This window comes from Scyliorhinus canicula, chromosome 12, assembly GCF_902713615.1.
Source record: "Scyliorhinus canicula chromosome 12, sScyCan1.1, whole genome shotgun sequence".
Classification (NCBI taxonomy): Eukaryota; Metazoa; Chordata; class Chondrichthyes; order Carcharhiniformes; family Scyliorhinidae; genus Scyliorhinus; species Scyliorhinus canicula.
Genome location: NC_052157.1, coordinates 150,677,107 through 150,749,195, shown reverse-complemented (window position 1 = coordinate 150,749,195; position 72,089 = coordinate 150,677,107). Strand labels below are relative to the sequence as shown.

At 45.0% G+C, this 72,089-nt stretch overlaps 1 protein-coding gene across 1 annotated transcript; it reads left to right on the top strand.

Moving 5' to 3' along the window:
• Positions 1–19,320: 19,320 nt before the first annotated feature.
• On the top strand, positions 19,321–45,414 carry wsb1 (WD repeat and SOCS box containing 1). Its single transcript, XM_038814504.1, has 9 exons — positions 19,321–19,691; positions 23,712–23,877; positions 25,038–25,297; positions 27,292–27,423; positions 29,789–29,889; positions 35,680–35,852; positions 38,439–38,552; positions 43,600–43,707; positions 44,780–45,414. Exons 1-9 carry the CDS (start codon positions 19,652–19,654, stop codon positions 44,940–44,942), a joined length of 1,257 nt encoding a protein of 418 aa, XP_038670432.1. The 5' UTR covers positions 19,321–19,651; the 3' UTR covers positions 44,943–45,414.
• The last annotated feature ends 26,675 nt before the right edge of the window (positions 45,415–72,089 follow it).

Sequence of the window (72,089 nt, the reverse complement as noted above, 5' to 3'; positions counted from 1 at the left end):
GCCGTAAGAGACACCGTCACAAGTTATCAAGGTCAAGTTCAAAGCAATAAATCTAAACACCGATCAATAAGTCCAAACAATTAGTGTTTATTATAACAAATATAATAAATACTCATGCACACGCTAAAAGACTAATACTTATTCCTACTATTAAACGACTAAATACTTATCTAGAAAGGAACAGGCAAGGTCAGGGGGGCAAGGCCTTCGTCCTGTTCTTGGTCTGCAACTTCTGGTTATTAAAGTCGGCAAGAGTATAAGCAATGCCTGGGTCACGTAGCGATCGTTGTTTTGGCACTTACTGATAGATGGCTGATGCTCAACGGCCGGTGATGAAAGACAGGATCTGGAGGCTGGAGTCGGAGGCTGGAGTCAGGATGCAACAGCCTCGGCCGGAGTCAGGAAGCAACAGACCGAATCATGTGTGGGACCTTCTTTTTATACATCCCAGGAGGTCCAGGCCCCCTTGGGGCGGTTCCCTCATCGATTGGGTCTTTCCCGATCGATACGTTTTGAACTCCCCTATCCTGGGGTCGTTTCTCGATGGCTGGGCGGTTCCTAGGGGTAATTGTTCTGGTTTCTCTGGCGCCATCCTGGCTGGGTAGCTATAGAAAAGTATGGATTGATACTTAAAATGTTTCTATTGTATCTGGGACTGGGCCGGTATCACCTCATTAGTATGCAGATCGCTTTCCTATTTGCACCTTTGGCTGAGTTTCTGCAACTACCTTGAAACCGGTTTTGTACGTGCAAAATGCTAAATGCTTCTGCAAGCTGTGTGTCCTTACTATGGCTGTTTTTCCCTGTATTCTTTGCGGTTCTCCATTTTGGAGACTGGTGTCCATCTTAGAGGGCTACAACACTTCTAGGATTAGCTTCCACTAGTGGCTGTCTGTACACATTTCATTAACCCTTACATTACAATCATGTATGATCAAACCACAGCCATTACAATCCTTGACAATATTAATATGTAGAGGTGGTATTTGGTAATGTGGAAAAGGAACTTTTTCTCAGTTGGTCTATGTGATGATCCTCACAAAGATCATGAGGGATCACTCATTGATCTCCCTGTCGGGCTTGTTGAGTACGGGTTCCCATGGTAACGGGCGGAGGCCTGTCCAGCTGGGACTTGTATTCGAGCCTTTTATAATAATAATAATCTTTATTATTGTCACAAGTAGGCTTACATTAACACTGCAATGAAGTTAGTGTGGAAAGGCCCTAGTCGCCACATTTAAGCGCCTGTTCGGGTACACGGAGGGAGAATTCAGAATGTCCAATTCACCTAACAAGCACATCTTTCGGGACTTGCGGGAGGAAACCGGAGCACCCGGAGGAAACCCATATACCGTCCTGGACCCGGACTGGGAGTTCCCGTTAGTCCCGGGCTGGGACACTAGTGTTTAATGCCGGGGGTGCAGCTTTACTTTTGAGTTAAAATAAACTTGGTTCAACCATTACCTTGGTGCCTCCTGGATTACTACGGTATAGCACTCCATCTTTGGGTCAGAAGATTGTGGATTGAAGCGCACCATGGAACTTGAGGCTGACATTCCAGTACAGTGTGGGAGTGCTGCATTGTACAGAGCTCTGTCTTTTGGTTCAGATGTTAAACTGAAGCTCCAGATATCAGTTTGGTGGGTGCAAAGGTTCCCATTGTTACCATTTAAGAAAGAATCCATCTCTTAATCACACTAGTAAATAGTTTCCATAATGTGCTGTTGGTGGGCAAATTGGCAGCTGTGCCTTTGCCTACAGACAAATAGTGATTAGCCAATTCCTTCTCTGCCTGGTAGTGCCCCAAGGCAGAATTTTGTCTGTTTCCATAGCTAGTAATTCCTGAATCAGGTTGTTAGTCTGTCGCCAGGGCTGAAAGCTTGAGAATGTCAAATATTTATTATTCATATTTCCACTAGTTTGGGCTTGATGTTAAAATATGCCCAGTACAATAATAACGTGCATTTTTACAACTCCTTTAACTTTTGAAAAGTCCTGAGAGAAGAAATGAACACTGTAGTATGATTGTTTAGAAGAATTCTTCATTTTCAACCATGTATCTTCCCCGACCTCGTCTTCCCCTGTGGGTGGTAGCTCCTTACTGGGGTACAATTCCTTTGGTATCAAGCTCGGAGTGGCCATCTTCACGTGTGTCAGTGGGCTACTGCTCCGCGGGGCTCTCACAGGTGGTGTCACGCCTGTCCCTCCGGACACGTCAAACACATGTGCCTTACATGTGATTCCCCTCACGGTTGAATAGCGTGTCAACACTTACCATCAAGACTCCCCATGTGCATAATAGTATTTGGATCAGTTACCAGCATGGATGTCATGGGCAGAATTCTCCGTTAGCCGACGCTGAAATCGGGAAATGCAATTTGGCGGAGAATTTGGCATAATGGTGGCAGGTGCTGATTTGACACCAAATCGTAATTCTCCGTCACCTCGAAAACGCGTCAATGCATTTCACTCCGCACGTACAGTAAACACTATTTGCATATCATTCGCCGGCCCGATCCAGGATTCTCCAGGGCCTCCACGATTATCTGCCTCCGATGGGTCGACTTCTGCTTTTAAAAATCGGGAAGCCAGCGTGACGGCTGTGAAGGAGAGAGAAGGCAAACGCAAAGTGCACAACATGGCCATAGTTTGCTGACAGTCATGCCGCTGGCTGGGGGGGGGGGCTTCTGCCAGGCCAGGGGGAGTAGTGGGGGAGTGGCCAGGAGGTGGGCTGTGGGGTCAGGGTGGACGGGCAGGAAACACCATTGCCGCAGCCGGCAAGGCAGCCATGCAGCTGCACACACTGCTAACAGCCAGCTTTGAACCTGGTGCTGTTGTCATGTAGTTGCCCCTGAGGACACCCCCCTGGGTGCCTCTGGTCCCAGATGACCCATCAGCCATGGCCCTGCACTCCACCTTGGAACAGCTAGATAACAAAGACACCTACGTCAGACTCCTATTTATCGACTACAGCTCAGCCTTCAACACCATCATTCCTACGAAACTCATCTCCAAACTCCGTGGCCTCAGCTCCTCCCTCTGCGACTGGATCCTGAACTTTCTAACCCACGGGCCACAATCAGTAAGGATAGGCAACAGCACCTCCTCCACGATCATCCTCAACACTGGTGCCCACAAGGCTGTGTCCTCAGCCCCCTACAATACTCCTTATACACCGATTACTGTGTGACCAAATTCAATTCCAACTCGATTTTCAAATTTGCTGATGACACCACAGTAGTGGGTCGGATTTCAAACAATGACAAGACAGAATACAGGAATGAGATAGAGAATCTGGTAAACTGGTGCGACGCCAATAATCTCTCCCTCAATGTCAACAAAACGAAGGAGATTGTCATCGACTTCAGGAAGCGTAGTGGAGTACACGCCCCTGTCTACATCAATGCGAACGAAGTAGAAAGGGTTGAGAGCTTCAAGTTTTTAGGTGTCCAGATCACCAATAACCTGTCCTGGCACCCCCCCATGCCGACACTATAGTTACGAAAGCACACCAACGACTCTATTTTCTCAGAAGACTAAGGAAATTTGGCATGTCACCTACGATTCTCTCACCAACTACAGATGCCCCATAGAAAGCATTCTTTCTGGTTGTATCACAGCCTGGTATGGATCCTGCTCTGCCCAAGACCACAGGAAACTACAAAAGATTGTGAATGTAGCCCAATCCATCACGCAAACCAGCCTCCCATCCATTGACTCTGTCTACAATTCCCGCTGCCTCGGAAAGGCAGCCAGCATAATTAAGGACCCCACGCACCCCGGGCATACTCTCTTCCACATTCTTCCATCAGGAAAAAGATACCAAAATTGAGGTCACGTCCCAACCGACTCAAGAACAGCTTCTTCCCTACTGCCATCAGACTTTTGAATGGACCTACCTCGTATTAAGTTGATCTTTTCTCTACACCTTGCTATAACTGTAACATTATATTCTGCAGTCGCTTCTTCCTTCCCTATGTACGGTATGCATTGTTTGTACAGCATGCAAGTAACAATACTTTTCACTGTATACTCATACATGTGACAATAATAAATCAAATCAAATCAGCTGTATGGGCATGCTCCAACAAGGTCAGTGCCATCTTTTTGGTTGGTGTAAGTGTGTGTGTGTGGGGAGTGTAATGTGTATGTGTGGCTGCAACTTGTCAGCCTCCCGAGTGTCGATCACGGACCCGGCCAATCCCGCACCGTTTTTCAATGGAGTGTGCTCCATGCGGCGCCGGTGCTGGTGGTGGTAACGGAATCGGTACAGGTGTAGCGCCGGTTTTCCTGTCGCAAAAGTCCACGGATTCTCCGTTGGCGTCAACACTTAGTCTTAGAAATGAAGAATCCAGCCCCATATCTCAAGCCCGTGTTTCTGTCGGAAGAGGCTCCCATGATGGGAGCTCAGGATCGCTGAATTTGCCCGCTCACCCAAACCAAGGAGTGAAAGGGGAGATGGAGGGAAATCAGAGCAAGTTAAGCCAGTTTGAACCAGTTTGTCTGAATAAGAACTGCTGAAAAAGCTGCGCAAACCTGTTGCTTTACCCTTAAGGCTGATTGTCAGGGCGACCCACATTATCATAAATTCCTTCCCTGAACAAAACAATTGGAGTGGTTTGTTTGGCCTGTCTCAAAGGAAGAGGAGAAAGCCATTTACCCCCATGGGTCCCATCACTGTCGGCTTTGACCACAAAAGAAAGAGCCTTTAGGCAATTAACGTTTTGAGATTTTCTTTGTTTTCTTTTCATCCAGAGGTAACATGATCCTCAGTCAGATCGGTACAAAGGAAGATGCAATCCACCTCATGTAGTATTGGCCTCACTGAGAGAATCATTCTGTCTCTTGTGTTTGTGATGAGAACCGCTGATGCAGACATTAATTGTTAAACCTGAATCAGCAAGTAGCAATATCACTTCAAGATTAAATAAATCTCAATCGCTTGGCTACAGGATCATCTGCATATTTTCCTCAAGCCCATTTGCTCCTCTTGTGTCCCCCTCGTCTTCTGATGATTTTTGCCTCTTTGCCTAGCAAAGGGCCTGCAAGGTGATGGCTGCCCTCTTGTACGCTGCCAGAGTGGCTGTAATTCTTTGGCGAGGAGTGGAGCCCAAAACTGATCCACGCTCACACGCTTCCTTCTGACTTTACTCTGTCCAAATGTAACATCCAAACTCAATCCCGAGTCTGGTTTCCTCCGGGTGCTCTGGTTTCCTCCCACAGTCCAAAGATGTGGTGGTTAGATGGATTGGCCACACTAAAATTGCCCCTTGATGTCTAAAGGTTAGGTGGGGTTATGGGGATAGGGCAGGGAAGTAGGCCTAGGCAGGGTGCTCTTTCGGAGAGTCGGTGCAGACTGGATGGGCCGAATGGCCTCCTTCTGCTCTGTAAGGATTCTACGATTGTATGATATGGATGAGAGAATCCAACCTGGGTCTTTCTTTTTTTTTTAATTATAAATTTAGACTCGTAAAAATCTGGAAAGTATATGATCCTTCTAATGTAATTTGTGCTCAGAACAGTAATTTGACTAAAATGGGCAAAGTTCTCCACCCATGTGTAAATAATGTGCAAGTTCTGACTCTGCTGACATGGCTCTCGTTTACTGCAGGAATTTTCAGCAGTTCCATTTTGTAGTTGGTCAATTGCTCATTCACTGAAAAACACATCTCTTGCCCTCAATTCTTCTTTTTTTAAAATAAATTTAGAGTACCCAATTCATTTTTTCCAATTAAGGGGCAATTGAGCGTGGCCAATCCTCCTACCCGGCACATCTTTTGGGTTGTGGGGGCGAAACCCACGCAAACACGGGGAGAATGTGCAAGCTCCACACGGACATCGTCCTCAATTCTTAATGTTATTGTCAATTTCAAAATGTATTGCGTACAATTGGAATTTATAAACAGTCGGGTCAGGGCAGCACAGTGGCATAGTGGTTAGCATTGCTGCCTACGGCGCTGAGGACCTGGGTTCGAATCCCAGCCCTGGTTCACTGTCCGTGAGGAGTTTGCACATTCTCCCCGTGTCTGCGTGGGTTTCGCCCCCACAACCCAAAGATGTGCAGGTTAGGTGGATTGGCCACGTTAAATTGCCCCTTAATTGGAAAAAATAATTGTGTACTCTAATTTTATTTTTAAATAAATAAATAAATAAAATAAACAGTCGGGTCTTTTAAATTAATTAAATTAACATTGAAACCCAGTGCATCTTCTTGGTAAGAAAATTTCACACTACTTTCAGTGGGACAGAGGAAGGCCATTCGCCCATTGTGTCTGTACCGCCCCATCACTACACCAATCTAAAACTAACATGAAAGCAAAATACTGCAGATGCTGTAAATCTGAAGTAAAAACAGAAAATGCTGGAAATACTCAGCAGGCCAGGTGTGGTGGTATGACTAGGAGCGCTGCCATTGGTGCAGAGCACCTGTTTCCCATTGGCTCTGGCTGGTCATGTGCCTCTCGGCTGATTGGCTGAGACTAGTCATGTGACCGCTCATCAATTGGTCGAGAGGCAAATAGACCCCGCCTCTGAGTATAAGTACCCAGAGGTCCCGGCGGTCGGCCTTTCACTGTAGTCGACCACCGGGCTAACATCTAGCTGATTGAAGCCTAAGTTGGACCTTCATCGTGTCTCGCATCCAATTGATGGTACATCACCAGGCATCATCTATGGTGAGAGATACGGAGTTATTGTTTCAGGGTTAACCTTTCAACAGAATTGCTGAGCATCAGTTCTGATGAAAGGTTGTTGCTCATTCTGGGTGAGTATGCTTAACACTCAATTTGGCTCTGTTTAGTTACTTAGCTCTGGAGTCGCCAGGTATCGTTAAGATACCGCCACAAGTTTCAAGGTCAAGTTCAAAGCAATAAAACCATACACCAATTAGTAAGTTCAAACAACTGAGTTTATTATAATACCCATGCACACGCTAAAAGGATTAAACTATTCCTACCGCTAAATAAACTAATACTTATCTCGAAGGGAACTGCCGGATCAGGGGACAAGGCCTCTTGCTCTGCTCTGGTCTGCAGACTTCAGGTTGGTATGGGTTAAAAAGGGGTCAGGAGTGTCTATCTCTGGTAGAGATCGTTGTGAGACACTTACTTGCTGCCGGCTGCTGTCCCAAACCTCTCCTCTCTCTCGTTCAAGGTCTTCTTTGGCAAAAGCTGGTCGAGATGCTGGTCCAGAGAGGAGGGCTGGTTAAGAAGAACGAACTAAGTGTGGGACCTGTCTTTTATAGGTCCTAGGGCTTCGTGCCCTTTTGGGTGGACCTTTTTCCTGCTGGGAATCGATTGGGTCTCTTCCCAATCGATTTGTTTGAATCCCCGCAATACTGAAGCTGTCTCTCGGCTACTGGGCGGGCCTTCAGGTGCTTTGTTTTCGAACCCCGCTGGTGCCGGGGTGTCTGGTTTCCCATACACTGTTGCAATCACTTCCCTATTTGTGTCCATTGTCCCTGGGATCGTTCCATTACCATGTTAACTATCCTGGAGATTGCCTCATTAGTATGCGGAATGTTCGTTTCGGTGCTGTCTGCTCTCTTAGCAGACAGAATACACATTGGCTTGGTGCAGCCTGCTTGTGCTGCAAACATTGTCCATTTTACCCTGCAAGCTTTGCGTTCCTCCATTTTGTATTGAGGGAATGGCCAACTTCGGTGGCTACAAGGTTATTGACCCAAAAAGTTGGATGGGATTGTCTGGCCGTTCATGCTTGCGGGATCTTACCGTTCCGCTGATGGTGCACCCTGCATCGTGTGGGGTGTGTACAATGGGAAACCCCATTGACAACGGCAGGATCAGAACATCCACTGCCAGCCACTGGCAAAGCCAACATCCGTCACTGCTAACATTCTGCGGAGGGGGAAGCAAATCCTGCCCGTCAACTTTGCTTACCTCTTGTTACGACTGGCCCCCCTTTCTTTATTCCTTAAAAAAAATTTTTTAAGTACCCAATTGATTTTCTTTTCCAATTAAGGGCCAATTTAGCCTGGCCAATCTACCTACCTGCATATCTTTGAATCCCTTTCTTTATTCAACCCCTTCTGTTTGTCCCATGTTGCTCGTTATGCTCTCCTTAATTTGCTCTGTATTAATTCTGTTTGCTCAAGAGTCGCCGGGTACCTTTCTGATACCGCCACAAGGTTCAAAACTGAATACTGATCAAAGACTCGATACACCAGTTAGTAAGTTTGAAATCAATGCACATTTCTTTACACACACAGTCAATTACTACTCATGCACAAACTCTACTCACTAAACTACAACTACTACTAAAAGCCTATACTTAGCTTTGGGGGCCCACTCAGTCAGAGGAACAATGGCCGTTGTCCGATTCTGATACTGCTGGCTTCGAACTGGTATAGAATAGTAGCTAGGAGCGCCTATCTCGTAGCGTGTGTTGACTTTAGACTTACTTGGCTGGTGCTTGGCGGGTCTCTCGCTTGAGAGCCAAGGCCAGGATGAAGGTGAAGAAGAAGAGAGTGATCTGTCTTGGGGACTCCTCTTTATACCCCAAAGGGGCTTCGCGCTCTTTTGGGCGGTTCCTGAACTTGGCCCCAATTAATTGGACCATATCCTAATCGTTTGTATTGATTTCTCCAATAAAGGGGTCGTTGCTTGATCACTAGGCGGGTCCTAGGTGACCGTTGGCCTGCCTTTGTTTTAGTCTCCACTGGCGCCGGGGGGAGGGGGGGGGGGGGGGGGGGGGGGGGGGGGGGGGTGTCGGCTCTGGTGCCGATTGCTTAAATGTTTCTCTTTTGTCTCTGGAGATAGCTCATTACTATGCTAATGGATTGTAGTATCGGTTTTGTCTGGGAGCTGCAAACTCCAATCCAGTTTAACCAGATGTTCTTGAGTTACGAAAGAGTGAGTTTAACAACTACTAAATAGAAGGAAATGATAAAACATATGCATACACATTCATTCAGATTAGAAATGCGAATTGAGTCAAAAGTAAGTTCTAAAGTTGTATATGTAACAGCCTTTGACTTATGAGGAGAAGTTGATTGACCATTACAGCTGTTCTGATCCCTGATTCTAGTAGTGCTGACTTCAGCAGGCAAATAGTCAATTCCAAGGTTGCAGCATTCTGTGGTTTGACTGAGAAACTTCCCTGTATTCCTTTTGGCTTTGGGCTTTGATGACGTGGATTACTGCCCCAATCAGAGAGATAGAGATACCTGCAAAAGTACAGGCTTTTTACTTCTGTGTCACGCACACTCTGACACTCCCAGCATTGGTTCACACACACGCGCACATGTGTCTGCTTTTCAGCTGGCTTTTAACCTAGTCTTTTCAAATTCCAGGAATGACGGGTGGGATTCTCCGAGCCCCGCGCCGGGCTGGAGAATTGCCGCAACTGAGCCACGCTGCCCCGACGCCGGCATGCGATTCTCCGAGGAGCGGAGAACCGATCCCATTTGCACCAGCGCGTTTGGCGCGGCGCTGGTCGCGGGCTGCTGTCCGTGGCCGGGCTGCCGATTCTCCGGCCTTGATGGGCCGAGCGGCCGCATGGAAACGACAGAGTCCTGCCGGCGCCGTCCACACCTGCTCGCAGCCGGCGGGAACTCTGCGCGCAGGATCGGGGGGGCGGCCTGTGGGGGGCTCCTTCACCGGGGGGGTGGGGGGTGGGGGGGGTGGGCTCCAATGGGGTCTGGCCCTCAATCGGGGCCCACCGATTGGTGGGCCGACCTCTCCAGCCCCGGCCCTATTTTGTTACATGGCCGGCCACTGAAACCCCCGCGTCATGTTGCGTCGGGACCGGTGCTTTGGGGAAGTCCCCCGCGCATACGCATGTTGGTGTGGTGCGACTGCGCATACACGTGTTGGGGCGGCGCCACTGCACATGCGCGGGTTGGGGCGGCGCCACTGCACATGCGCGGGTTGTCGCGGCGTCCAGTTGGCGCCGGGAAGGGAGGCTGGAGCGGCGTGAACTGCTCCAGCGCCGTGCTGGATCAGTAGAATCGGTAGTGCGCACGCCCATTTCGCACCGTTGTGAAACGCGACGGCATTCACGATGGCGTGGACACTCTGCCTCCATCTCGGAGAATCCCGCCCGGGAAATCCACAAATCTGTCTGGGCCATGCTCACAGGACATTTCTTGCTGAGATGATATTTATCTCCTATTGTCTCCCATTGTCTCCACCAGAGATGGTAATTAATTCATGCATGCTTAAAAGGATCCATTGCCTTTCTCAGTGTATTACCCACCAGCAATTCAGACAGTGACTGGCTTTACATCTTCAGCCATTTTTGGCTTGTATGTCCATTTTTTGAATAAATTACAGGTCTTATTCAAAGATCAATATTTCTGGAAATGATTTGGTGTTTTTTCTCCATTACCATGACACTCTCCACAAATGTTACCGTGCTTTTCTCTGTAAAGATGCAATGATCTCCAGCTCAACCACAGCCTGAATGTTACCCTCACTGTGCTCTAGCCATGGCTCAATCCACAGTTCTGAGCCAGAGGTTTAGGGTTCCAGTCTCACTCAAGGACGTCAGCACAAAGTCTTAAGGAGCCAATGTGGAAATTTATACCTCGAGAAAGGTGTCAGTTCATAGGGAGCTAGATTCCGGGTGAGTCAGAAGGTTAAATTTGATGATCTAATCTAGGCTGACATTTCAATGGCTGTAATTTTCTGGTCGTTCATGCCGGCGGGACTTTCCGATCCGGCCGCAGCAAACCCCGGCAAACAACAGGACCAGAAGATCCTGCTGCCTGCCAATGGTGGGCTGCCTCCGCAAAACACGCCAACGGGAGTGGGAGAGGTGGAAAATCCAGCCCACCGTGACACTAGTAATGGGGTGCTGCCATTTGAGACTCTGTATGTCCTTCAACTGGATGAAAGGGATCCCAAGGCACTGTGTCAACAGAGAGCAGTGGAGTTATACCTGCAGTTATACCTGGAGTCATAATTATCCCTCGGTCTTCACAAAAAGCATATTATTTGATCACCATTACAATGCTGTTTGTGGGAGTTTGTTGTTCCACATTTCCTACATTATAACAATGATTGCAGCCCAAAAGTATTTAATTGGTTGTAAAACGATTTTGACATCCTGAGACCAGAAAGGTGCTTTGGGAATATAAGTTGTTCCTTCACTGAGGCAAAACATTCCATGCTCCAGCAATGCTCATCGTGGAAATAGTTCTCCCAAACCTTCACTTGCTGCTTGCGGTCATTTTCCCTTTAAGGGCAACACAACAGAGTATGGGTCGCTTGGCCTGTGCGACCAATCAGGACTCAGAGTGTGGGATCCCCCCATTGTGAGAGGCTAGTTACCGCCATGAGGCTACTTACCGCCATGAGGCTACTGTACAATTCTTAATAATAAATCAGTTTTGCGCTTATTAGTAAAGTCTGTGAAAGTGCATATTTACACTGCCTGAGTGTTAATTTTAAACTGATGACATCCTGCCAGTGAATACCAAACACAGACTCGCCTTATTTGCTCTCAAGCCACTTGCAATTTGAAAATCAATGTTCAATCTCCTCTTAGCTTTCTCTCATCCAGTGGAAATAGTTCCTGTACCTCATCAGATGAAAGGCCAATGACCTGAAATATTAGCATTGCACTTTCTCCTTATTTCTTTCAGTCCTTCATATCAAATCAAATTTAAAATATTCACCATTGTGTTGACATTGCTTTCCAATCTCAACCTTCCCGATATTTGCAAACCACCCTTCCCCATAGTCTCTCCTAACTCTTTGTGCACCTCTCCTTTTGCGGCCTTTGTCTCAAGTTCTGAAATTGCTCCCTGACCCATCCGCCTCATTCTTCCTCACAACTTTTCTCTTTGACCAAGGCGCATAGTCACCCCGTGCAATACCTCCTTCTTCCAATTGTCATCCATTTTTTTCATCATGCCCCTTTGCAATCACAGCTGTAAAATGATACAGGGCAAAAGGAAACCATTCGGCCCTTCTTTTCTTTATCTTAGGCAGCTCCTCAGGATTGGGGACGACTCTGCTCTGCGGAGTCCTGCAATGGGTGATAAATCCAACGAGTAGATTGCCACAAGGTGCTGCTTGAAGTTTCGGGCAGGTGAGTTGTTTGGAGGTTTGTGCGCTCTCTCTAACACCTCAACTTCATTGCTACATGTTCCCGACAAAGTCCATCAACGTTTTTGGTGCCTTCTTGATTGAACTTTTCCATTTTTGTTGATCATAGGCCACGTACTCCCATGAGTCAGCAGTTATGTGTGACCTCTTCAGAGGGGCAGCACGGTGGCGTAGTGGGTTAGCACTGCTGCCTCACGGCACCGAGATCCCAGGATTGATTCTGGGTCACTGTCCGTGTGGAGTTTGAACATTCTCCCAGTGTTAGAACATAGAACATAGAACAGTACAGCACAGAACAGGCTTTTTGGCCCTCGATGTTGTGCCGAGCATTGTCCGAAACCAAGATCAAGCTATCTCACTCCCTGTCATTCTGGTGTGCTCCATGTGCCTATCCAATAACCGCTTGAAATTGCGTGGGTCTCACCCCCACAACCCAAAGATGTGCAGGGTAGATGGATTGGCCACACTAAATGGCCCCTTAATTGGAAAAAAATGAATTGAGTACTCTAAATTATTTTTTTTAAAATCCCCAAAATACCAGTTTCCATTATTTGGGGGTCCGTGTAGTCCATAATTGGACATCACTTCACAAATTGAATTATTCGCACCTCATCAGTAATGTCCTAGGTGCTGGTTTAGCACAGTGGGCGACAGAGCTGGCGTTGAAAGCAGACCAAGCAGGCCAGCAGCACGGTTCAATTCCCGTACCAGCCTCCCCGAACAGGCGCCGGAATGTGGTGACTAGGGGCTTTTCACAGTAACTTCATTTGAAGCCTACTTGTGACAATAAGCAATTTTCATTTCATTTAATTTCAAAGCAGAATCGCGGAGGTGAAGTAGCCTCCTTTTATCCCTGGCAGGTAGGCTTCAAACAATCAAAATGAATGTGCTGCCCAGATTTCTTTTTTTGTTTCTACGTATCCCCATTTTCGTTGGCCAAATCGTTCTTTTATTATGGTCAACAAATTGATTTCTACTTTTATCGGGGAGGGTAAGTGTCCAGAGAGGCCGGGCATCAGGAGGCTTGGCTCTCCCCAATCTTCTGTTTTATTACTGGCCTGCTGTTATAACCTGCCTGATTACTTCTGGCTGGGGACTAATGGCAATCCCAAGTTAGGTAGAGAGGAGTGAGCAGTGGTGGAGTACTGCTGGTGTGTGTGCGTGTGTGCGTGCATGCGTGTGTATTTATATCTAATTGTAAGTAAAATTATTTCTTTTGATTCTCCAAACTCGTGCTGGATTCCTCGTGGCCCTCACAAAAGCTGCCAACATACAAAAAATCCTGCACTGGCTTTGTGATTCTGGCTTGAATTGGAGCAAAATGGAGGCTTGTTCATGCAGCGCCACCTCCTCCCTTCACGCTATAATTACTGCATCGCTGCCTTTCTCCCCTGCAGGTTGTTCCTTTAGTCCTGTGGTGATTTCCTCCCTCAGGATTTGGAAACAGTTTCGGCAGCATTTCTTTTTTTTTTAAATATAAATTTAGAGTACCCAATTCACTTTTTCTAATTAAGTGGCAATTTAGCGTGGCCAATCCACTTACCCTGCACATCTTTGGGTGGTGGGGGCGAAACCCACGCAAACACGGGGGGAATGTGCAAACTCCATACGGATGGTGACCCAGAGCCGGGATCGAACCTGGGACCTCGGCGCCGTGCGACTGCAGTGTTACCACTGCTCCACCGTGCTGCCCTTTTGGCAGCATTTCAACCTTCTCTCCCTGTCTTCTTCAGCCCCAATTTATGGTGATCACCTCTTCTTGCCTTCTGGCTTGGACCCATCATTCAAGTCTTGGGGGGGGGGGGGGGGGGTGTGCAAGGGGACCTGTGCATTTCGGGGATCCATTCGTAGAGGGGAGATTCCCCTCCAGTTTTGAGAAGCTGGCCGACAACTTTCAGTTGCCCAGTTCTAGCCTCTTTCGTTATTTTCAAATTTGTGATTTTTCCCACATGTTTTCTCCTTCTTTTCCTTTGGTCCTATCCCCCGCCTTCACAAGGAAGGTTTTGTCCTTGGCGCAGCCGGACAAGGGGTCTATTTCAGATCCATATGGCCTAAACCTTTCATCGACTCTTGCCCCTTTGGAGGCAGGAAGGAAAAGATGGGAACGGGAACTGGGTGCAGCACTTATTGATGAGGCTTGGAGAGAAGCCCTCTACAGGGTGAACTCCACTTCCACCTGCACCCGATTGAATCTAATTCAGTTTAAAATTATTGCACAGAACGCTTTGGACCAAGCCGAGAAAGGGTGCTATGTCTTTTCGTCCGACGTCACTTTGTCCAACGTCACTTCGTCCATGTCTTTTGGTCCTACGTCTTTTTGTCCGCACGTCTTTTGGTCCTACGTCTTTTTGTCCGCATGTCTTTTGGTCCTACGTCTTTTTGTCCGATGTTTTTTTTGTCCAACGACTTTTTTGTCCAATTGTAAATAAACTCCGTAGAAAACAAGGTATAATATCTTCAATGATAGATTCACAGAACTAATGATTTATTATGAGAATTGTATTGATAAAATACAACTAAAATACAGTGGAAAAATGTATTTATAAAAAAAGTTATTTAAGAAAAGTAATAAGATTTAACTATCTAAAAGTTAACTTATTGCTAAAAATTACTAAAAGTGATAAGATATCACTTAAAATTGATGCAAATTATATGCCACATTCCTCAAAAAACTATTTTTTCTTGTTGAACCATATTCAGTGACCAATCTTTTGAGGCGTTCAGTTATTTTTTAATATCGCGTACATGAATTTGACGGATCTCCCCGAAGAATTTGAGTCTTTTTGCCTTTAACCAACCCTTCCTCTTCCTTCAGAGTTTTGATTAATCTCCAAATATTCAAATGTGCTCCACCCGCCGAACGCTTTATCGCAGAATGAAACCCCTCGGCAGCATTATTTGTTCTCGGTAGATCTTGAAGAATACGCTGATTAACATTCCATACAGCTGTCGGGAATGTAGGTGGTTCTCTCCTTCGTCTAGCACCACGTCCTCTCGCAATGCCTATGTAAGTCAAGTCGAAGTAAATGATGAATTCAGCAGGTATTTCTTCATCGTCTATTAAATCTTCATAAGCCTCTTCGACATCTTCGACGGGGAGGAAGGCTAATACTGAGAAACATCGAATTTTAAGACAGAATTCAGAGTCTGTATTGTATTTTTCTTTGAGGCCTAAATCTGTAATTTTTTGAAACACTGATTGGCTGAAATGAAACAAACATGCCACGACAGATGAATTAAGGAATGATGCATTAAATGCCTTGTGAACTGCCATGATATCAAGCGGATCTGCATTAGGTTGCATAATTTTCAATTGCTCAAAAAACAATTCGTATGTCTGCTTTGTTTTATTCGGCATTAATGCAAAGACCCGTGGAAAACTGCTACCTTTAACTTGTACATGAATGCAAAACAGTTGAAACCACTGTTCTGGCACAATCTTGAAGGTTCCATCACATGACCAATGACGATATGATGCTATATCCTGAAGAGCACTTTCTGATGCAAATACTAGTAAGCGCTGTTGATCCTCGACGCCCGAATCGTATCTCAGAAACTGTTCGCCATTATCAAGTTTACAATATTCGTCAGGTATTTCAAAACCATATCTAGCTGCTGGATTAGCGGGAAATCCAGAATTTTTTTGTCGCCACCTTTGAATAGTCCTTGAAACGACGGGCAACCTAGGAAGTTGAGAGCAAGTATTTTTTGTTAGTTGCGTAAACTTGGCCGCTAGTATGCTACGCGAACTTGCTGCTATGTTTTCCACTGCTTCATGCTTTATTTCTGCAACTGCTTTTCTAGCATTTAACGAATCTACATCAGCTGGATGAAGGTGCTCACTAGAAAAATAAATAATTTTCGGCTCATTGTTTTCCGTTACCGTGTGAATCCGCACTGAACACAGCCTTCTTTTCTCACATCTCCAGTATTCTTTTCCTAGTTCTGTACTGCTTGAATGAAAATCGTAGATGTAATTACTTTCATCAACTACTTTTCTTTTGTTCTTGGTCGACACAATGAACTTTGCTATTTCGGGATGGGCAAATTCAGAAAGTTTACATTTAATTTTAGCAATTTCAAAGAGAGAGAATGAGTACTCTACTTTATCATGAGGTTTTGACGATACAATAACAACTGAATGGAAAGAGAACGGTAATAACTATCCTTTAACGAGGCTCGTTAAAGGAAAGAGAATGGTAATAACAATCCTTTAACGAGGCTCGTTATAGTTTTGCGCATTATACACAAAGATATTGTGCAAGATATTATACCTTGTTTTCTAAGGAGTTTATTTACAATTGGACAAAAAGACGTAGGACCAAAAGACGTGGACGAAGTGACGTTGGACGAAGTGACGCCGGACGAAAAGTCGCGTCACGCCGAGAAAGATGTGGAAGACAAGTGTGATCGATGCTCGCTTGCGCCAGCCTAACCACACTCACATGTTTTGGTCTTTCCCCAAACTTGTTAGCTTCTGGGTTTCCTTTTTAATACTATATTGGAGATTCTTCGGATGGCCCTAGAACCATGTCCATTGGGTCTCAGACACACCAGCATTCCACTCTGGGGTAGGGGCGGATGTTCTTATCTTTGCCTCATTGGTGGCCAGGAGGCGCATAGCTGGTGGTCTCCTACACCGCCAAGAGCACCCGCGTGGTTGGGCGATTTGATGTCATTTCTACGCTTGGAGAAAATTAAGTATGGCACCAAGGGGTTGGTGGGGAATTTCTACCTGAACTGGCAACCTTTTTTCTAATTTTTTAAAGGATCTGGACACCGTCAGGTGTGAGGGGGTTTGGTTTGTGGGCTGGTTAATCTGTTACAATTCTAAGGAAAGATGAGTACACAACATTTTGGCTTTGTATTTCTTTATTTTTTTTATAAATTTAGAGTACCCAATTCATTTTTCTCCAATTAAGGGGCAATTTAGCCTGGCCAATCCACCTACCCTGCACATCTTTTGGGTTGTGTAGGGTGAAACCCATGCAGACACGGGGAGAATGTGCAAACTCCACACAAACAGTGACCCAGGGCCGGGATCGAACCTGGGACCTCGGCGCCATGAGGCAGCAGTGCTAACCCACTGTGCCACCGTCGCTGCCCTTGACTTTGTATTTCTACATCTTTGCTGTTTGATTGTTGAAAATATAGCTCATGTTTGTCCTTGAAACCTAATCAATATCTTTATTTAAAAAAAGACTGGAGTCAAGCAGGGATGTATCATCACCGTCACACTTTTCTCCACCTTCATCACCCCATCCTTCACCTTGTCAAGACAAGTTTCCCAGTGGAGAGGATATTGTCTACAGGATGGACAGAAAACTTCCCAACCTGGATCACTAGTTTTGTGTCGCGTATATTCTTTTGTATTTAGTGATTAAACACCTGTGGAAACAGTAAGAACTCAAATCTCTCTTTCATTAAACAACATATTTATTTTGGTAGAAGAAATATTATTTTAAAAATAAATTTAGAGTACCCAACTATTTATTTTTCCAATTACAGGGCAATTTTGAGTGGCCAATCCAACCTAACCTGCACATCTCTTTGGGTTGTGGGGATGAGACCCACGCAGACACAGGGAGAATGTGAAAACTCCACACAGACAGTGACCTGGGGCTGGGATCGAACCCGGGTCCTCAATGCCGTAGGCAGCAGTGATAACCACTGCGCCACCGTGCTTCCCTAGGTAGAAGAAATATGAAACACTACAAACACTACATTGGCGCACTAACGCGTAGTCCCTCAAAGACTGGAAACCCAAAAGCATCTACATCTCCCGCAATCTTAAACTCTACTGAGGCCCCTCCACTTCATAAACAAGTCAAAAATCTTTTGGTCAAATTTAGCCAGTGACTACCACAACGTACAGCCGAAGTGATCTGAACTTACGAATGGTCCAGCAAAGAAAACTATTTTGCGCCAACTGGCATTTACTTTCAGCACCTCAGCTCCAGGTAAGCTGTTCCCTGAGTTTGGCTGCCTCTCTTTCTTGCTGTTGCTGCTTCAAAACCTCGGGCTGGATTCTCCGCCGGCGGGCTGCTCCATTTTGCTGGCAGCCTGGGGGTTTCCCGACAGCGTGGGGCTGGCCTACACCGGAAAACCCCATTGACCAGCTGACGCAATGGAGCATCCCGCCGGCAGGGTGAAACAGAAATGTGGCGCGGCAGGGCGGTGAATTCAGCCTCTCATCAGTGATTATCCTGCTTCCTGGCTCACAGCACCCTGACCACTAAATGTATCAATCGCAAAGAACACCCTATTCCCTTTTCTTTCCTGCTCCTTACTTTCTCTTAGCTCCTGTCCCAACATAGTTTACAAAAATATGCGTCAGTTTGATTTTAATGGTGCAAAAAAACATATTTGTTTTACCAGCATCATACCATTTTGTGACATAGTTTGCAAAAAGCAGACACACAAAAGGCAATTAAAAATAGCATGGGAAATGGATGGAGAACAATTTTTTCTTCAAAGCCATGTTGGGCCAATGTACCATTGTGTCCTGTAAAATGAAATGAAAATCGCTTATTGTCACGAGTAGGCTTCAAATGAAGTTACTGTGAAAAGTCCCTAGTTGCCACATTCCGGTGCCTGTTCGGGGAGGCTGTTACGGGAATCGAACCGTGCTGCTGGCCTGCTTTCAAAGCCAGCGATTTAGCCCTGTGCTAAACAGCCCCTGTACCTAAACAGCCCCTAAAAGGCTCATTCTCAGCCCAAAATACCCCTGATTAATACCCTTAACGTAGAATTGATCGCCCCCTGCATGTACGACTGTATAATGGATCTGTTTTTGCAAACGTTTCTTATTAAGTGTCGTGGCCAACCCACCTAACCAGCACATCTTTGGGTTGTGGGGGTGAAACCCACGCAGACACGGGGAGAATGTGCAAACTCCACACGGACAATGACCCAGGGCTGGGATTCGAACCCTGGTCCTCAGCACCGCAGTCCCAGTGCTAACCGCTGCGCCGCACGCCGCCCACTGGACGCATTCTATGAAATTGAGACCAATTCGCCCTAGATCTGAGCTGAGAGGATCTCAGTCAAATGGATAAGAAGCAGCAAGAGAGGCTGCACAATCATGGGGAAGAATGGAATGAGACATATGGGAGAGGTAGCAGCCCTAGGCTGCCCACACGTGCTGCCTCGCACGTATGCACCGGAGGGGGTGGGGCACCCCTGACGCGATGACGCCAGACGTACGGGCCACGCCCGCGGCGCCAGCCGCGCCCCTCTGCCGCCGGCCATTTTGAGGCGCTGCTGCCTATTTAGAGGCGATCGGGGGGGCCGCTCCTCTCATTCTGGGCCCCGCTCTGCCGCCGTCAGAGACGCTCCTCATTTTAAACAACAACAGAACTTTGACGGAAAGAAAGAGTTTTTTTTAATGTAAATTGCGGAGAGAATAATTTCCGAAGCGTAGCCATCTGAGGCGGGATTTTCCTCCCATCCTCCGCCGCCATCGCCGAGTGAGGCGCTCGCACCGATCGCCTGGAATTTTCCGCCCGGTTTCTTTGTGAAAGGCGGAGAGCAGGAGGAGGGAAAGAGCAGCTTCTAGAGCTCGAATCGTGTCTCCTTAGATGGCCAGCTTCCCAGAATCTGTCAACGTGAATGAAATAGGTGAAGGAGTGAAGGGGGGGGAGAGGGGAGTGAAGGGGGGAGAGGGGAGTGAAGGGGGGAGAGGGGAGTGAAGGGGGGGGGGGGGGAGTGAAGGGGGGGGGGGGGAGTGAAGGGGGGGGAAGGAGTGAAGGGGAGTAGAGGGGAGGGGAGTGGAGTAGAGGGGGGAGGGAGGGGAGTGAAGGAGTAGAGGGGGGAGGGAGGGGAGTGAAGGAGTAGAGGGGGGAGGGAGGGGTGTGAAGGGGAGAGGAGGAGTGGGAGGGAGGGGAGTGAGTGAGGGGAGGGGGATGGGGGGGGGGGGGGCGGTGAGGAGGAGGGGGGAGTGACGGCTGGGTGAGCGCTGCCTCCATGCTCTGGTTTAATGAGTAGCCGAGGCTGGGTTAGGGACCGGGCCTGGAGCCACGTTGAATTTATTTTGCCTTAAAAGAAAGGGATGGGCGGGTGCGCGATTTATTTATATTGAAGTCCTTCTGTGCAATCCCCAAGCAAATGACATTTTGCACCCAGAAAAGAGACGGGGGGGGGACTTTAATACTGAAAGGCATGCATTCACATGTTCTATTTTTAGACCGTGCAGTCCATAATGCATGTGGACGAGAAAGTGGAACCGTATTTTATTTTGGCAACTGTAATTGTGGGTGTTAGGGAGAGTTTTTAATATAAACTCTGCCCGTTGATATCACTTCTGCACATTGTCCTGTTTTCCCATCCTCTATCTTGATGCATCTCCCAGTAATTTCTTCTCCAGATTAATTTTGTTGTGAAACCTTTGCGATTGGGTTTCTTGAATTAATATTATTTGCATCATCTGCTTTTAAAGCACCAATATGATCACTTTAAATTTCATTTAATGTTATTTGTTCTATTCTTCAAACTGAAACAATTTGGTACTAAAATCATTACTAAGAGTTTATTTGGGGACACATTAGCATAGATGTGCAATATTTGGTGAAATGTATTTGTTTAATGCCATTCCATTACTGCATCAGTGGTGTGCTGACGTGGTGTTTAAATTTGAGCTGAACAACCAGGATTTGATGCAAGATTCTTGGCAGTGGCACATGTAAGGTTAATTCACAAAAAATTATAAAATGTTCAGAGGTTTCTTTTACTGGGGGAAGGTGAAACATTAATGGGATGGTCTGAAAGCATAATTTCTCATTTCCCTTGTTTTGTTCTTTTCTGCTGCTCTTCGCACCTGCACCCACTAAGAAAAGGCATCCGTTCGTGACGACAAAGATTCCTTGGTTTTTAATATTGAAGTGCCAGTAATGCTCACGGTTGTTGCTGTGATTAGTATATAGCCCTTTGCTTCATCAGCTTGGACACTGGCTACCCTTGTGAAGAGTTGGCAACTTGTTGCTGCCAACAGTTCTGATGTGACCCTGATTTAACATGAATACAATGAAACCTGGTCATTGGTTACCAGGGTGTTTTTACACCTTGTGATAGTTAATATGTAACCATGCTGTAGCACCTTCCAGTTTTCTACAATACATTTGGTAATTAACCTACGTAAGCAACAAAGATGTTTGCTCAAAAATATTTCTATTTGATGCTGCTATAATTTGTATCAAAGGGTGGCACAGTGGTTAGCCCTGTTGCTTCACAGCGCCAGGGACCCAGGTTTGATTCCCGACTTGGCTCACTGGTGGAGTCTGCATGTTCTCTCTGTCTGCGTGGGTTTCCTCTGGGTGCTCTGGTTTCCTCCCACAAGTCCCGAAAGGCGTGCTTGTTGGGTGAATTGGACATCCTGAATTCTCCTTCTGTGTACCCAAAGAGGCACCAGAGTGTGACGACAAGGGGATTTTGACAGTAACTTCATTGCAGTGTTAATGTAAGCCTACTTGTGACACTTGTCATGTGAGAGTACCTTTAAGAGATATGTTTAAGCAATGTACCTTTAAGAAAATAGTGAAGTCCGAGTGGGTGGAGCTGAGCTCGGTTTTTAGTTTGTGTTGAGACAGCAGTTTGGCTGTGACTGTTTTTTGGTGGCTGTGAGCTGCATTGCTGGTGATTTCTGCCATTTGAAGGATTTGTTAAGTCTTTTGGATGTGTAAAGGAACAGTTTGCAGGATTGGGGAGTGTATTATTTTCTGGGTTATCTTTGAAGTAAGGGGTGTTAAGAGATCCAATGTTTATTTAAAAGGTTAATTTGAGTTCATGGAATAAACATTGTTTTGTTTTAAAAACCACAAGGCCATAATTGTAGTGCTACACCTGGGGAACAAGCCGTGTTCTTCAAAAGCAACAATCCATTAAAGGTGGGGGTTGGTTGAACTCCATGATACATTTTGGGGTTCTGAAAACACATCCCATAACACTAATAAAGAATTATTACACGTGTAAAACACATGGGTTCTGGTTTTTGAATTTGCAATGTTAAGGTTTAAGTAAAATAGAGCGTTAGATGCAACGTTTGATTTCCTGTAGTGAGATTCTTTGCACAATGTTTTATACTCTAGTTTCATGGGTCTATGTCAACTATAGAAAAACATCTAATATTCCTAATTCACATTTTGTCCTTAAATATGGAGTGGAAGAATAGTTTTAATGGGATGGGGAGGGTGTTCGAAGAGCAAGGAAGAGGGTAAAACAATTGTAGCTTGGAAGCAATTCTGAAAGCTTCTTGAAACATGTAGTTTACTGATGAGTTTGCTAATCCTGGCTGATTATGGGGCGAAAGAGGTTATGGTTTGGTTATGGTGTTCATAACTACAGGAAGATGGGGAGAAGAGAGAGTGGTTTGGCTCTGCCAACTTTGTGGCCTGTTGTATGGTGGCATAACTTATCAGTGTTACAATCTATGCATTTGGGAATGAGTGTGTAAAACTTGGGTTAGCCCTGTAGCCTCACGGCTCCCAGGTTCGATCCTGGCTCTGGGTCACTGTCCGTGTGGAGCTTGCATATTCTCCTGTGTTTGTATGGGTTTCGCCCCCTCAACCCAAAGATGTGCAGGCTAGGTGGATTGGCTATGCTAAATTGCCCCTTAATTGGAAAAAAATAATTGGGTAAATTATAAATTCCTCTAAATTTTACAATAAAAAAAGAGTGCGCAAAACTGTTGGGTTTCTGATTTGCTAGTGATGTGAAATGTCATCAGGACAAGTTTGGGTATGTATGAGATTTCTATACGCTCTGGACCAAATTGAAAAATTACCCATGGACTTAAGAGTGAAATAGTGCTGGTGCTTATAATCTGAAATAAATAACCGTGCTGGAAAGATCCCTGTTCTAGTAGCATCTGTGGGAAATTAGTATTTCAAATCGAACATAACTTTTCAGAACGTGTACTTAAACTTTATGGACTGGGTTTCTATGTCCAAATACTGATATACATGTTACTAACAATATCCTGACTCCAGGACAGTATTGTGATTATTGGCCTGAGAAATATTTAGTTACTATTTTAAATAAAAACAATTTTTTTTAAACCCAATTAAGGGGCAATTTACTGTGGCCAACTCACCTACCCTGCACAACCCTTTTTGGGTTGTGGGGATGAGACCCACGCAGACACAGGGGAATGTGCCTTCTCTACACGGACAGTGATCCGGAGCCAGGATCGAACCCCGGTCCTCAGCACTGTGAGGCAGCAGTGCTAACCTCTGCGCCACCCGGTCGCTTTCATTGTTCGTGGTAACCCAAGCAGTGTGTGGGCAACATCCATAGGTCCTTATTTGATGTCCACCTACAAGTGTCACTGCAGAGTGCTGAGCAGAGGAGGAACTTGACTCATTCCCACCCTCCATATCCCCAACCCTGGAAAAGAAATACCAAACCTTTTCGGTGAGGTTAGATTCACTCATTTCTATTAGCTTTCTACTCCAAGTTTATTTCTTTGCCATAAACGATTGAAAGGTGCATCAGCAGGTTTCCACTTGTCCTTAACTCTCTTTGTTCCTAACCTGCTATAGGTCAGTACATTGCTTCTCCTTGGTTGTTATGAGTTGTTTGCCGGATAAAATTGTCCATCGGAAGCTTATTACTGTGGTTGTAATATTCCTTTGTTTTTATTTACAGCACAGGCCCAGCTAATTGCTGATCTTTGGGCACCTGTTACTCCGTTTGAACAAAAGTCTGGCCGTGAAACCTGGACTGTGGCTTTTGCACCTGATGGCTCATATTTTGCTTGGTCTCCAGGACATCGTGTAGTAAAGTTGGTTCCTTGGTCGCTGCACGAAAATAAGTGAGTACTTTATTCAGAGGATTATTTTCAGAAAATGTTGCCCCGTCAAGAATTGAGACATTGGGAAATAAACTTCAAAGCATGTAGCTTTAAAATATAGGAATTTACTCCAAATGCAGGAAACCATCTTACTCCATTACACTCTTCTCGGTACCTCAAGGACAAGACCATCCACAGTCAAATGTTGGTCTTTACCTTGTTGGGCACAGTAACCATTAGGTTGATTTTGGGTTCCGTCATAGCTGGGTATGAGCAGTCATCCTCTGGGATTAAGTGTTAGGTGGAAGGAAAGAAAGGATGTTATTGATTTGAATGAGTGTAGTATGTAATTGGAAGCAGTCAGCTAATGACTAAATGATTGTGGCACTGAAGAAATGCCAATTCATTCCGTGTGACTGCTGAATAGTGTCTGTCCTCTGTACATGTGTCAAATGCTTGTCTGAAGATGGATATTTACCAGCAGCTGCTAAATTGATAACAGGGTGGCTTTGTGTCACTTTGGATAGTGCAAAGGTTCAAACACAAGTAATTATAATGAGTTGAATCTTGTTTAAGTTGGGTCTGATTGTCCTTACTGTTTTACTATATTGTCTTGGACCCCTTGTAACTGCACCAGCTTTCATGCAATTGAAATCTTTTTTGTTTCACAAAGAGGCTTTTTGTTTTTTTGGTCAGATACTAAGGGTAGTTAGATTATCAATCATTGCGTTGTAATGTGCAACAGGCTTGTACATAATGTTACAGCGGTGATAAGACAGCAGCAATATGTTTGATTTACATGGTGCTGATACAACCAGTTTCTGTTAATAGAGGAGGTAGATAACTGCAAATGGTTTACATAGGACATTTATTTAGTAAACCATTAATGAAAAATGGACTGTTATTGGAGAGCTTTAAAAACAGCTCGTGATGTCTGAAAGCTAACTTGCTTTTATGTCTAGAAAATTATTAACATTTTAAATCTGGTAAAAACAACTGCCTTAACTCTTACTGTGCAGTTTCCTCATCAGCAAAAATGCAGTGAGTTTAGTACTAGCAAGTTGCATAATACAGTTCTGAGCTCTGCTTACCATGGTATATTTTATAGCTTGAATAATTTATATCATTTTTTGATTGGGATATTTGTTCTTACGACTAATTTTGAACTTTGTATCTAAAAGGTTATGCAATGATGAACATTATAATACGGTCAATAAAAATCTCGGAAAGCAAAATGGTGATGATCAGAAAAAACAGCCAGAAGAGCACACTATAGACTGTGGCGATATTGTGTGGGCCCTTGCTTTTGGTTCCTCTGTACCTGAGAAACAGAGTCGCTGTGTGAACATTGAATGGCACCGATTCAAGTTTGGCCAGGACCAGCTGCTGCTGGCAACTGGTTTGAGCAATGGACGTATCAAAATTTGGGATGTGTACACAGGTAACAAGATTCTGTGGACTTTGCACAAAGTTTTTGACATGATTAGAAACACTGAGGTGGTAACTGGATTGCATGCATAAGCAAGCCATTCCAAGTGTGCTGAGAAATTAAACAAGCCAAATCCCCTTTTGTGGTGTCATCTTCCATTTAATTGGACTATTGGGTATCCATTTCCTGAGGATTACTGGCTTAGTCTGGGTATTGGTCTTTTGGCGCCAGCTGATCCTAAACCGTGAAAACTGGACTACTTTTAAAGTACTTTTGTTCACATTTTCGTGATCCGATTCTTGCCATTTCCTAACTGATTGTGCCTAAGCCTCAAATGCTACCCAACAATAGTTGACTAGGCCAATGTGGAATCAATCATCGTACATTCTGAGCTTGATTCAGTGCATGATTTGATTCCCTCATTTACTTGATAGTGTTGTGTAAGGTGGCTTATATTTTTGACAGGTACAGAATTTTTTTTTGTTTAATAGTTTTTCCTCTTTGAAATTTGCCTGTGCTATAACTGCAACTTGGCTTGCATCTAGCTGCTCTTGCTATACATACTCTTACCTGGGCGCAAGAATTATATACCCCGTTGGAAAAAGTAGTTTTTAATGTTTATTTATATTTCATGAATTTTAAACTGATGTTCATTAGGCTTTCTAACTATATTTACTTGGAAGTAACTTTGTGGATATGCCTTGGCTCATCCACACCTTTTATCTTGTAGTTCCAGCTTGATTATTCCTGAGATTTTTGCTGCTGAGGTTTTTTTTTATAAATTTAGATTACCCAATTATTTTTTCCAATTAAGGGGCAATTTAGCGTGGCCAATCTACCTACTCTGCACATTTTTGGGTTGTGGGGGCGAAACCCACGCAGACACGGGGAGAATGTGCAAACTCCACACAGACAGTGACCCAGAGCCGGGATCGAACCTGGGACCTCAGTGCCGTGAGGCGGTTGTGCTAACCACTTGGCCACCGTGCTGCCCTTGCTGCTGAGGTTAATAATTGAATGCTTAACCAGACAAAAATGCACAGATGGTCTAATCCTCCAAATACAATGATGTGGAGATGCCGCGTTGGACTGGGGTGAGCACAGTAAGAAGTCTTACAACACTAGATTAAAGTCCAACAGGTTTGTTTCAAACACGAGCTTTCGGAGCACTGCTCTGAAAGCTAGTGTTTAACAAACATGTTGGACTATAACCTGGTGTTGTAAGACTTCCTACTGTCCAAATACAACTATCTTGTATCTTGACTTAACCGAATACATTAGCTAATATTCCAAATCTGTTGCTTCTATTTCTTCTCTTTCCTGGTTCAGTTGAATGCATTATTTTCCATTCACTTGTCCATAATTAACCCTCCCACATGTTGGAGCAATGTCTTGCTGCATGCAATGAAGAATGGCATTAATTATTTGAAGCACTGCCTTGATAGAACTGGTTTTGACAGTCCCTTGCACATGTGGCACAGCATAAAAGGAGAAAAAGCCACATATAGCCCAGAACTGTGACTTGTAAGGAAAGCGCAATTGTTGTATTTTCTGCTGCAGTTAATATGCACTCGTACTACCTTCACTAAATGGTTAGTAATTTGGGGTTAATAATAGGTGGACAGGTATATCTTTGGTGTGAAAGACTGCTGAAAACGGCGTGATGCTAATTCTTAGAATGATGAAGATGATGTGTCTTAATGGGGCATGATTTATGATTGGTCTTGGAGCCAAACTGGATTTTTCATGCATTTTGACTGTTGTAAGTCCACTCTTGCAATAGTGCATTTCTGTTTCTCAATTACTCAAATCGCTGTCGATATTTACATGTCTTTAACCATATGAATTTTTTTTTAAGGAACTGTAAAAGTTTGTTGTAAAAAGTACAACTTTAATACAACCACTAAAAGAATAATCTTGCCATATTCTCAAACTGGCCAATTCCACTAATCTTATTGAGCCCTGAAACCAATCATTGCTTTCATTTTGTAACCTTCTTGTTACAGGTAAATTCCTCCTCAATTTGCTGGATCACAATGATGTTGTTCGTGATTTGACCTTTGCACCTGATGGCAGCCTTATCTTGGTATCTGCATCAAGAGATAAAACACTGAGGGTCTGGGATCTTAAGGATGATGGTACGTTTTTAAAAAAAATTACCCTTGCAGTAATTTTTGAAATTAAGTTAACTGCAGGTGGCTAGAAGTTTGTATTGGTCATGCCTGTTCCAATCAAGGGGATTGGAATTCCATTGTACAGATACCATCTGCAATACCGCATTCAGTTTTGGGCACAGACCGTGGAAGATTGCTTGGCAGTGGAGATGCAATAGACAGACCAATTGTAATTGGTTGAATTCTGCGGATAGATTTCATGAACTTTGTACTCTTTTTTTTTTTAAAATAAAAATAAATTTAGAGTACCCAATTCATTTTTCCAGTTAAGGGGCAATTTAACATGGCCAATCCACCTACGCTGCACATCTTTGGGTTGTGGGGGCGAAACCCACGCAGACACGGGGAAAATGTGCAAACTCCACATGGACAGTGACCCAGAGCCGGGATCGAACCTGGGACCTTGGCGCTGTGAGGCAGCAGGGCTAACCCACTGTGCCACCGTGCTGCCCTGAACTTAGTTGAAAGGGTAAACTAACTTGAGGTTTGAAAATGAAAGGGATTCAGCAGAGTAAATGTGCAGTTCACTCTCTCTTCACCGCCACCACCACCAAATGGAGGGAATCTAGAACAAGGAGTTCATCATCAAATCAGCTAGGCTTTTAATTTAAAAAAAATTAAATCAGAAGCACCTTCCACAGGAAGGGACTTGTCAGGGCAGCATGGTGGCTCAGTGGGTTAGCACTGCAGTCTCACGGCGCTGAGGTCTCAGGTTCGATCCCGGCTCTGGGTCACTGTCCGTGTGGAGTTTGCACATTCTCCCTGTGTTTGCGTGGGTTTCGTCCCCACAACCCAAAGATGTGCAAGGTAGGTGGCTAGAACATGCTAAATTGCCCCTTAATTGGAAAAAAATAATTGGATACTCTAAATTTATTTTTTAAAAAAGGAAGGGACTTGTCAAAGTGAGGGTATGAAGGGAAAAGTGGTACAGATCAACCAAAATTAAATTGTGGGAACTGCTGAAGGGCCTGAATTACTCACTCCTGTTCCTATATTCTAATTTTTGACCAGACATTTTCCATCTTAAAATGTGCCACGAAGGAGAAGATTAAGCAGGGTATTGTTTTTCTTGCTATGTCGCTATAATAAAATAACTATAGAGTAAAAGTAGTAAACATTTGTTGTTGACTTATCAATTTTCTTTTTAATGTGTTCCATTCTTTCTAATGAATAGCAAAAACCTTCCTATGATTCTATTCCCCTAGGAAGGAATGTTCCTCTTATGATTTTATTCCTCTGGAAATGTTCTTCCTTGCCCCTGAAACTTCTGGGTTGCTAACCAGAAATGTTTTGATCAGTACCAGACTACGATGTGATCAGGGTTTGGAGATCCAATGGTGGTGGGGTACATTTTAATTCTGATCTGCTCTCTCCACATTCACAAACTGCACATGCCTGAAAACACAATTCTACTTGTCTAAACAGGGGCTGTTTAGCACAGGGCTAAATCGCTGGCTTTGAAAGCAGACCGAGAGGCCAGCTGCACAGTTCGATTCCCATATCAGCCACCCCGAACAGGCACCGGAATGTGGCGACTAGGGGCTTTTCACAGTAACTTCATTTGAAGCCTACTTGTGACGATAAGCGATTTTCATTTCATTTTCATGACTCCAAATCGAGGAACAGGCATGATGAAATTCCTCCCCCCCCCCCCCCCCCCCCCCCCCCCCCCCAAAAGCTACTAGCTCTATGACCTATCTAGTTCACCTGTGCAAGTTAGGTATCAGTCAGCATAACTTTCAGACTTGGACTACAAATTGATGGCATTTTGGATTTCTCAATGATTACCAGCTCCCTCATTCCTGCTTGAGATCATGGACACATTTTTAAACTAAATTTAGAGTACCCAATTAATTTTTTCCACCTAGCCTGCACATCTTTGGGTTGTGGGGTGAAACCCACGCAAACATTTTATTATTTTTTTAAATTTTAGATTACCCAATTATTTTTTCCAATTAAGGGGCAATTTAGTGTGGCCAATCCACCTACTCTGCACATCTTTGGGTTATGGGGGTGAAACCCACGCAAACACGGGGAGAATGTGCAAACTCTACACGGACAGTGACCCAGAGCCAGGATCGAATTTGAGACCTCACCGCCGTGACATGGATAAATTAAATTGTACAGTTCATTTGTCCTTTCCTGAAGGGAGAAATTTTTGAATGCTGCTGCTTTTAGTTTCATACCTTTTTTTAAAAAAAGTATCCAATTCACCCTGCACATGTCTGGGTTGTGGAGAGTTTCATACTGAAACTTGTATAGAGCCTTTGACTTGGGCTGGAACATCTTAAAGCTTTAGAGTAATGAGAGATAATTGAATCTTTGACAGGCAACATGGTGACCGTACTGAGGGGACATCACAACTGGGTGTATTGCTGCGCCTTCTCCCCAGATTCAACTATTCTCTGCTCGGTTGGAGCTGGAAAAGCGGTATGTGTAGAAGTTCCTCTTTTTTTAAAACTAGAAATTGTTTGTTGCATTAATCGGTGCTTATAATCTAGCATGTGGTTGTGTGGATTTTATACATTCGTAAATCTTTAAATTAACTTGGCGCTTATTTTGTAGAAGTTACAAGTTGCTCGGTGTCATCAATTTTGTTTTGCAAGTATTGTGTACACAATAGTATTGCAATGTGTAACTCAAAAATGTTAGAATGGAGCTTTAATGATGGATTTAGAATTCTGCTAGTCCAGGCTGTTTGTATATTAGCAGAGTGCCTATTATTGAGAAGTTACCAAAACTGCTTTTTAAAATGAGTTTTCGGTGCCTTGCTGCAAAGCATGTATGCAGAATATATTTGAAAATATCTTCTGGTTTGACTATTGGATGTGACATCATGTCAATGCATTGGTTTCTATAATTTCCCTGTGTATTTCTGGACCAATATTGTAATCGAATTGTGATTTTATAGAGCCTCTACAGTGCAGGAGGTGGCCATTGGGCCCATCGAGCCTGCACCGCCCCTCTGAGTACTCCATCACCCCGCCCTATCTCTGTAACCTAACTAGGTGTCAATTCCAGTGTGACTGATCCACCTAAGCTTGCACATCCCTGGACACTACGTGGCAATTCTAGCATGGCCAATCCACCTAAGCTGTACATCTTTACACCTGAGGAAACCCATGCTGACATGTGGAGAACAGGCAAACTTCAGTCACCAGAGGCTGGAATTGAACCCGGGTCCCTGGTGCTAGGAGACAGCAGTGCTAGCCAATATGCAAAGCAAAACATTAGCTTTGCTTGCTATTAAAATTATTACCATTAAAACTTGGTATTTCCTACTTCATCATTCAATGAAAAATAATTTTGAAATAGTTACTCTGGATTTCCTCCTCCCCACTTCCCCAAAAAAAAACTCTTGAATTTTTTGTAAGCAGGATTGTTCTTTCTCTGTCTGAGAGGTTAGATGAGGAATTTATTGCGAAACTTTTGTCAAATGAAATCCTAATTTGTAGGAAAGGGATGGGCAGGTTTATTATGTAAGAATATCTGTGGGTGATTATCTCTGCCACCTCCCCATTCTCTCAAAATACCCTGTAGGCAACATAAAGAATCCATAGGACATTTTCCTAGAACGGTTAGTTCTCATTAGGAACTTCTGTGCTCAACCAACTTAACCGGTTGGAATTGTTCGAGTGTTGCATTGCCCAGGCCTGTTTAATTTTTGACGCAGTGTAATAAGGTAACTTCCCTATGATTTTTGCACACCGTACTCCAGAAAAAACGCGCATGATCAGATCGGGTGCATCTCCCTCTGATGCTTGTATAATTTCTTTTGTTGGCGAGCTGGGGAAATGCTTGCGTGGTCGGTCTAAAGTGGGGTTTATGTCTGCTTGATTGATTGGAAACAGGCATTTGAAAGTGAAGTGAGAATTATGATGGGGTACCCTTTTTAATTACGTTTAAATTGCAGTTTAGCTGCTTCATTTGATGTGATTACTTTAGAACTATTTCAAGTGTTTAATTTCTGACCTGCAAGAGAGTTCACCAAAACAAAACATTTCCACATGTTCTACTGTGGAATAGTGTTTATTTTTTAAATAATATTTTGTAATTGTTTGTCCACCACCTTTTGTGGTACCAGTCAGTGTCGTCAGTGTCACATGATATGTGATGAAAGGTACTTCATTTTGAAGAGTTTCTAAAATCCAATAGTCAAACTTAAAGTTGTAAGTAATGCAGGCTGTACATTAGTTCTTGGATCTTCTATGCTGCAGAACTTCAGTTTATGTTTCAGGATTGTTCATTTAGTGAAAGGAGAAAACTAACTTCAAATTAAGTTTACTTTATTTTGGAACCTGGAATTGTCTTCAGTTGCTTTCCAGGCGCTAATACAGTAAAGCATAACATTTTCTGTTGTTTTATTCCCTGCAGCTTGAGTGCTGCCAATCATTTGGACTGGGCAAAATCTATAAGTAACATTCTTAAAACCCTTCCTGTTGCACATTTTTGGGTGTCTATTCCTGAAATGTAAACTTTTGCTTCTGCATCTTTGGCCCTTTTTAAAGAAAGGTTGAGTGTAGTTTTGTAGCTTAACTGGTCCATTAGAATGATTGAAATGTAAATATGCAGTCTCCGCTAGAAATGGCTCAAATCGCAAGTTTTCATGTTACTGTAGACCTCTTTTAGTTGTTTAAAATGGATTTGAGCACAGGTAGCACTCTGATCGAGTAAATATTTATTTATCATTGAAGTTCCCAGCTGAATAGAAAGATCTTCATAAATTGGTGTAATTTCTATGCTTCCTAGTTACCAAACTAATCGTCCCTTCTTCACCACCACCCATTAAAAAAAGATTAGGACTTGTGTTTAGGGTAAATATCCAAAAGCATTTGCCCTGGAGTGCCTTGTCCAAGTAACCATTAATGGGAGCCTAAACAGTGCACATTTAGCCATGGGGTGATATAAAGCTAAACTTGGGTCCTTTTGGCCCACCCTTCTACTCCGCAGAAATCACTGCTAGGATTTGCAATCTCACTGTTCCAAGAGCCAAATGTGTTCCTGCTGTGCTATAAACTACTTTGGTTCTCTTTTTTTTTTTTTGTTGCTCCTTTTCTCTCCTTACCTATTTTTAAAAATATATATATATATATATAATGTTGTCCTTCTCCTTCAAACGACAATACGCTTATACATAAATAGTGGAACCTGGACTTTTGGTCAAATGGCTGTTTCTCAATAAGCAGTGCACCCCTCCATTCTGCTGTTAGGGGAGCCCATTTTAATAGATTGCATATCTAAGTGTGGATGCATTTAATCCCCTTTAGTTTTTTTTTACAGTTGTGGCTTTCCTTTGCTTTCTCTGCCACAGGTAGTGGCAGTTGTGTTGATATTGACGTTGTGTGCTCACCTGTCCAGTCATACTGCACAAGAGGTGCACAGGGAAGGGCATTGGCAGGAGTAATAGCTATGTAGACGGGTATCATCTCTGAATACAAGGCTCGTCATTTACCAAGGATGGGAGAGTAAGGCATAAATGGAAGCCCACTTTTTTCTAATTTCAGCAAATAACTTGTGCATCTCAAGACTCTTAGTTTGGCAGATTGTGGTGAGTTTAATTCTTATTTAAAGATAACCTGGCTATGGGTTTGGCCTCTGCACTTGCCAGCTACAATTTTCCTACCAATTTAAAATGAATGGGGAGAAATTGTGGCTGGCAAGCGCATAGGTAGCAAACTCTAGACTGTTTTCAATGTTTTTAGTAAGCTTTTGCAGGACATGTAATTTTTACAATACTGTCTCTGTAACTTATTTTGGACTATGGTGATCTTTCAAAACTAGTAATGTGACGTGGCCAGTTTCTTGGTGTCTATTATTAGTAATGGATAACTACGTACTTCTGAACATTGTAACGAAATATTTAACCTTTTTTTTCCCCCCATTTTACGAAGTATTTTTTTCCTCTTTAGATCTCCCGCAGCATGTACCATTCCTGGCAGAGGGTGGGCAGGCGACCTGCTCCCTGGCCTCTGACAATGTTACCAGAAGGTGTGTGTGAGCAGCCCAGGATAACTTTTTTTTTTTTTGGTTTTTTTCACCCTCTTCCTCCTTTATTGGGAGGGACTTGACTTCTGCTTGGTTCTTCCCCCAGACAGCCCGGGTAAGATCTGGAATGCTGCGTGGGCAACCACAAGTGTGAGCCTATGTTGTAAAACTCCCATTGGAGCACCAGCTAGCTGCACCACTGGGCTGCCTACTATGAATACTGTTTTCAATACGCAGTGTGTATGGTAGAGCTTAATTTTATTTCTGTTTCCAAAGAATGTAGAAATGTGCAATGTTGTAAAGTGAACATCTGTGAATTGTAGTTGGAGGTTAAATTATATCAGTACTGAGCTAATTTCTGCTATCATTCTCTTGGAGAGTAGATTAATGAACCTGGACTCCCCTGGTGGCCAGTGAGTTTGTCCACTTGAGTAGCTGGGACACATCAAGGAGACTTCAGGTTCAATCCTCTGTCTGTGCTGTGTTAGCCGATTTTCAGCCAAGGCTGTGTTATGGCTGCTATGTTGGTCTTGCCAGCAGAGATGAGTGGGGGAAATTGGTCCAAGGTTCCTGCTTTTTGATCACAGCCCTCCCAATAAGTGTGCATGTGTGGAATTCAGGTGAGGATAAGATTGTGCTCTGCTGTGATACACTACAGCCTGTTGGCACTTGCTGTCTAGATTAGCACTTGAACAGTTACTTTGGTGTGGAACTGGAGGGTAGCCAGTGCCTGAGAAACTGTCTCCTAGCACAAGTCAGGAAAGTTGTAAGTGGAAGGAATATAGTTTTTAGTCTGACCGCAACATCAATAATATATTGTAATAACTTGAAATCAGTTTGCTACCTTACTTTGTATACAAGAAAGAAGAAATGCACAAATCACAGAATAGCCATCCTTATTTTAAATTAGTTAAAATTGTGACCATGTATTTGTTTAATTTTGTACATAATTAATCGCCCATTTCAATTAATTTACAATATTTTTTGCAACTTTTTTAAAAATTAGTACTTTCTGCAGATGATTTTGAATGGCCAATGGGGAAAATCTGGTTTATAGTATACTCTAGATCTGATTTGTATCATACATTTGGGTGGGAGTTGTTTGATTTTTTTTTGACCTAGTGCTCTGTTGGAGCTGTATATAGCTGACAAATTCTACCATTTAAAGCTGTAATTCACACGAGGGAGTGAAAAAGCTACCCAGACTTTGCTGTAATAGTGTGCACTACCACTTTTTTTCAGAGGTGGAGAAGGCACTGTGTTTTAGTTCTCAAAATAACTCCTATACGATTGCAGGAGGTGCCAGGCAAAGGCCAAATGACTCCATCCTGAAGGAGTCCAAAGTTGTAACTGGATCACTGTTCTTGAGTAGAATTAGGAGAGGCCTGGGAGCAGGCCACCTATATCCCCTCTACCTACTGGAGGGGTATATGGCCCACGGTGGGGTGGGGGGTGGGGAGGGGGGGGGGGGGGGGGGGGGGGGGGGGGAGAAAGAAGAGAGAAATTAAGAATTCTTGTATTCTTATCTGAAATCATATCTCTGATAATAGATCATTCAACATAATGTCATAATATTTTGCACTCTATACAGTTTGTCTGTAATAGAATCGCCTGGTTAATGTACCATCATTACTGTAATAATGTACCCCTAAATGTATTGTTAGCCTCAGTTTTGTGTTGTTTGCCAAAGGATTGTTCCTTTAGGCCGTCAAACATGTTCTTTTCTCTTGCAGTATCTGCTGTTTCATAGGCTCTCGCTCCTGATGAAAACGTTTTGTAAACACACGTGAACTTTAACTCTGAATGGAGGTTCCGTTGGAGTAACAAAATGTTATGCTTAAGTTACCTGTACTGTATTTTTTCTAATTTTATACATATTGTTAAAATATTGTTACTGAAGAGTTAAATTTTAGTTGGGAGATGTAATTAAAATAAATTTGTAAAATTGTTTAAAATATATAGGTGTCCTTTGAGAATGTTTGGAAAGTAAAATGTTGGATGTGTTATTTAGAATAAATAGTTTGAGTTATAGCTGGCATGTTTGCAAGTATCGCTTTTTCAACAAAAAAAATGTATTTGCTGTTATGACACTGAGCATATCAATTGGAAGTACTATATAATACAAGCTGCTTGATTGTATGAAAACTTGTACTAAATCGGTGTTATAAATTAACTATCTTGTTTGGGAAGACTAACCATGAACTGGAGCTGTAAACTACGACTCTCTCATTGCAGGTTTTTCTTTGGAACATAGAAAACTACACCATGATTCGCAAACTTGAAGGGCATCTTAATGATGTGGTATCATGTGAATTCTCCCCTGATGGAGCATTATTGGCTACAGCCTCACATGATACACGGGTTATTGTCTGGGATCCGCATAGAGGCAGTATTTTGTTGGAGCTGGGGTAAGTGACCACTGCAATCTTTCCCAGTGTGGGCCATGTGAAAGGGAATGTCAGAATTGTGACTGAGCACTGTGACCAGTTGAATCTCTTTCCCATCCCCTCTTGGAACTGTTGATTTTGTGTTTGGGTTTGTAGAAGTTTGCTGGTGCTTATATTTGAATATTATGCTCACCGTGACTTTAATGCATTTCATTTGGAATTGTAAGATCAGAAATACTGAAGAACTGGGTTTCCATTTAAAAAAAATAAAAATTAAAAAAATATCGTCAAACTTCAACAAAAGCCACTGGAAATTATAGTAATAGTAAAATTAATAATATCCATGTTCCACCCCTTGCCATAAATTACTGATCTTTGTGGGTCTCTATTGGCAAAGGAGGTATGAGAATATCTGGGATTATTGACTAAACAAAAGAATATTCAAGTTGATGCTTTTGTATTTGCGAAACAACCTATGCACCATGTTAGGAAACCAAAGGTAGTTTAAAGGGATTTATTTGTGTATGGGTAAACATTAGAATTTAGGTGTGTTTATATTTCTGTGCCCGGAAGCGATTCATGCTGGACAAAGGTGTATGTGTGGGGGTTGGTTTCAGTTCCAACTGGGATTATATTGTGATAGAGAGGGCCACGACATGAAAAATCAATAGGCCAGCAGAGGTATATAGGTGTTGCTTAGAAACTAGAGGCCCCTGTAAGGTAAAGCAGAAAGCTTTCCTTTGTTTTTTTTAAGCTGAAAGTGAGAGCAGTTGCAGTTACAGCCAGAGAAAACATCTCTCGGCTCTCCTCGAGGCAGGAAGCTATACAATCCAGTAATGTGCAAGAAAGAGCTTCAGGGGCACCACGGTGACGCAGTGGTTAGCATTGATGCCTACGGTGCTGAGGACTAAGGTTCGGATCCCGGCCCTGGGTCACTGTCAGTGTGGAGTTTGCACATTCTCTCCATGTTTGCATGGGTTTCACCCCCACAGCCCAAAGATGTGCAGGGTAGGCGGATTGGCCACGCTAAATTGTCCCTTAATTGGAAAAACTAATTGGGTACTCTAAATTTATATATTTTTTCAAAAAGAGAGAGCTTCAGAGAAAGTCAAGGATGACTAGTTATAGAAACCTGAAATTGATGCTGTTCATGGGCACCACAGACATAAGTTGAGAAGGAATAGGATGGTGAGAAATTAGGTTTCTAAAGTAATCCTAAAGTTTGGAGTGTCTTACTACAGCCTGTGAAATAAACTTTTAAAGTAATTGGGGAAGACCGTGTTGGCTGGATATCAGGGTTTGTGCAACATGGGAAGTCGAGTCGAGACTAAACAATCGGGTGAGGAGTTGGTGTAAATGGAGCAGAAGCTCTGTTCACAAAAAGATATTTGGGAAGCGTGGACTGGGATTTTGAAATGCAAAACGCTAAGGAAAAGCACGATTGAGAAGATTTGTGTTTTGGGGGCGAGTTTGGAAACTCGTACATGATCATCTGAGGAGGTGTCCACAGACCTTCCTTTGGGGTTTCGGAGTGGAATTTGTATTTGACCACAGGCATGGTGTGTATGCGTGAGAGATTGTGTTTGACGCTTTAAATGTAGTGTTAATCTTAAAATCTGTGTTTGTTATGGGGGGGAGGGGGGTGGTAAGAGGCGAGGGGTGTTGTGCTATAATCCATGTTTAATAAATGTCATCTTGATGCGAACTAACTACCTGTCCTGTGACATTTTTTTTAAAAGTAGAAGTTATGGGTCTTTTGAGCCAGGGTTTCATTCTGGCCATCCAGTTATAACATGAACTGGGATCATGACCAATCTGATCAAACCACTTGTTAAATTGAATGAATGTGGTGTATTCAACTGTTAAATCTTGTGGGAGTAAAAGTTTTATTTTCGGTATAAACTAATTATGCCATTTAAGGTTTCTGCCATCAAAAAGAGGTGGCACAGCAGTTAACACTGCTCCATCACAGCTCCAGTGTTCAGTTCTGGTCTCGGGTCACTTGTCTGTGTGGAGTTTGCATGTGCCCTCTGTGGGTTTCCTCCCACGGTCCAAAGATGTGCATATTAAGTGGATTGGCCATGCTAAATTATCCCTTGGTGTCCAAAAGGTTAAGTGGGGTTACTGGGACAGGGTGGAGGCTTGGGGTACACCAAGGGGCCAGTGCAGATGCGATGGGCTGAATGGTCTGCACTGTAAATCCTATAAAAACATTTTCACTTGGGAATCTAAGTTGGGGTTATGTAGGGAGTTGGTTTCAAAGTGAGCATTCAAAGCTAAACTGTATCTGTCTATTAACTTGTAAATGGGGAGGGCAGCACGGTGGCCTAGTGGTTAGCACAACCGCCTCACGGCGCTGAGGTCCCAGGTTCGATCCCGGCTCTGGGTCACTGTCCGTGTGGAGTTTGCACGTTCTCCCCGTGTCTGCGTGGGTTTCGCCCCCACAACCCAAAAATGTGCAAAGTAGGTGGATTGGCCACGCTAAATTGCCCCTTAATTGGAAAAAAATAATTGGCTAATCTAAATTTATAAATTTATAAAAAAAAAAAACTTGTAAATGGGGAACAGTTGAAATATTCTATCAATTTTTCTGCTCTGCCTTTACAGGCATCTGTTTCCACCTCCAACTCCGATATTTGCTGGTGGAGCAAATGATCGTTGGGTGAGATCTGTTGCCTTTTGCCATGATGGTTTGCACATTGCAAGTATTGCTGATGACAAGTAAGTGGACAATTCTTGAATTCCGTCTCTGGGGCCAAAAAGTACTTTTTTCAGGCCGGGGTGAGGGCGTGGCTGGAAGTGGAGACTTGTAAGACGTCATCTCACTTTATGTTTGAGCAGGAAGATATCAACTAATTCATAGGGCAGCACAGCTTTGGAGATTTACTGCTTGATTTATGGGCCCATGCTATCAGCTGCACCATCTTATGGAAACCAGTGGGTGAATTAGAAATTTGTCCCAGGTCATTCAGGTAGCTGGTCCGACTTGAGGTTGGATCCTTTCCCCACATCCTACCCTCTAGTGAACAGAGGGGTCAAGGAAGCATTGGAATTGTATTTGTAGAATACTGTAGAATGGGGATAAAATAGCTCAAGTACAGTTATTTGGATTATATTTGTATTGGAGCTGGATTTGGGCTAGAGGTACTTTGCAGAAAACTACTGGAAAGGTTTAATTTGTTGTAGGCTACATCTGAGCAGTGCACTTTTCAGTTTTTAAATTTAAAGTACCCAATTCTCTCTCCTCTTATCTCTTTCACACGCACACACAATTCCGTGTTGCTAATCCACCTATCCTGCACATGTTTGGGTTGTGGGGGTGAGACCCACGCAGAAACGAGAGTGCAAACTCCACATGGACAGTGACCCTGGGCCGAGATCAAACCTGGATCCTCGGTGCTGTGAGGCAGCAGTGTTTACCATCACAAGAGACGTGACTGCAAGTGGATCAGAGCTGGGATCTGAATATACAAGGATATGTGTCCTATCTAAAGAACAGGCAGATGGGCAAAGGGGGTGGGGTTGTATTGTTAGTAAGGAATGAAGTTGAATTGTTTAGCAAGGCGCGATTATAGAATCAGAAGGCATAGAATCTCTGTGGGTAGAGTTGAGGAATCGCAACAGTAAAAAGACCCTGATGGGAGTTTGTACAGGCCCCCTAGCAGTAGTGGGGCAGAAAATAAATCGGGCAATAGAGAAAGCATGTTTTTAAAAAAAAAAAGCAATATCACAATAATCAAGGGGGACTCTGGGCAGCACGGTGGCACAGTGGTTAGCATTGCTGCCTACGGCGCTGAGGACCCGGGTTCGAATCCCGGCCCTGGGTCACTGTCTGTGAGGAGTTTGCACATTCTCCCCGTGTCTGCGTGGGTTTCACCCCCACAACCCAAAGATGTGCAGGTTAGGTGGATTGGCCACACTAAATTGCCCCTTAATTGGAAAAAATAATTGGGTACTCTAAATTTATAGAAAAAGAAAAAAAAAAAAAAAAAAAATCAAGGGGGACTTCAATCTGCACGTGGACTGGGAAAATCAGGTTGGTAATGGATCCCAAGAAAAGGAATTTGTAGAACGTTTAAGACACTTTTTTTTTTTTTTTGGAGCAGCTTGTGGTAGAACCCACTAGGGAACAGGCAATTCTGGAGTTGATGTGCAATGAGGCAGACTTGATTAGGGATCTTAAGGTGTAGAAACCCTTGGGGAGCAGTGAGCACAATATGATCGAGTTTACCCTGCAGTTTGAGGGAGAAGCTGCAATCAGATGTAACGGTATTACAATTCAATAAGGGTAACTACAAAGACATGAGGGAGGAGCTGGCCACAGTTGATTGCAGAAGGAGCCGAGCAGGGGAGACAGTGGAACAGTAGGAGTTTTTGGGGGTTATTAGGGAGGCACAACAGAAATTCATCACCAGGAGGAGGAAACATGCTCGGGGCAGGACAAGACATCCATGGTTGACGAGGGAAGTCGAGGACGGCATAAAAGCAAAAGAAAAAGCGTACAAAGTGGCGAGGATTAGTGGGAAACCAGAGGATTGGGAGTCCTTTAAAAGTGAGCAGAGCACAACTAAAAAAAAATAATAAGGGGGGAGAAGATGAAATATGAGTGCACGCTAGTGAGTAATATAAAAGATGAAAAGTTTCTTTCAATATATAAAAGGGAAGAGGGAGCAAAAATAGACATTGGACTGCTGGAGAAGTAATAATAGGAAACAAAGAAATGGCAGACGAACTGAATAGTTACTTTGCATCAGTCTTCACGGTGGAAGACACCAGTGGGATGCCAGAGCTCTAGGAAAACCAGGGGGCAGAGGTGAGTGCAGTGGCCATTACTAAGGAGAAGGTTCTGGGGAAACTGAAAGGTCTGAAGGTGGATAAGTCACCTGGACCGGATGGACTACACCCAAAGATTCTAAAAGAGTTAGCTGAGGAGATTGTGGAGGCATTAGTGATGATCTTTCAGGAATCACTGGAGGCAGGAAGGGCCCCAGAGGACTGGACGGTGGCTAATGTAACATCGCTTTTTAAGAAGGGAGAGAGGCAGAAGACGGCAAATTATAGGCTGGTTAGCCTGACTTACTCATTCGTAAGATTTTAGTGTTGTTAAAGATGAGATCAGTAAGGAGAAGGTTCTGGGGAAACTGCGAGGTCTGAAGGTGGCTAAGTCACCTGGACCGGATGGACTACACCCAAGGGTTCGAAAAGAGTTGGCTGAGGAGATTGTGGAGGCATTAGTGATGATCTTTCAGGAATCACCTGGAGGCAGGAAGGGTGCCAGAGGACTGGAAGGTGGCTAATGTAACACCACTATTTAAGAAGGGAGGGCAGCAGAAGACAGGAAATTATAGGCCGGTTAGCCTGACTTAGTCATTGGTAAGATTAATCCGTTATTAAAGATGAGATCGCGGAGTACTTGGAAGTGCATTATAAAATAGGACCGAGTCAACATGGCTTTGTCAAAGGGAGGTTGTGTCTGACAAATCTGTTAGTTCTTTGAGGAGGTAACAAGCAAGTTAGACAAAGGAGAATCAATGGACGTGATTTATTTAATTTTCCAGAAGGCCTTTGACAGGGTGCTGCAGAGGAGATTGTTAAATAAGTTAAGGGCCCATTGTGTTGAGGATAAGATCCTAGCTTGGATTGAGGATTGGCAGAAGGCAGAGAGTGGGGATAAAGGGGTCTTTTTCAGGATGGCAGCTGGTGCCTCGGGCCTGTGCTGGGACCACAACTTTTCACAATATACATTAATGATCTGGAAGGAGGAACTGAAGGCACGGTTGCTAAGTTTGCAGATGATGCAAAGATCTGTAGAGGGACAAGTAGTATTGAGAAAGCAGGGGGACTGTCAAAGGATTTGGACAGGCTAGGAGAGTGGGCAATGAAGTGGCAGATGGAATACAATATGGAAAAGTGTGCGGTTATGCACTTTGGAAGGAAGTATTTGGGCATAGACTATTTTCTAAATGGGGAAATGCTTAGGAAATAAGAAGCACAAAGGAACTTGGGAGTCCTTGTTAACGATTCTCCAGGTTATTGTGCAGGTATGAGGGACGGTTGAAGACTCTGGGTCTGCACTCAAGAGTTCAGAAGGATATGGGGGGATCTTACTGAGGCTTGCAGGATACAGTGAGGCCTGGATAGAGTCGGTGTGGAGAGGATATTTCCACTTGTAGGAAAGACTAGAACCAGAGGACACCATCTCAGCTTAAAGGGACGATCCTTTAAAACAAAGATGAGGAGGAATTTCTTCAGCCAGAAGGTGGTGCATCTGTGGAACTCTTTGCCGCAGAAGGCTATGGAGGCCAATTCACTGAGTGTCTTTAAGGCAGAGATAGATAGGTTCTTAATTAATAAGGGGATCAGGGCTTATGGGGAGAAGGCAGGAGAATGGGGATGAGAAAAATGTCAGCCATGATTCAATGGCAGAGCAGATTTAATGGGCCGAGTGGCCTAATTCTGCTCCTATGTCTTGTCTTATGACCGCCATGCGGTAGTTTTTATTTCATTACATAAAAACCCAATATCTGTTGGAACCTTAATCGGCAATGCAAATGAATATTGTCATCCTGTAGATTCTGCATGGTCAAATACTTCAATTGAAAACATTTTTCAAACCAGTGGCTCCTTGTAATACCAGCTGGAAAATTTAAATATTTTCATGTGCTCCAAATACATTTATAGAATTAAAGTTACCTGTTTATCCCCTTGATAAACTATTACGCTTGTATTTGTTGAGTGATTTATTTTTTTAAAAGTTTAGAGTACCCAATTAATTTTCTCCAATTAAGGGGCAATTTACTGTGGCCAATCCACCTACCTTGCAGATCATTGGGTTGTGGGGGCGAAACCCACACAAACACCACATGGACAGTGACCCAGGGCCGGAATTGAACCTGGGTCCTCGGCGCCGTGAGGCAACAATGGCTAGCCACTGCACCATTGTGCTGCCCACTGAGTGATTTCTTTTCTTGTATTAGCTACTGTAAGGGTGACTTTGAAATACCTTCTATATCTGTATTTCTATTGCTATTGGATTAATACTAATCATGAATTGACCTCGGCTAGCCTTGGTGCATTTACACATGCTAATCATAAATTGACCTCTGCTAGCCTTGGTGTGTTTACACATGCAACAAAATACTGTCTCCATAAAGCCATTAATTTTTCATGCCATAAAGGTTTCAAGGCTTTGTCATAATTCCAATCTGCAGTTGCTCTGACTTTCAAAATCTGACTGAAAAATTAGATGTCCAGGCAAGATTTGTCTGAAGTTTGCATGTTAGAATTGTGAGGGTTCATCCAAGAATGTGGTGCTTGTGAAGAGCTGTTGCTTCTCCCTGCAACGATGCAGCCCCAGAATATAGACTACACAGTCTCTTCAATAGGACAAGTAATTAAATGAAATGAAAAATGAAAATCGCTTATTGTCACGACAAGGCTTCAAATTAAGTTACTGTGAAAAGCCCCTAGTCGCCACCTTCCGGCGCCTGTTCGGGGAGGCTGTTACAGGAATCGAACCGTGCTGCTGGCCTGCTTGGTCTGCTTTCAAAGCCAGCGATTTAGCCTTGTGCTAAACAGCCCCTGATCTTATCCCTTGGATTTGTTCCAATGAAAGTTTTTTGATTTGGGACTTTTCTAGTCTGGCAGCAGTTTGTTATGGTGGAAAAGTTACTTGTCATGCTGTTGTTGCTCCAAAATACCTGCCCTACTTCTGAAGCTTCGCACTCATTCTAACTTGTGTAAAACTGACTAATTTTGTTTGTTTCAGGATGGTGAGATTCTGGGGGATTGATGGCGATTGCCCAGCAGAGGTTGCTCCTCTAAGTAATGGACTATGTTGTGCCTTTTCTCCAAATGGTAGTGTTCTTGCTACAGGGTAGGTATATTTGAAGCCTGTATTTTTCCTCCTTGTCTTTTTCCCTGGCTCCCAGGTTTGGTCTAATGAGTGCTACCATTATGTTGATGCATTGGGATCATTTGATGTATGGTGCTGAGGGAACATTGCAAAGGTTTGAACTGCTGACGGAGCACTCCAGATCCTGGGAACTCCAAGGCTCTAGAAAATCAAATTGTTGGGCAAAACATTTAATCTTCTGAACCAGAATTGCTTTTTGTTTTGACTGCTATATTGAAATTATCAGGTTTATTATACTGAGATTTGGCAATTAAGTTGGGTTTGATAAATTCTACATTTCATTTTGACTAAATAACAATGAGAATTAATTTGATATGATACCATTTGAATGATGAATAGTACTAGTGTCTCTTTACTGCAGATGAGATTTGTTTTGCTAAAAGGACTGTTACTATTCTGTGAAGAAAGTGGGCAGGGAGGGCAGCACAGTGCAGTGGTTAGCACTGCTGCCTCACAGAGCAGGGTTCCCAGGTTCGATCACAGCCCCGGGTCACTGTCCATGTGGAATTTGCATATTCTCCCTGCGTTTGCGTGGGATTTGATCCCGCAACCCAAAGATGTGCAGGGTAGGTGGATTGGCCACACTAAATTGCCCCTTTAATTGGAAAACATTAATTGGGTACTCGAACTTTGCTTGTTCCCAGGCCTCTGCCACAGCTGTGCTCTTGAATGTCCTGTTTGAATTCAATATTCCCTTCTGCATGGCCAGCATTAAACTTATAGACTGCTTTTTTTGAAGTGTTTAAGGATTAAGACCATCATAGAATATTGTTGTGCTCTGTGCTTGTATGGCCGTTGAAAAGCCTTTACATGATAATGACCAGTTAGTGTGCAAGGGTTTACGCTTAAAGATTTAATTAATGGTAATTCTTTCCAATTCACCCCTTATTCTCTTTGGTGTTTTAATTGAACTCTGGATTGGGATATGTTTTCCACATCTGGAGCTCTTTCAAATGTACATGACATGTTGTCTTTGATGACTTTGGATCAGAAATGAACCCAATGTTTGCTTTTTTTTTTCCTCCCCCCCAAGGACACAAGATGGTAGTGTTCACTTCTGGGCCACTCCCAGACATGTCCCCAGTCTTCAGCATCTCTGTCGCATGGCTCTGCGAAGAGTGATGGTCACCAGTTCGGTTGAGAGCCTGCCTATCCCACCAAAGATAGTCGACTACCTAACTTACCGCACAATCTGACCATTTGGAGCTGTACAACTTGCAAAAGGTTGTGGCGCATGTTGCTTTTATTGTATAGGTGTCGACAAAAGGGTGTGTTTTGCTGCCTTACAAGCATTCTATTTACAGCATGGTCGAGTTCATACAGATCTGTTTTTCTGTAAAAACTGTATATATTCTGTAAACTTGTACCATTAGATATAAATATCAGCATGTACCATGGTTATTTTCTATTCTGTAGTTCTTGGTGGTCCAATCTATGTTGTAAATAAATGTTTGATGATTAGCTTTGTAAATGTAGTGTTGTGGAAATGTGAGGATTGATGGATCTTTCGTAGTATGCAAACGAGAAAGGTAAAAATTGTCATGTCGGCTGCCAAAGACTTGAACCTTGTTTTGCTTTTATAAACCATCATTTGCAAATGCAGGAGAAAACGTTTCAAATGTAAATTTATATATTTTTGTTCAAGTATTAAAGAGGAGTTGAGTTTTATCTGTTGGGTGTTTTATTCAATACCAGTGGGTTTTTTTGCTTGTCCTGTGTCTATCTGCTCATTTGCAATAACCTCTGTCTGTTTTCATTCTCAATTCTATCATTATATGAGATGACTGCCCTTTTTAACCTGCTCTCTTGTGGGGTGGAGAAACATTGTTACTCACTGCAAAGTTTTATGATGGCTGAATGATAAATGTTCCAAATCTTCAAGGCTCCATTATTGCATTATGGAGAACCAAGTAACCTAATGCTAATCAACCTAACAATTTGGGAACTATATTGCCCAGCATGGCAACTAGTTTCTAGAATAAGTCCCAATGCTACTCAACTTTGTAAACATTCTTTATCTTTACAGTGCTGTATTCAATGTGCTTGTGCCAATGGCTACATAGTGCAGTTTTTAACCTTCAAAAGCTCTGTAAAAGGTGCACAGATCTATTTATTCTCTACTCTTGTACGTAGCAACTACTTGGCAACTATCAGTATTCTGTCTCTATAGCTTGCAGTCTAACACTGAAGCTCACTTGAAGCCTGGGTAGAAGGTTGTCTCAGTGTACTTTGTCATTAATTTTTAAAAAAAATTTGGAGTACCCAATTCATTTTTTGCAATTACAGGCAATTTTGTGTGGCCAATTCATCTACCTTGCACAGCTTTGCGTTGTGGGGGTGAAACCCACAGAAACACTTCACCCCCACAATGTGCAAACTCCACACAGATATTGACGCAGAGCCTGGATCAAACCTGGGACCTCGGTGCCGTGAGGCATAAGGGCTAACCCACTGCACCACTGTGCTGTCCCTACTTTGTCATTAATAAAACAAAGGTGAAACTTAAGTGAGCAGGCTTTGGTGAGCAAGTAATACAATCATTACAACCGCCTCACGGTGCTGAGGTCCCAGGTTCGATCCCGGCTCTGAGTCACTGTCCTTGTGGAGTTTGCACATTCTCCCCGTGTCTGCGTGGGTTTCGCCCCCACAACCCAAAATGTGCAGAGTAGGTGGATTGGCCACACTAAATTACCCCTTAATTGGAAAAAATAATTGGGTAATCTAAATTTATTTAAAAAGTAATACAATCACTTTTGTTTTGCCCTCTAATATCAGGCTCCTCCATGCTGTGTTGTGGAGAAATAACATCAAAATGGTACCTGAGTATTACCCTTGTAAAATTACATATATCAAATTAATTGACTTGGGTATTGCCATTAATTTGAAATGATGAATGTGGATCACATCAGTAAGCCAGTCATAGAACCCCTACAGTAAAAAAGGAGGCCCTTCAGCCCATCAAGTCTGCATCAACCTTCTGAAAGAGCTCACTTCCCCCGCCTTATCCCTGTAACCACCCAACCTGCACATGTGGTTAGCACAGTTGTTTCACAGCGCCAGGGACCTGTGTTTGATTCCTGGCTTGGGTCACTGTGCGGAGTCTGCACGCGCTCCTTGTCTGTGTAGGTTTCCTCCACAAGTCCAACTGTCGTGCTTGTTAAGTGAATTGGACATTCTGAATCCTCCCTCTGTTTACCTGAACAGGTGCCGGAATGTGGTGACTAGGGGCTTTTCATAGTAATTTCATTGCAGTAAGCCTACTTGTGACACTGAAGCTTATTATTACATCTTTGGACTGTGGGTGGAAACACATGCAGAAATGGGGAGAAAGTGCAAATTCCACATGGTCACCCAGGGTCAGAGTTGAACCTGGGTCCCTGTGCTGTTGGCAGCAGTGCTACCCACCATGTGCTCCTGATTAGTATGCAATGTTTTTGGAAATGTGGAGGCTTACATACAATATATTTGCCAATGATGCTCCTGGTGGCCAATAGCTTCTGACGCTGCGCAAACACACAGGACGAACGGCAACCCAGGCAAGCACTAAAAGGTGTGCTAAATGGAACCATTGGATGGTTGCCAGCATCCAAGAAAGAGTTGGAAGAAAGACTAGAATAACTTGGGATTTCTAACCTGGAGAGGAAGCATTAGAAGATAAATCTTAGATATTGAACCCAATTGAAGGAATGAGACAAGTTAAACTAAAATATTGCTGCGAAGTGGGTTCATAATGGGATGGGGTAAATATAAAATTAACAGCCTTGTCTACATGGGTCTCATCCCACAGCCCAAAGATGTGCAGGGTAGGTGGAATGGCCATGCTAAGTTGCCCCTTTGGGGGGGGGGGGGATCAGGCACTTTAAATTTATTTAATATAATCAACACATTGAATAGGCTTCCATATATAGTAGTGGAGCCCAAAATACCATTGGGCCAAATGTGGGCAATTGGGACTAGCTTAGTGGTTAAAAATTGTGTGGCATAGACAAGTTGGGCTGAAGGGCCTGTTTTCATGCTGTAAACTTCTATGACTAAACAAGTACATTCCAAAATGTTACGGGTGGGTGCTGAGACATTGTTTGGAATGGATTAAATGAGAAGGATCTTGCTCATTTCATGGAATCATACAACTTACAGTGCAGAAGGCGGCCTATCGAGTCTACATCAGCCCCTGAAAGAGCACCCTACCGAAGCCCAAACCACCTTATCCCCGTAACCCAGCAACCCACCTAGCTTCGACACTACGGGGCAATTTAGTGTGACCAGTCCACCTAATCTGCATATCTTTGGACTGTGGGAGGAAACCGGAGCACCCGGAGGAAACCCACACAGTCACAGGGAGAAAGTGCAGACTCTACACAGACAGTGACCCGAACCGGGTACCTGACGCTGTGAAGCAACAATGCTGACCACTGATACCGTGTTGACATGTAATTGTCTTGTAATGTTCTGGAAAATAAATCATTAATTTTAAGATGGAATATGAAAAGAGCATCGCAGTGATCACAGCAGTGAACAAAGGAACTCCTGTACTCCACAAAGGGCAATCTTCTGGGGCTGGTTTAGCACAGGGCTAAAGAGCTGGATTTTAAAGTAGATCAAGGCAGGCCAGCAGCACGGTTCAATTCCCGTACCAGCCTCCCCGAACAGGCACCGGAATGTGGCGACTAGGGGCTTTTCACAGTAACTTCATTTGAAGCCTACTTGTGACAATAAGCGATTTTTCATTTCTTTTCTGGAGAATCCTGTCAGTGAAGTGCATCAATGTTGATTCTGTCTCTTTAAACCTTAACTGTGGATCACTCAAAAAAAAGTGAGAGGCAGTCAAAAAGTATCTTTTGCCCAATGAAGAAAAATGTATTAGGTAGTTCGCTTCTAAGAACTAGGGTAAATTAAAGTTTGTTGAAAAACCTTTCATGTGTCTTTCCAAATGGGGTGCGTCTATCAAGTATAACTAGTGTTTAGTCCCTGTGAAGACTGCCAAGCAGTCGCTGAATAATGCAACCAACAGAACCAGGCTGGGACTGGATTGCGCCAGTCACTGACAATCATTAACAAAGTTTCTCAGTAGCCCTTTAGGGCTAGTGTAACATTTCTGTTATCTGCAATACACACAGTGCTTAGGCAATCTGTGACATACAGTGAGTTTGTCCTCCAGGTTGCTATGGCACAAAATGGAATGTCACAGGTTCATACTGCTAATTCTACATACGACAATAGATCTTCAGTGGGAACATTATCAGGCAAAGTTTGACACCAAGCCCTATATGGAGGTTTCGGACAGGTGACCAAAAGTCAGGTTAAAGAGATTTTACAACTCTTAAAGGAGAGATATCATGGCAGAGAAGTTAAGAGAATATTCAGAGCAGCAGAAGGCATGAAACTTGTGGATGCAGAAGAGTGTTCATAGAATCATAGAATTTACAGTGCAGAAGGAGGCCATTCAGCCCATCGAGTCTGCATCGGCCCTTGGAAAGAGCACCCTACTTTTTTTTTAAATTTTAGAGTACCCAATTAATTCTTAACAATTAAGGGGCAATTTAGCACATTCGATCGCCAGAATGGTCATGAGATCCTCGGCCGTTAGTGGAGAGGAAGAAGCTACCTCTGCTATCTTACCTGCAGCTGAATCCTGAGAAGTTTCACAATCAGTCGACGGATTTTGGATCAAATGTTTCTTGACTCTGCCTCCTTTGGGCTTCTCTTTTTTTCTATAAATTTCGAGTACCCAATTAATTTTAAGGGCAATTTATTTATTTATTTTTCTTTATAAATTTAGAGTACCCAATTATTTTTTTTCTAATTAAGGGGCAATTTAGTGTGGCCAATCCACCTAACCTGCACATCTTTTGTGTTGTGGGGGAGAAACCCATGCAGACACGGTGAGAATGTGCAAACTCCACGCGGACAGTGACCCAGAGCCGGGATTGAACCCGGGTCCTCAGGACCGTATCCCAGTGCTAGCCACTGTGTCAGCTAGCTGCCCTAATGAAGAGCAATTTTTTAAAAAAAATTTTGAGTATCCAATTCATTTTTTCCAATATGGGTCAATTTAGCATGGCCAATCCACCTAACCTGCACATCTTGGGTTGTGGGGGTGAAACCCACCCCACGCAAACACGGGGAGAATGTGCAAACTCCACATGGACAGTGACCCAGAGCCGGGATCGAACCTGGGACCTCGGCGCCGTGAGGCAGCGGTGCTAACCACTGCACCACCATGCTGCCCATGGTCACATCTCTAAGAAGGGTGAATTCTACACTGCTATATTTCAAGACTTTCGAAAAAGTAAAGGATCGGTGGTACAAGGAAAAAGGTAAAAAGGGCGGTTTTCCAGGGGGAGCCACCTCGTGCGCGACGTCCCCTCACATTGCGCCACTGGAGGTCCTCCAAGTTAAATTCAATTATTTAATATAATGCTGGTTTCAGTAATGGTGACCATGACAACTATCAGCGATTGTCATCAAAACCTATCTGGTTCATTAATGTCTTTTAGGGAAGGAAATCCACTATCCTCATCTGGTCCGGCCTGTATGTGACCCACAGCAATGTGATTGACCCTTAACTGCCTTCTGAAGTATGAGAAAGCCACTCAGTACCAATACAATTAGCGATGGGCAACCAATGTTGGCCTTTTTTACAAGGCCCAGATCTCAGGAAAGAATAAAACTGAGGAGATGGCTGTATCGATTTTATTTTCAGTGAGGTGTTTTAAAGGTACACTGGAACACACGTAGGCCATTTTTCTTACTCTTTGTATCATTTTGTTTTTTTTCTACCTCTCCTGCTTTGTGAGATCTCTACATCCTGTGCTCATTCAGTGTTCACACCCAGTTAGATGTGCAGGTGAGTGGCCTCTATCTATCCCTGCAATTAACAGCGTTGCGTTTTCTCTCCGTGGGAAATCAGTGGATAAGGAATGCAAGGGTGTCACTTTCTCATGGAAGGACGGTAAATCTGTGGTAGCACAGTGATTGGCACTGTTGATTCATAGCTCCAAGGTCCCAGGTTTGATTCCCGGCTTGGGTCACTGTCTGTGCGGAGTCTGCACGTTCTCCCCGTGTCTGTGTGGGTTTCCTCTGGGTACTCTGGTTTCCCCTAACAAGTCCCGAAAGACGTGCTGTTAGATAATTTGGACATCCTGAATTCGACCTCCGTGTAACTGAATAGGTGCTGGAATATGGCGACTAGGGGATTTTCATGGTAACTTCATTGCAGTGTAAATGTAAGCTTACTTGTAATGATAAAGATTATTATTATTATTAGAAGGACCAGGCGTTGCTTAGCAACAGGGACCCATTTTCCAGAGGAACGGATTTCCTTTGTTTTTAGCTTTTAGCTAATTCTGTTGGCAGTTGGAGACAGGGGGGGGGGGATTCTCCGAAGTGGAGGCAGAGTGTCCATGCCGTCGTGGACGGTGCTAAAATGGTGCGGGCACTACCAATATCCACTGATTTCCCACAGAGAGAAAACGCAACGCTGTTAATTGCAGGGATAGATAGAGGCCACTCACCTGCACATCTAACTGGGTGTGAACACTGAATGAGCACAGGATGTTCACGCCGCTCCAGCCTCCCTTCCCAGCGCCAACTGGGCGCTGTGCCAACCCGCGCATGCGCAGTGGTGCCAACCTGCGTATGCGCGGGGACCTCCTTAACGCGCTGGCCCTGACGCCACATGGCGTGTGGGTTCAGGGGCCGGTCGGGTAACAAAATAGGACCGGGGCTGGAGAGGCCGGCCCGCCAATCGGTAGGCCCCGATTGTGGGCCAGACCCCATCGGAGGCCCCCCCGGTGAAGTAGCCCCCCTCCCCAACCACCACAGGCCGCCCCCCCCCCGACCCTGTGCGCAGTGTTCCTGCCGGCTGCGAGCAGGTGTGGACGCCGCCGGTGGGACTCTGCCATTTCTGCTCGGCCCATCAAGGCCGGAGAATCGGCGGCCCTGCCGCGGACAGCTCCTCGGAGAATCGCATGCCCACATCGGGGCGGCGTGGTGCGGTAGCGGCGATTCTCCGGGCCCGGCGCGGGGCTCGGAGAATTCCGCCCACTACCTTGGTGAGTGAACATCTCTGAACTCTGCCAGAAGAAAGATTAAACAGGTCAGGAGCAACAAAGAGGTAGGCTTATTAAAGTACAAGTTACAGTTCAGATAACCAGGGTTTGGGGACAGAAAGAATGTTTCAGACAACTGGAGTTAAGCGAACAGAGCCCAAGGTAGTGTTCAAAAAATTCAATGAAGAGTAAACAGTGTTCTGAGTTAAAGAGACAATTGCAGTAACCAGATTTAAAGTGGGACAGCAGCCTTCAAAGTTAATTTAAATGTCTGGGAATCAACAGTTGTAATGTGAGCAGTTTGCACAGCAGTGAAGACATAGAAATCCTAAAGGGGTTGGTGCAAAATTCTGGATTGGGTTCACTGTTAAAAGTGGGGTGGATGCTTTGTTTAAAAGTGCCATTTGGAAAACCTGGTCTGGATTTCAGAATGCATAATGGGAAAACATAATTATAAAAGAAGATTTTAATGCATGATTTTCGGGAGTGGAGCTCTGAAACTCTCCACGTGACAATCATCAGGGGGGGTGGGGATTCTGAGGAGACATCCACAAACATTCACTTGGGGGTTCAGAGTGGCAAGTGTATTTTCCCACAGCCATCTTGTGTGCTTAAAAGGGACTTTGTGTTAATGAGATCATTGTTGATTAAGATGCACTTTGCAATAAGTGTTAATCCTAAAACCTGTGAGTAATTGTTAAGCTAAGGGGAGAAGAAAGGCGTATTGTATCATCATCCAATTTTTTCATGTTTATCAAATGATTGTTGCCTTGTTGTTAAAACGAATTAGCAGCCCTGTGACTCAGTTCCTCCACGTTTTCTTTTTAAAAGTCACGGTCTTTTGAGCCAGGGTTCCACTGTGGGATATTACCATTCAGTTATAACATCAACTGGGATCGTAACAGTTGATGTTGCATTTTAGCAACAATAACTGCACAGTTCTGCATGGTCACCATCTTATACTAAGGGTGCGGACTAGAGACACTGGAGATGATGTGAAAGAGAGATTTACAAAAATGGTACCAGACATGCAGGGGTACAGCTATCAGGAAATAATGAAAGATTTTGAGAGCTTGCACAAAGAACGAATGTTTCGACTCATAGTGAAAAGAAGTAAAGGCCACTAATATAAGTTACAAAATAGGGAATTCAGGAGAAACTTCCTTACCCAGAGAGTGGTGAGAATGTGGAAGTCACCACCGTAGCGAGTGGCTGAGTCGAATATTGTGCTTCAGGGGAAGAGAAACAAACATCAGCGAGAGAAGGATTAGGGCACAATGATAGAATTGGATGAGGAAGGGTGGGAGGAAACGCAGGAGGAGCAGCTGGGTCAAATGACCTGTTCTGTATATCTTGAACTCTATAAAACACAGACAAGGTGGTAGGTTTGATGTGCGGAATTCTGAAGGCAAGAAAGGCATTATTGCTGGATGAGGAAGGAGGACAAAGTTCCTGATCCTGATTGCTATCTAGTGACTCCTGCTGGGCATGTGTGGATGTTACACATGAGGACGCGATGCCACCACCCAGTCACCCAACGCCCCTGGCACCAGCTCAATGTCCTTCCGAACGACACTCAGTGCGTATGATCACGCATGACGAATGAGCAACAGTGCAACGCAGCAAAAGTCCATTGATATCCTCGGCCCTTCCAGTGAAATAGAGGAAAACACGAGGGTTGGAGAAGGGGAGAAAATGAGAAAATAACAACAACAAAAAACTAGAGGCTGAAAAATCTTGAATACTTTACTGTCTTCAAAATGTTAAACGAGGTCCCTAAGCCTTGTGATTTAATTGAATTTGCAGAAGGCAACCTTGTGTTCAAGGCCAGAATAAAGAATCTTTCTGTCTTTGCGAGACCTTCAGATTTTTCAGAATCAGCAAACAAGGGAAGTATCAATTTCTCAGAGATAGATCATGGGAAAATATGTTCCTGAGGAGCGAGACAAGATAAAGTAAACATTTGAGAGACATTTCTGATAATATTTTAAGAAGAAATCATTGGGTTTGCGTCAGTAATGGAATGTAACTTATAGTTTATTACTGGGCGGAGGCCAGTTTTATGCTAAAAGGGGGCTATCTTATAATCCCTGCAGTGCCGAAGGAGGCCATTTGGCCCATTGAGTCTGCACCAAATCTTCGAAAGACCACCCCACCTAGACCCAACCTGTACATCTTCAGACTGTGGGAGGAAGCCGAAGCACCCGGAGAAAACGCGCGCAGACATGGGGAGAACATACAAACTCCACACAGACAGTCACCCAAGGTTGGAATCCAACCTGGGTCCCTGGTGCTGTAAGGCAGCAATGGTAACCACTGTGCCAATGTGCCTGTATTGAACTTACATTTTGAAGAAACCAGTTCTCCCCTGGAGTTCTCGACAATGTTTTTATTTTTTCTTTATAAATTTAGAGTACCCAATTCATTTTTTTCCAATTAAGGGGCAATTTAGCGTGGCCAATCCACCTACTTTGCACATAAGAACATAAGAACGTAAGAACTAGGAGCAGGAGTAGGCCATCTGGCCCCTCGAGCCTGCTCCGCCATTCAATGAGATCATGGCTGATCTTTTGTGGACTCAGCTCCACTTTCCTGCCCGAACACCATAACCCTTAATCCCTTTATGCTTCAAAAAAACTATCTGTCTTCATCTTAAAAACATTTAATGAAGGAGCCTCTACTGCTTCACTGGGCAAGGAATTCCATAGATTCACAACCCTTTGGATGAAGAAGTTCCTCCTAAACTCAGTCCTAAATCATGGCATTAAGGGTAAAGTAGTAGCATGGATAGAGGATTGGTTAATTAATAGAAAGCAAAGAGTTGGGATAAATGGGTGTTTCTCTGGTTGGCAATCAGTAGCTAGTGGTGTCCCTCAGGGATCCGTGTTGGACCCACAATTGTTCACAATTTACATAGATGATTTGGAGTTGGGGACCAAGGGCAATGTGTCCAAGTTTGCAGATGACACTAAGATGAGTGGTAAAGCGAAAAGTGCAGAGGATACTGGAAGTCTGCAGAGGGATTTGGATAGGTTAAGTGAATGGGCTAGGGTCTGGCAGATGGAATACAATGTTGACAAATGTGAGGTTATCCATTTTGGTAGGAATAACAGCAAACGGGATTATTATTTAAACGATAAAGTATTAAAGCATGCCGCTGTTCAGAGAGACTTGGGTGTGCTAGTGCATGAGTCACAGAAGGTTGGTTTACAAGCCTCAAAATAAGGGGAAGTAGATTTAGGACTGAGTTTAGGAGGAACTTCTTCACCCAAAGGGTTGTGAATCTATGGAATTCCTTGCCCAGTGAAGCAGTTGAGGCTCCTTCATTACATGTTTTTAAGGTAAAGATAGATAGTTTTTTGAAGAATAAAGGGATTAAGGGTTATGGTGTTCAGGCCGGAAAGTGGAGCTGAGTCCACAAAAGATCAGCCATGATCTAATTGAATGGCGGAGCAGGCTCGAGGGGCCAGATGGCCTACTCCTGCTCCTAGTTCTTATGTTCTTATGTTCCCCTTATTTTGAGGCTATGCCCCCTAGTTCTGCTTTCACCCGCCAGTGGAAACAACCTGCCCACATCTATCCTATCTATTCCCTTTATAATTTTAAATGTTTCTATAAGATCCCCCCGCATCCTTCTAAATTCCAACGAGTACAGTCCCAGTCTACTCGACCTCTCCTCATAATCCAACCCCTTCAGCTCTGGGATTAACCTAGTGAATCTCCTCTGCACACCCTCCAGCGCCAGTACGTCCTTTCTCAAGTAAGGAGACCAAAACTGAACACAATACTCCAGGTGTGGCCTCACTAACACCTTATACAATTGCAGCATAACCTCCCTAGTCTTAAACTCCATCCCTCTAGCAATGAAGGACAAACTTCCATTTGCCTTCTTAATCACCTGTTGCACCTGTAAACCAACTTTTTGTGACTCATGCACTCGCACACCCAGGTCTCTCTGCACAGCAGCATGTTTTAATATTTTATCATTTAAATAATAATCCCGTTTGCTGTTATTCATACCAAAATGGATAACCTCACAATTGTCAACATTGTATTCCATCTGCTAGACCCTAGCCCATTCACTTAACCTATCCAAACCCCTCTGCAGACTTCCAGTATCCTCTGCACTTTTCGCTTTACCACTCATCTTAGTGTCATCTGCAAACTTGGATACACTGCCCTTCGTCCCCAACTCCAAATCATCGATGTAAATTGTAAACAATTGTGGGCCCAACACTGATCCCTGAGGGACACTACGAGCTACTGATTGCCAACCAGAGAAACACCCATTAATCCCCACTCTTTGCTTTCTATCAATTAACCAATCTTCTGTCCATGCCACTACCTTAATGGCATGCATCTTTATCTTATGCAGCAACCTTTGGGTTGTGGGGGCAAAATCCACGCAGACACGGGGAGAATGTGCAAACTCCACACGGACAGTGACCCGGAGCCGGGATCGAACCTGGGACCTCGGCGCCGTGAGGCTGCAGTGCTAACCACTGCGCCACCGTGCTGCCCGAGCTCTGGACAATATTTACCCCTCAACCAATATCAATAAAACAGATCACCTGATTTGATTTGATTTATTGTCACATGTAGCAAAGTACAGTTAAAAGTATTTTTCTGCGGCCGAGGGAACGTACACAGTACCTACATAGTAGACAAAAGAATAATCAACAGAGGATCAACTGCTCAACATCACATTGCTGCTTGAGGGAGCTTATCATGCACAAACTGGCTGCTGTATTTCCTAACTGCAGGTTCCCCTCCAAGCCATTCATTATCCTGACTTGGAAATATATCGGCTGTTCCTTCACTGCCGCTGGGTCAAAATCCTGGAACTCCCTCCCTAACAGCACTGTGGGTGCACCTACACCACATGGACTGCAGCGGTTCAGGACGACGGCTCATCATCACCATCTGAAGGGCAACAAGGGATGAGTAATAAATGCTGGCCGAACCAGCGATGCCCAACATCCTGTGAATCAATAAAGAAAGTGCTCCAACAGTGGCAAAACCTCAAAAAAACATCATTGGCAAGGGCGGCATGTGTCACAGTGGTTAGCTCTGCAGCCTACGGTGCTGAGGTCCTGGGTTCGAATCCTGTCCCGGGTCACTGTCCGTGTGGAGTTTGCACATTCTCCCCGTGTTTGCGTGGGTTTCACCCCCACAACCCAAAGATGTGCAGGCTAGGTGGATTGGCCACGTTAAATTGCCCCTTAATTTAAAAAATGTTTAAAAGGTAACAGTCATAATGTGCTGGATATTAATTAAACTCAGTGGTAGCAGGCTTGTCTCAGAGCCAACAGCTTGTGGAAGATTCAAGTATTTGACTTTGTCTGATACTCACATTTGTACAAGGGAATTAATCGCTTCCTGCTGTTCAGAGGAGATGTGAAACCAAAGACCTGTCTATCTATAAAAAATCTGACAACAGTAATTCTATGAACAACAAGGCAGTTACCAGCTGTTTCAACCAATGTTAATCTCCATTCAACATTCTCACAAGTCACTGACTGGTAGATCCAGAACTGGAATTCCTTTGCTGCTTCTTTTCTGTTCTGACGTGTGAGGAGAGATTGAATTGGTAAGGATTGTATTCAGTGGAGTGTAGGTTAGGGGGGATCTCATGTCTAATTCTTTTAAAAAAATAAAAATTTAGAGTACCCAATTCATTTTTTTCCAACTAAGGGGCAATTTAGCATGGCCAATCCACCTACCCCGCACATCTTTGGGTTGTGGGGGTGAGACTCACGCGAACACAGGGAGAATGTGCAAATTCCACACGGACAGTGACCCAGGACCGGGATTGAACCTGGGACCGCGGCGCCGTGAGGCAGCAATGCTAACCACTTCACCACCGTGCTGCCCCAATATCAAATTCCAACAGGACTAGACAGGGTATCATAGAATTTACAGTGCAGAAGGAGGCCATTTGGCCCATCAAGTCTGCACTGCCCTTGGAAAGATCACCCCACTTTAGCCCACACCTCCACCCTATCCCCATAACCCAGTAACCTCACCTAACACTTTTTGGACACCAAGGGCAATTTAGCATGGCCAATCCACCTAACCTACACATTATTGGACTGTGGGAGGAAACCGGAGCGTTCGGAGGAAACTCACGCAGACACGGGGAGAATGTGCAGACTCCGCACAGACAGTGACCCAAGCGGGAATCGACCCCGGGACCCTGGAGCTGTGAAGCAACAGTGCTAACTACTATGCTATCGTGCAGGAAGGATGTTCCCGATGGTGTGTCCAGAACCAGGGGCCACAGTCTGAGGATATGGGGTAGACCATTTAGGACAGAAATGAGGAGAAATTTCTTTACCGCAGAGAGTGGTGAGCCTGTGGAATTCACTCCCACAGAAAGCAGTTGAGGCCAAAACATTGCAAGACTTCAAGATGCAGTTAGATATAGCACTTGGGGCGAATGGAGATCAAACGATATGGGGGATTAGACTATTGTTGGATGATCAGCCATGACCATAATGAATGGCGGAGCGGGTTTGAAGGGCCAAATGGCCTCCTCCTGCTCCTATTTTCTATGTTTCCATGTTTCCTTAAAACCTACATCTTTGACCAAGCTTGTGCTTGCCTGTCCTACTACTGTAGTCCCTTCTGTGGCTCAGGGGGGTCACATTTTGTTTACTGATCATTCCTGTGAAGTGTCTTAATTGGCTCTCTTTACTACATTCAAGGCACTTTTTAATCCAAGTTGCTGTCAGCCATGACACCGTAAATCGCACTCGTGCCTCTGAGTCAGAAGCTTCTGGATTCACGACCCACTCCAGGTCTTCAATGCACAATCAAGACTGACACTGCGTTCTTGAGGGAGTGCTGCACTGATGAGGTGATGTCTCACGGATGAGATGTGTTATGGGAGCGGTGTTTTCAGAACCCCAAAATGTATCATGGAGTTCAACCAACCTCTCCCTTTAATGGATTGTTGCTTTTGAAGCACACGTTTGTTCTCCAGGTGTGGTATTACAATTATGGACACGTGGGTTTTTAAACACAAAACAATGTTTATTCCATGAACTCAACCTTTTTAAATAAACATTGGATCACTTAACACGCCCTTACTTCAAAGATAACCCCGAAAATAATACAACACTAAATAATCCTTCAGTTGTTCCTTTAAACATCCAAGAGACTTAACACCTTTAAACAGAAACACATCAAGTTAAAGACATTACTACTATGAGTTTAAATCACCCAAATGATTCAGAGATAGTCTTTTATGGCAAAGATCACAGCAGATCCAGTTCACTACAAACATCGACACACCCAAGCTCTTTTCCTCAAAACTGGCTTTCTTCTTTCAAACAACTCACAACAAACCAGCCAGGCACTTTTTAGCTGCTCTCTATGCCTATCAGCGCCCTGCTGAAGACAAAAAAGTCGAACCGGGAGTAAGCCTTATGGACGTGGGAGAAAAACGAGAACTCCCTACCTCCCGGCCTCATAAACCTCCAAAGGTCCACCCCTCCCATCTGGTCCATAAACCCCCTCAACATTGTGGCAGCCGCCGGCCTCTTACCGGTCCTGGACCTCGAACGATCCAGGGCCGGGTCCAGCACTGTATTAAAATCTCCTCAGCAGATGTGTTCCCACACGGGGAAAAGTCCAGCCAGCACCACTACGGGCCCTTAAAAGAGCCCAAAAGACCAAAAAAAGCGGGAGCCACCGAACGTGCGGCTTAGCTCCGCATCACCGCACCCGGAATTTTAAAAATGAATTTAGAATACCCAATTAAGGGGCAATTTAGCGTGGCCAATCCACCTAACCAGCACATCTTTTGGGTTGTGGGGGCGAAACCCACGCAGACACGGGGAGAATGTGCAAACTCCACACGGACAGTGACCCAGAGCCAGGATCGAACCTGGGACCTCGGCGCCGTGAGGCTGAGGAAGTGAACAAACGCAGGGGGTGGACCGCAGGACCCTGAGCGTACTGTGTGTGTTCACAGACAGAACAAAGGAAAGAGCAGAGCATAGCATGGCTCGCGGGGGATGGGAACCTTGTGGTGAGCATGGTGAAAAGGATGCTGGGGTTACAATGCAAAGTGACCAATTAGGATATAGGGCCAGGTCAGGAGGTGTATAGAATGACCAATGGGAAGCTTATATGTGAATCGTACTGTGATTTTGAATATATCAGCAGAAGCTTCTCTGTATACGATCTCTTTACTCCTGGCTGCTACAGAAGACAGTGTGTGTCCTGTAGCTCTATGGATTGATGCAGCCTTGCAAGTTAGTTATTATTAAATGATATGATACCTGCAAATCCATCTCAGATTTTATTGAATCTAGACTGACAGCAAATTAACCAGGAATCAACAAGGCAGCAGGACTAACCCACTGCACCACCATGCTGCCTTATGTCTTTGAGTTTTGACATTACTGCTGGGCGTAATATCACCTTTCATGAGCCTCACAATAAATTAATTGCTTTTGAAATGTAGTCACTGTTGTAGGACATGCAGCAGCCAGTTTGCACCGAGCACAGTCTGACAAACAGCTCTGAGGTAATGCCCAGATAGCCTCTTTTCTGCGTGGTGTTGCTTGAAGGATAAATATTGGCTAAGATACCGGGGGGGGGGGAACCCCTCGGCCTTTGTAAACCACCGTGAGATATTTTATGCTGACTTGAGAGTGCAGAGGGGGGCCACGGTTCAAGAACTCATCTCAAAGATGGCATCTCCAGTCCAAAGATGTGCAGTTCAGGTGGACTGGCCATGCTAAATTGCCCCTTAGTGTCCAAAAGGTTAGGGGGGGTTACTGGCTTACGGGGATAGGGTGGGGACGAGGGCCTAGGTAGAGTGCTCTTTCAGAGAGTCGGGGCAGAAACGATAGGCCGAATGGCCCCCTTCTGCACTGTAGTGATTCTATGATTCTATCTCCAACAGAGTGGCCTTGCCTCGTTACAGCATTGATGTGTCAGCCTAAATTAGACTGTGAGCCCTCAGGTACTGACTCATGCTAGAATATAGTTCCCGTGTCATTGGCACCTTTCCCGAGATATCAATTTGCATGTCAGATCCTGGAAGCATTGCTGACAATCTTGTTGCCATCCACACGAGATGCTCACATGTTGAAGCACATATCTTGCTGCAGGGGTCTCGAGATCATACTGAAAAGCAGGATGTCTGGCTGATTTTGACGGATACCTTCATCGCGACTGAGAAGGGTGGAGTAAGCGCAGATCACAAACCCAGCTTGGGGGCCTGGCTGGGTCTGTGTGCATCAGTTCCAGACGAAGGAGGCGAAGTTAACCCAGCGAGCATCTCGGGAGAGCACCCAGCAGCAAACCCCTGTGAACCTTTTGCAAGGCCAAGGTTACAGTGTGGAGATCCATTACCTTCATGGCTGAGAAATAAAAATTGCCACAAAGCCACAATGTACAAAAGGTATCAATAGCAGTCCTGGTATCACTGACTTGTGATCACATGACACACTTATCTCTCCAGCTATTTACACAGTATCAAATGTACACAGTAACAAAAATGAAATACAAATATTTGTTTAGCTTGTATTTTTGTCATCACTGTAAATTAACTTAAATATTAAAGATGCTCTTTCCCCACATCCCACTCCCTGCTTGCAAGGTAATGACTTTGTCAGAACCTGCCTTTCTTATTGAAAGTCTTGTGACTTCTTCCAGCCTCTCTCTCGTCCACTTCCCTTTCACATTTTTGAACTTGGTTGGGGAATCTAGAACCAGGAGTCCCAATCTCAGGATACAGGCTAGACCATTTGAGACTGAGATGAGGAAACAGTTCTTCATTCAAGGGGTAGTGAACCTACTTCCGGTGGCGGCTATGAGGGAGTAAGTCGCACATTTGTTGGCTCTCGCTCCGGTCTGACTTTAAGACCTCTTTCCCCGACTTTCTTTGAACTTTTGAGCGCTGGAGTGAAAAGCAATAGCACTCTAGATCTAGGAGCAGAAGGGAGCGAAAATAGGCGAAGAAGGGGCTGAACAAAGGTGGTGTGGAAGCTCAAGTGGGAGGAAAGATGGCCGATGAACGGACCACGGAAAGGACGGTCCAGGCAGCACTGGACAACATGCTGCAGGTCATGAAAGAGAGCTTCGTAGCTCTGAAGCGGGATAATTTGGAACCGCTCCAGAAAGCGGTGGAGCGACTTGACCAGAGGCTGGATGCTCAGGATAAGAAGGTCCAGGCGCTGGAGAAGACAGTGGAAGAGCAGGCGGATTTCCAAATGGTAGCGGACGTGGAAATTAGTAAGTTGAAGGAGCAGCAAGCAAGGCTGATGGACAAGCTGGAGGACCTGGAAAACAGGTCTCGCTGGCAGAATCTGAGAATCATTGGGCTCCCGGAGGGGGCCGAGGGAGTAGATGCCACGGCATATGTGGCAGACATGCTGCAGAAGCTGGTGGGGGATGATTTCTTCCCGTGTCCGTTGGAGCTGGACAGGGCACACAGAGTGCAGGAGAGGCAGCCACAAGGGGGGGGCCCCGGGCGATGGTGGTCAGGTTCCATAGGTTCGTGGACAAGGAGCGGGTTCTACAGTGGGCCAAGAGCACGAGGAGCTGCTCATGGAACAACAGTATCTACCAGGATCTGAGCCAGGAGGTGGCCAGAAGGAGGGCAGCCTACAGACAAATTAAAGAGATTTTGTTTAAAAAGGTCAAGTTTGGGCTACTTTTCCCGGCGCGGCTTTGGGTCACATACCGGGAACAGCAACATTATTTTGATGACCCGGAGGAAGCGATGGACTTCGCTAAGGGGCATGGACTGGTGCCAAACTGAGGACCCATGGATTGAAGTTAGAGTGTATTAAGGGATGTCTGCAGTTGTTCACAGATTGCCCTTCGTGTTAGCGATGTCGTTCGGCATGCTGTTTTATTTTAAAATTGGGGGTGTTCTTGTGTTTGTGTTTGCCTGTTTTAAAGTTAACTTTAAAGTTTTAAAGTTAAATCCAAAGTGATAGTTAAAGTTTAAGTTGTTGGGTGCTGGGGGGCTGTTCGGGTTCTCTTTGCTTTTTTCTTCTTCTGGGAATGTTGCTTTGTTCTTTGTTTATTTTCTCTCTGTCTCGGTCCCAGACCAATTGCTCGAACAGGGCTGTTCTGGGGAGGTGGTGTGGATGGGCGGGGGGGGGGGGGGGGGGGGGGGGGGGAGGAGGAGCGGGGGGACAATAGGTGTGAGACATGGTGGCGCCGGAGTTGAGAGCCACCAGGCTAGCTGCTTTGAGCTAGTCAACGGGAGCGAGATGGAGGGTGTGGGGGTTGTTGCTGGAGGGGGGAGGGGGGGGGAAGATGATCTGCTGACGAGGGAGGGAACTGAACCAGGTAACAGGGAAGGGGTGGGAGCTGCCAAGAGGCAGACCAGGGGAGACGCGACACATGGGCAAGGGGTGGGCCCAAGAAGGGGATGGCTGAGCGACGTTGGGGGGGGGGGCAGGGTGCCCACCAACCAGGCTGATCACCTGGAATGTTAGAGGATTAAACGGGCTGGTCAAGAGGACACGTGTGTTCGTGCACTTACGGGCTCTGAAGGCGGATGTAATGTTACTGTAGGAGGCACATTTGAAAGTGGCGGACCAGATTAGATTACGGAAGGGCTGGGTTAGCCAGGTCTTCCATTCGGGGCTTGACGCTAAGACCAGAGGGGTCGCGATCATGATTAACAAACGGGTTAAGTTTGAGGCGGACAGCACAGTTGCGGATGGGGGTGGTAGATTTCGCATGGTCCGGGGCAAGCTTGAGGGGGTGAAGGTGGTCCTAGTGAATGTTTACGCTCCAAACTGGGATGATGTAGATTTCATCAAAAGGCTGCTGGGGAAAATCCCCGACTTGGATTCGCACAAGTTGATTATGGGTGGGGACTTTAATACAGTCCTCGACCCCGACCTGGACTGGTCGTGCTCCAGAACGGGCAGGGTCCCGGCAATGGCAAGAGAACTGAGAGGGTTCATGGAACAAATGGGGGGGGGGGTAGACCCCTGGAGAATCAGCCGGCCGACGGGGAAGGAGTTCTCGTTCTATTCACATGTTCACAAGGTTTATTCTCGTATTGACTTCTTTATTATAAGCAGGGACGTTTTGGGGGGGTGAGGGATACTGAATACTCTTCGATCACTATTTCGGACCATGCTCCACATTGGGTCGACCTGCTGGTCTGCAAAGAAAGTTATCAGCACCCACAATGGAGGTTAGAGGTGGGATTGTTGGCAGAGGAGAGGGTGTGTGAGAGAGTGGGGAAATGCATGCAGGACTACCTGCAGGTCAACGATACAGGGGGAGTCTCAGCAGCGGTGCTCTGGGAGGCGCTGAAGGCGGTGGTGAGAGGGGAACTGATCTCAATCCGAGCCCACAGGGACAGAACGGACAGGGCGGAGATGGACAGACTGGTGCAGGAGATGACACGGACGGATAGGGAATATGCGGACTCCCCGAGGGCAGAGCTACTTAGGGAATGACGGAGACTGCAGGTGGAGCTGGGAGCGCTATCCACTGGGAAGGCTGTAGAGCAACTCAGAAAGGCCAGGGGCGCGGTGTATGAGTATGGGGAGAAAGCCAGCAGAATGCTTGCACAGCAATTTAGGAAGAGGGAGGCGGCCAGGGAGATAGGGACGGTAGTAGACGGGGCAGGGAACCTGGTGGTAGACCCTGCAGGACTGAACAGGGTATTCAGGGACTTTTACAGTAAGCTGTATACCTCGGAACCCCTCACGGGGCTGGAGGGGATGAGGCGCTTCTTAGATGGGCTGACCTTCCCAAAGGTGGGCAGGGGGATGGTAGAGGGGCTGGGGGCCCCAATTAGAGCTGAAGAAGTAATGGGGGGCCTGAAGGCCATGCAGTCAGGTAAAGCCCCGGGGCCAGATGGGTATCCAGTGGAGTTCTACAAAACGTTTACGGGTATACTGGGGCCGGTGCTGGTTAGGGTGTTTAACGAGGCGAGGGACAATGGGGTGTTACCCCCGACGATGTCGCAAGCCACCATCTCGCTGATATTAAAACGGGATAAGGATCCGGAGGTCTGTGGGTCCTATAGGCCAATCTCCCTGATTAATGTAGACGCTAAACTGCTGGCCAAGATCCTGGCGTCCAGAATCGAAGACTGCGTACCGGACGTGATTGTGGAGGACCAAACGGGGTTTGTTAAGGGCAGGCAGCTAGTAGCCAATCTAAGAAGGCTACTCAATGTGATTATGATGCCCCCGGAGGGCAGAGAGGTGGAGGTAGTGGTGGCAATAGATGCCGAAAAGGCTTTTGACCGGGTGGAGTGGGACTATTTATGGGAGGTGCTGGGACGGTTTGGGTTTGGAGAGCCTTTGGAGAGCCTTTGTGGACTGGGTTAAACTGCTATACCAGGTCCCAGAGGCTAGTATAAGGACGAACAGGACCACAAACATCTCGCTTTTTGCCATGTTCAACTTGTAGCCCGAAAACCGGCCAAACGCCCCTAGGATTTCCATAATCCCGTCCATATTTTAGTATGTATTTAGACTACACCGCGGGACAAGACAGGGATGACCCTCTCTCCATTGCTGTTTGCGTTGGCCAGAGAACCGCTGGCAATTGCTCTGAGAGCGGCAAGGGGATGGAAGGGAATGGTCGGGGGGGGGAATAGAACACAAGGTCTCGCTCTACGCGGACAACCTGCTTTTGTATGTGTCAGGTCCAGCGGCAGGGATGGACGGGATTATGGAAAGCCTAGGGGAGTTTGGCCGGTTTTCGGGCTACAAGGTGAACATGGCAAAAAGCGAGATGTTTGTGGTGCAGGTGAGGGGTGAGGAGAATAGGCTGAGGGAGCTACCATTTAGGCTGGTTGGGGAAAGTTTTAGGTGTCTACGGATACAAGTGGTGCGCGACTGGGGTAAGTTGCATAGGTTGAACTTGTCCAGGCTGGTGGAGCAAATGAGGAGCGAGTTTCGGAGGTGGGATGCACTCCCGCTGTCACTAGCGGGGAGAGTACAGACGGTGAAGATGATGATCCTCCCGAGATTCCTGTTTATTTTTCAGTGCCTCCCTATTTTCATTCCGCGGTCCTTCTTTAAAAGAATCAATAAAATCATCCTGGGATTTGTTTGGGCGGGGAATCACTATCGGGGTTCGCCCGGAGGTGGCAACCATTCATCGACTTCTTCGCGGGGAACTAATCGTCAGCAAGGGGGGAGGGGGGGGGTAGAATAGTGTAGAGTAGGTGGGGAAGAATGGGGGGGGTAGAATAGTGTAGAGTAGGGGGGAAGAATGAGGGGGGGTAGAATAGTGTAGAGCAGGGGGGAAGAATAGGCAGGTCTATCTGCGAGAGTGGTACTGTTATTTGCACTATGTTTTTTGTAGTTGGTATCTGCACACTAATGTATATTGTTACTGTTTATAATGCCACAAATACCTCAATAAAATTGTCTGTTAACAAAAAAGGGGTAGTAAACCTGTGGAATTCTCTACCAATGAAGGCTGCGGAGTTCAAGTCATTGGATACACTCAGGAAAGAGAAAGTTTAAAAACATTTTTAATGGCAGCAAGGGGTATGGGGAGAAAGCGGGAATATGGCATTGAGATTGAGGGTCCGCCATGATCATTTTGACTGGAGGAGCAGGCTCGAAGGGCTCAATGGCCTACTCCTGCTCCTAGTTTCTATGTTCTCTCTTACTGTCCACAACTCCATTGCTCTTTATGTGCGGCACGCCCTTTCTGCTGTTACATTTCATCATCGCCAATCTCTCAGATTCACTTTAGCTCTGCAGATAATCCAGCACATGCAGCATTAGTGTCTGCCTGTGCTGCACCATCCCATCCATCAGCTATATGGAACTGGATGCACTTATGTGGTTAGTTTCTTTTTGTAATCTCAGATTGTGGAGCAATCTTGTGAGCAGGCCTTGGTGTTTTTATATGTCTGGTCCACGGTGAAGGTTTACCTGGAATATTACTTATCATCCTGTGGCGCTAAGGGCTGGAGTTAAATGGTTGTGGATAAATTCTCATCTTCCTGCAATCCAATGTAATTCAGTCATTCCAAGTGACCGAGATATCTGATCTGAATGTATTTTTGTGCAATTGGGACATTGATAGTGAGCTCCTGTTCAGCATTAATCATGCCCCTTCTGACAAGGCTCATATATAATCCCTGTATAGCTCAGAAGTATCATGTGCAGCTGAGGGAGCTTGAGAGGGGCTATATATTCCTTCAGTGTACTTCCTCTCAACAGTGCCTTCCCCAACCCCACTCTCTTGTAATCAAAGCAGAAAATGCTACAAATGCAGAGAGTATTTCGCCCACACAATTTCCAGGTCGTGACACTGACAGAATCGTGAAATGCCGATACCTTAATTGGGCCAGCGTGTGAGCTTGTGGCCCAATTAGTGGTATTGAATGTTACCAGGGGACAGAAGGTGTCTGCTGAGGGCGAGTGTATGTAGCAGGTGACATGACGGGACCTGTCACTGTCTTGCTGAGGAGAGAGAGCCAGCGGCCTGACTACACAGAAGGTGGCCCAAACCGCCGACTAGGAGGTCCTGTGCCTGTTCTGAGACAAAAAAAAAGCCCTGGTGGCAAATGCCTTTCCACTTTGCATTAAAGTGCACCGAACTGTTCAGGTTTGGCGTTCTGCCCTTTGAAAAGCACCTACTGCTCTCCCCAGCCCATTAACAAACTCCTCAAGGAGGTTAACGGGTACTAACCGGAGGCGAGCAGGTTCCTGGGAGCCTGAAGGAGGGTGAAGCAATGTCGCATTACTGTACCATATTTAGAAACTTGGAGAGAAGAGAACTGGAGAGATCACTTTGGCTTAATTAAGGATTGAGTTCTGAACTGTGGAATGTGCTGGCTGCCACTGACAGGAGACTATGATCTTCCCCATGTGCTGGGAACATGTTCACCTGTGACCTTTGATTTTACATGCAAATTGATGGTGTTGGAGAGCCGGAGCTCCAAGTCAATCTTTGGCAAACAGCTCCGCCACTGGGTCCAAGAACAGAATTTCCCTCTCTTGCAGGCACAAATGTCTGACATTTCAGGCAAAACAAAGCCTCGTTTTTGTTTAGGTTTAAGCTTGTTCGAGACAGGACGTCGACTTATTGGCATATTTACAAAATTAATTTTAAATAAAGATCAGCATCTGCTCATACAGGCTGGGGCCCAGTCCCTCTTTGTTCTGGGTGAACCAGTATACCCTCTGATGCACGATCAATTACACAAAGACGGGAGTTGGATGCAATTGAGGCTTTATTACACTAAGATGTGTGGCCTCCTACAGCAGCTGGCGAAGTGGCTGCTGTACTGGGAGCACACATATTTATACTCTGCCTACTGGGCGGAGCCAGCAGGCAGGGAACTACCCCCGTATCTGTAGTACAGGGCCTTACCACTGTGGTGAATGTAATTCACACTGTATTGTATTGTGTCCTTGTGGGCTCTGTATTCACACTGTATTGTATTGTGTCCTTGTGGGCTCTGTCTGTGAGCCGTTGCGCGGCTCTGCCCACAGGGGGAGATGAGGAGCTTGTACAGGGCTCCACCCTCGGCTCCGTCCATGGCCCCTCCCACTACCGGAAGTATAAAGTGCTGCAGCCGTGTGAGCCTGCCCTCTGTTCTTCTGGTTGCAGGCAGGCTCAGTCGTAAGTCTATTAAAACCACAGTTTACTTCCAATCGTGTTCCGAGTGAATCGATGGTCACATCAACCACAAAACACCTACATCCTCTATATACAATATATATGTCAGTGGTGACTACCACACCCTCATCTCATGTTCGAGTTGGTCCATGTGTCACCAAGAGGCCAGCTGGGCTTCAGTCTCAATCTCAGTGTATGCACCCTTCAGTGAGGGACAGCAATTAAACCGCTATGGTCACCTCAGGCTACACTTGGACAGGGTTCAGTTGCTTTCAGGTATGAATGACAACAATAACAATGATTTATGTAGCATCCCAAGGCACTTGAAGCTTCCCAAGGCACTTGACTGGAGTGTTATCGTTGGACACCAAGCCACGTGAGGAGATATTAGGGCACATGAGGTAGATTTTATGGAGTGCCTTAATTCTCAAACTTTCTCATCTGTGGACCACACATGTGGGGCAAAAGCTCCCGTAGACCATCTTAGGGTTTTATTCCACTTGCTTTCGCTTCCCACCTCAAAAACACTCATCAGAATTAAAGAAAATGTATATGTAAGTGTGTTTTTGTTCATTATCATAAGTAAATGACTAATTCAAACAAAAGCATAGGCAGTTTCACTTTATATCCCACAGTCCAAAGATGTGCGGGTTAGGTGGATTGGCCATGCTAAATTGCCCGTAGTGTCCTAATAAAAAAAAAAGTAAGGTTAAGGGGGGGTTGTTGGGTTACGGGTATAGGGTGGATATGCGGGTTTGAGTAGGGTGATCATTGCTCGGCACAACATCGAGGGCCGAAGGGCCTGTTCTGTGCTGTACTGTTCTATGTTCTATGTTCTATAAATATTAACACTAACCAATCCACCTAACCTGCACATCTTTGGACTGTGGGAGGAAACCGGAGCACCCGGAGGAAACCCATGCAGACACGGGGAGAAAGTGCAAACTCCACACAGTCACCCGAGGTTGGAATCGAACCCGGGTCCCTAGTGCTGTGAGGCAGCAGTGCTAACCACTGTGCCACCGCGCTGCCCTCATGGCATTGAATGTTAAGTGGTGATGGTTAGATTCTCTCTTGTTGGTGATGGTCATTGCCTGGCACTGGCACTTGTGTATCTCGAATATTGCTTGTCACTTATCAGTTCAAACCTGAATGTTGGCCTGGTCTTGCTGCATATGGGCACGGACTGCTTGTGGGTAGTGGCATCATGCGAGTGGTGGGGGAATAAGGGTTCTGGACTATTCTCCCAAATGGCCTTGGCCGCAGTGTTGCACATCAGTGGCGTATATTTTCGACTAGCCCGTGGACCACCTGGAGGTCCACTTTGACAACCATTGCCTTAGAATAGGAGGAGGAGCCAGAGGAGGTTTAGAGAGGGACTCCCGGAGCTTCGGGTCGAATTGGCTACTGAATTACAGCCAATAGCAGAAGTATTCAAACCGGGGATGCACAAGAGGTCAGAAATGCAAGAATTCAGAGAGATCTCGAACAGTTGAGGGAAGAATTGGGCTCAGTGGGCAGTTTCCTCTGTGGTCATCTCTCAGGCCAGGCTCATATCTGAAAAACTCTCTGAATTAGCTGTGCCCGCAAAATCCACCCAGACAGAGATGGAGAGGCAGGGGAGTGGTTGCCGTTGGGGTGGGAGGGGAGGTGATTTTCTATTATTGGGATTACAATCCCAAAATAAAGACTTACATTTGTAAAGGGTTTTGCACAACCTCAGGATCCACTCGCACCCCCCCCCCCCCCCAGCAGTTTATAGCCAATGAAATACTTTTTGATGCGTATTCTCTGTTGTAATGCAGAAAAACACAGCAGCCAATTTGCGCACAGGAAGCTCCCAAATCAGCAAACAATAAGTGAGTCAATTGTCTGTTGATGGATAACTGCTGTCCTTTTCAACGTGAGGCATAAACTCTATCACATACTCGACTGAAGAATTAACTTATTTCTCAGCCTGTAGGCCAGGAAGGAGCAGTCAATAATACTGGCTTTTCTGCAAAATGATGAACATACCAATTAGGAGCAGGAGTAGGCTACTCGGCCCCTCAAGCCTGTTCCCCCATTCAATAAGATCATGGCTGTTCTGATTGTAACCTCAACCCCACGTTCCTGCCAACCCCCGATAAACTTTCACCCTGCCTTGTTAATCAAGAATCTATCCAGCTCTTCCATACAAATATTCGAAGATTCTGCTTCCACTGCCTTTTGAGGAAGAGAGATCCAGAGACCCACCACCCTCTGAAATAAAGAAATTCTCCTCATCTCTATCTTAAATGGGCAACCCCTTATTTTTAAACAGTGACCCCTAGTCTGAGACTCTCCAACAAGTGGAAACATCCTCTCCACATTCACCCTGTCAACTGAAATCACTCCTGGTATCGTATGTGATTCTCTAAGTCTGAATAAAGATTGTAGACTTCCAGTTAACACAAATACTTTATTCAATGGGTTCGTTCTGTTTCCAGAGTTTAACTAGATATAATACAGTCAAGAGGTATGACCAGTTAAGCTAAGGTAAACTGCCTATGCTGAGCTGTCTCTGTCTGCTGCTACTCACTAGCTCTGTGCTTCTGAAAGAGGCGGATCCTCCCTTGGGCTGGACCCTTTATACCCGTCTCTGATGCTGTCCTCTAGTGATGCTGTGGCTGTTACATCTATCTGTAGTCCCTGGTGTATGTGCAGATGTACAGATCACTACAAACACCCCTCAGGATCATAAAGTTTCAATCAAGTCGCCTCTTACTCTTCTAAACTCTAGTGGATACAAACATAGAACATAGAAAATAGAAAATACAGCACAGAACAGGCCCTTCAGCCCACGATGTTGTGCCAAACTTCCCACACCTTTTTAATTTTTCCCAATTAATGGGCAATTTAGCGTGGCCAATGCACCTACTCTGCACATCTTTGGGCTGTGGAGGTGAGACCTGGTGAGCCATCAATTGCACGAGAGACGAGTTGCTATACAAAAGTTAGGCTTTAATAAGCTAGAACTTAGCCCTGCGGTCGACTACAATAAAATGGACGACCGCCGGGCGTTCTGACTATTTATACCTCGGTATGGAGGCGTGGTTAACTCAGCCTCTCGACCAATCGGAGAGACGTCACATGACTGGTCTCAACCAATCGGTCGAGAGGCACATGACCGACCAGGGCCAATGGTAAGCCGGTGTTCTGCACCAATGGCAGACAGCTATGCAAATCATACCACCACAAGACCCACGCAGACATGGGGAGAATGTGCAAACTCCACACGGACAGTGACCCAGAGCTGGGATCAAACCCGGAACCTCGGCGCCATGAGGCAGCAGTGCTAACCATTGTGCTACCGTGCCGCCCTAAGTGGATACAAACTTTACCTTTCCTCAGAAGACAACCCGCCCATTTCTGGTATTAGTCTAGTAAACCATCTCTAAACTGCTTCCACTAGATTTCCATTCTCCCTTAAATAAGGAGAACAATACCGAACACAATACCGAACGCAGCACGGTAGCATAGTGGTTAGCATAAATGCTTCACAGCTCCAGGGTCCTAGGTTCGATTCCCAGCTGGGTCACTGTCTGTGCGGATTCTGCACATCCTCCCCGTGTGTGCGTGGGTTTCCTCCGGGTGCTCCGGTTTCCTCCCACAGTCCAAAGATGTGCGGATTAGGTGGATTGGCCAGGCTAAATTGCCCTTAGTGTCCGAAAAAATAAG

Bases quoted from the DNA above. Each gene is read 5' to 3' on its own strand.
- wsb1 (XM_038814504.1), top strand. From the start codon at position 19,652: ATGGCCAGCTTCCCAGAATCTGTCAACGTGAATGAAATAG. The intron at 23,878-25,037 runs GTGAGTACTTTA...TGTATCTAAAAG, and splicing joins TGGTCGCTGCACGAAAATAA to GTTATGCAATGATGAACATT. The intron at 38,553-43,599 runs GTAAGTGGACAA...TGTTTGTTTCAG, and splicing joins GCAAGTATTGCTGATGACAA to GATGGTGAGATTCTGGGGGA.